The sequence below is a fragment of the Schistocerca americana genome, chromosome 1 (genome assembly GCF_021461395.2).
Source record: "Schistocerca americana isolate TAMUIC-IGC-003095 chromosome 1, iqSchAmer2.1, whole genome shotgun sequence".
Taxonomy (NCBI): domain Eukaryota; kingdom Metazoa; phylum Arthropoda; class Insecta; order Orthoptera; family Acrididae; genus Schistocerca; species Schistocerca americana.
The window spans coordinates 456447218-456519306 of NC_060119.1; positions in this window are offsets into that span (position 1 = coordinate 456447218).

The window sequence follows — 72089 nt, forward strand, 5'->3', positions numbered from 1 at the left end:
CTGCGGTTGCTCGTCCTATGCTGCCATGCGTTTGTTTCACAACGTTGTGACGCTCATGACCGTCTTGGCTGACCGTCACGCATATATACTTTAACACTTATTTGGTGGCATCTGAAAATGAATCCTTAGACCTCGAATCCTGTTGTGCAACAACTAAGAAATTACTGCCGACTGAAGCTGGTCTGTCATTCTAACAGTAATTCTCATTTCGTTTTAAATTTACTTAATTACTGATGTTCTCCCGCTATTTGTCTATACGTGTATGGGAAAACTGTGTTCACAATGTGCATGAAAATCTCATTCAGATACATAACTTTGGAAACTTGTTACTTTCACAGGATGTGGTGGTTTCTGTTGACTAAAATTGTAGTACTGCATGCTGTTAAATAAGCTGGTGTCCAAAACTTAAAGACAAAACTAACTTTCGCATGTTGTGTCACTGACAAGTGGGACAGTTCGACGAACTTGGACCATACACCAAAAGAACTGCTACGATTCGGTACAGAAGCTAACTGAAAGGGATATGCGAAGAGATGTAGGGAAATGAGATTTACACTGGAGACATTGCAAAGGCTGTACATAGTGCGGGTGTGTGACGGTGATGCATACATCGCTCCCATGCAGGAGATGTTATGCTATGGTGTATCATTCCTCCACCAGCGTGGTTGACAATTGCTGGATGACTGCTGACGCATGTGGAAGTGCTGCAGTAGGTCTCCCCAATGCATGCCACACATGGTTCAAATGGTTCAAGTGGCTCTGAACACTGTGGTACTTGACATCTATGGTCATCAGTCCCCTAGAACTTAGAACTACTTAAACCTAACTAACCTAAGGACATCACACAACACCCAGTGCATGCCACACATGCTCGAAGAGATGTAACCTAGAGGAAAGAGCTCGACAGTCCAGTCATGGTATGTCGTCTCGTTCCAAGAGCTCCTCTGCTTCCACTTCGATGTGTACCCGTATTTTCATCCATAGAAAGTCAGGGCACATTTAGCCCTCGAAAGACGCAGGTGGGGAAGGAATAAAGTGTAACAATAAAATTAACTGGTACTTGTACTATTTTCAAAGATATGGAGGTCGGCAGGCATCGTTATACCACCCCCCACCCACACATGACAACACATCTACCACCATACATTACATGCTCCCATTTCTCTCTGTATGAGAGGATGTCCAGCATTGTTGAGCTGACTCACGTAGCCATGATGTTCTCGATCGACAATGACTGCTGGTTAAACAATCCCTGTAGCCTGTGTACATGCTCAGGCAGGCTTCTGACTCTTTTCTTCCTGTTGATGGCTGATCCATAACGAAGTTGTTTCTCCCTAGGATCTCCTACTACTGGTACAGAAACAAATTCTGCGAGCCTTCGGCGTCCTCCCTTCCCGCGCTCGGGTTGCCGGGTTCGACTCCCGGCGGGGTCAGGGATTTTCTCTGCCTCGTGATGACTGGGTGTTGAGTGATGTCCTTAGGTTAGTTAGGTTTAAGTAGTTCTAAGTTCTAGGGGATTGATGACCATAGATGTTAAGTCCCATAGTGCTCAGAACCATTTGAACCAAATTCTGCGAATAGTGAGACACTTAAAATTACAAGTAAAACAAAATAAATTTTAACTACTCCCCAGCGGCCGGGGCAACCAAGCTCTGCTACCACTGAAACGTGGACAGCATGGTCAATGGAACTGTTTCCATCTATGTAACAACATCAGTAATGTTTTTCTACGAAAACTTAGAATAATGCACATTGTGAGAAGACAAATAATACGACCACTTAAGAGACAGATATATTTCAAGTTATAGGGGCGATGAGACAAGTAAATATTTATATTTAACAGAACTAAGGACATTTATAAACCAGTAGCAAATAATTGTCAATTTCAATTAAGAATCTGTTTTTAAAAATCACAACTTCTTAAGAATGTGAGCACAAAACATAAATGGATTGGTTACAATATATATATATATATATATATATATATATATATATATATGAAAAATCATTAAACGATGGTAACATTAATAAAAATAATCCTTTAGTAAAGCACTACCGGTAAACCTTAATTTATACTAAATGAAAGTACACTGAAATCAAAAAGTCAGTATAAATTTGAAAACCACGGAATATCGTAGATCGAGAGATAAAAATTGACACATGCTTGGAATGACATGGGATTTTACTATAACCAAAAAGAAAGAGCTTCCTAGACGCGTGAAAGGTCTCTTGCGCGCGTCGTTAGGTGATGATCGTGTGCTCAGCCGCCACTTTCGTTATACTTGGCTTCCCAGGTCCCCAGCCCTCAGTCGGTGCGATTATTGGCTTTGGGGTTACCTGAAGTCGCAAGTGTATCGTGATCGACCGACATCTCTAGGGATGCTGAAAGACAACATCCGACGCCAATGCCTCACCATAACTCCGGGCATGGTTTAGAGTGCTGTTCACAAGATTATTCCTCGACAACAGCTATTGGACATATTGAGCATTTCCTGTAAAGAACATCATCTTTGCTTTGCCTTACTTTGTTATGATAATTATTGCTATTCTGATCAAACGAAGCGCTATTTGTCGGACATTGTTCGAACTTTTGTATTTGTTCGATTCTAATAAAACCTCATGTCATTCCAAGCGTGTGTGTCAATTTGTACCTCTCTATCTACATTATTCCGAGATTTATTCAGTTTTCAAATTTATACTGACTTTTCAATCAGCCGGTCTATGGTTGCTCTTAGACAACAAATCGACTTGAATCAAAACAGCTTTGTATAAATTATACATAAATCTGCAGCACTGTGTAAAAGAACATCCCCATGGGAGCGATGAAGTCGTATGTCATTGTTGGCAGGCTCACCTGAAGGGGCCGTTTTGTCGGAAAGGGACTGAAATTTTCAGTTCACCCACAAATGCATATTTTCGGGCGCATCTGATGGCAATGCTCGATACTGGATTGTGGGAGCTGAATCATTTATCACGAACATGGGACACATAAAGTAATTAGACTGAAGCGCCAAAGAAACTGGTATATAAATGCGTATTCAAATACGTACATACGTAAACAGGCAGAATGCGGCGCTGCCTATACAAGAAAACAAGTGACTGTAGCATTTGTTAAATCGGTTACTGTGCTACAACGGCAGGTTCTCAAAAATTATGTGAGTTTGAAGGAGGTGTTACAGTCGGCGCACGAGCGATGGTACACAGCATCTCTGAGGTATCGACGGAAAAGGGATTTTCCCGCAAGACCATTTCACGAGTGTACCGTGAATATGATGAATCCGGTAAAACATCAGATATCCGACATCGCTGCAGCTGGAAATAGATCCTGCAAGAACGGGACCAACAACGACCAAAGAGAATCTTTCAACGTGAGAGAATTGGAACGCTTCCGACAATTGCTGCAGATTTCAATGCTGGGCCATCAAAATGTGTCAGCGCGCGAACCATTCAACGAAACATCATTGATATGGGCTTCGGAGCCGAAGAGCCACTCGTGTACCCTTGATGACTGCATGACACAAAGCGAATGGACGTGTACAGTTATGGAGACTGCGTCATGAATCCATAGCTCTGCAAGTCAACAGGGAACTGTTCAAGCTGGTGGACGCTCTGTAATGGTTTGTGGCGTGTGCAATTGGAGTGACATGGGTCCCCTGATATGTCTAGATACGAGTCTGACACATGCCACGTACGTGAGCACTCTGTCATATCACCGCATCCTTTCATATCCACTGTGCATTCCGACGGACTTGGGCAGTTCCAGCACGACCACACGACACCCCGCACGTCCAGATTTGCTACAAGGTGGCTCCAGGATCACTTTTCTGAGTTTAAAGACTCCCGCTGGCCACCAACCTCCCCAGACATGCCAGACATGAAAATCATTGAGCATATCTGAGATGCCTCGCAACATGCTGTTCACAAGAGATCACCTCCGTCTAGGACTCTTACGGATTTATGGACAGTCCTAAAGGTTTCAAGGTGTCGTTCTCTCCAGCACTAATTCAGAGATTGGTCGAGTCCATGGCACGTCGTGTTGCGGCGCTTTTGCGTACTCGCCGGGTCCCTACACGATATTTAGCAGGTGTGCCAATATATTTGGGTCTTCAGGGTAGATGTGCTACGCCATCACAAAAGTACTGTTCTGGTATTAAACACCACTCATGGTAAAAGAAGCTCTTGTCCCTTATTTGAAGCTCACACGTCAGTTCCTGTACACTCATGTCACTTGCAATGTTTCAGAAACTTTAATCACTTGGAAACACACCTTATTCACGCCACTTCCACGCACCTTTTTCAGTAATTGTTGCTCCCTGAGTCGTTCAAATTCTCATTTTCATACATTCGATGTGCAGAAGACTCACGCCACCACTCTCTCTCTCTCTGCCCATTGCCTTACATTCCTCTGATTTTACACGTTAGTCTCTGGGGGCACATAGAATGAAACTATAAGTTTGCAAAACTTACACATGTATATCAGATCACGGAAGAAAAGGAACAAACTATAAGTAAACACGCCAATAAAAATTCATTTTCAGTTCTACCGCACTATGACCAGGTTCGTCACATTGCCTGTGTAAGACATAGGGTAGGTAGTGGTAACAGCATCTCTGGGGCAAAAGCACACATAAGATATTCAGGTCCCTAAAGCAGAAGTCCACCATTCTCCCACCAGGCAGTGCATACGTCATCACCTCTTCGGATCTATTCTGGAACCTCGTGGCGGTCGGAAACTTGCAACTGGAGATAGTGAGGTAACTCACTTTCGTACGTTTTCTATGTAGAATCTGTATAGTTTTGATCGAGTATTTGAAAATTAAATAATCTCAGTACCGCAACTGGTAGCTGTAAATTTTTAACATCCTTCCTGGGCTTCCCACTTTAGTTCTGTGTTATCTACAGGTTTCTGGAAAAGAAAATAGTGGAATGGGGCAAAAACACGCAGTTCCAACGGGGTAGAAGTTCGTTGAGAGTACTTTTACTCCATGAAGAAACTGTAGGTGGTCGTTTACCCCACAATCTGTACTTTGACTCGTGTAGTCCCTTCCAGAATACTAACAAAATATTGTTGTGATGGTTTCTACCTCAGATGCCTCATTATTCACCGTAGAGGACTTGAGCTACTTTTTCCGTCTCTGCAGTTTTTCTTTCGTTGGGTAATGGTTTCTCAAATATGTCTAGTTCTCAAACACAGAATGTAATCACGTCTTCCATAGTAGCATTATTTTTCTGAAACCGACCGACAACATCAAATCGAAGACAATTAACGTAGCCGCTCTACGACCAAGCTCTTGGCCTTATTGACAACTGGAGCTCAATACGGCAACTACATTATAAGAAGAACAAGGGGTTGTGCAGTATTTTCCTCGATAAACGTTTTCTTACTCCTTCCTATCACATCATTACGACATTTACTTTCTGGATTCGCTGAAAATAATGAGTTCAGAATTTGTTTTAATATGTATCGGTTTGCAACTCTTTTTGTTTCGTTCATTTGGATGGGGTAGATGGAAGAGGACGAAAAATTATTTTTAACAGTACTTTTATTACTTCTCAAATCATAAAAGAGTGACAATGACATTTTTACAGAATGTTACCAAGTCGTGAAACTAGGTGTTGCATGAGCACTTGACTGAACACTGCTGCAAATTCCTTAAATGTTTAGGAAAACACAACACGCATACTTTTACCTCCGCCTACACTACATAAAAATTGGACGCTGCAGAAGTGTAAACGTAGATTAATTGACCATCTGTTCTCCATTCTACAATATTAGCAGTGTTCTGATGTGTTCCACCGGTGCTTCAAATCAACAGAGTACTTGTATTACTCACCACCCAAGACGACGACCCGTGTAGAACATATATGTCACTTTTTGGCAAGACACAAAACATATCACAAGGTGACTTTGCGCTAGAACCGTCAATCTGCGCTGTCGGATAGCATGTAGTCTCACAAACCCGATGATACACCGGCAGGAAAAAGCTGCAACAAACAAATACTGTATTACGTGGCACCAGAGTATAATATGAGCATATTGAGGGGTGGCACTCAGGGGAGTGTCCGTGCATCCTCTGTTTTGACACTGCCGGCGTAACCGTCCCGTGTTTAGAGGTGAACAGTGTGTGCAACATTAATTCTAGGATACAGCAATACTCTACGGATGACTAAGTAGCCTGGCCGAACAGCTTCAGCCCTTTGAAAAGGACCGCATTATCGGCCTGCCGGAAGATGGATGGACGTATCGACGGTTTGCTGCACACGTTGGGCACATTGTGTCGGTGGTGTGTCGGTGCTTTAAACAGCGGTCTGTTCAACATTCTCATACCCGCTGCGTGGTACAAACGCAAGTCATGATCGACGTAATTTACGAGCAGCGGTGACTGCCCGAACATCACACACGAACGAAATGGTTCAAATCGCTCTAAGCACTATTGGACTTTACATCTGGGGTCATCAGTCCCCTAGACTTAGAACTACTTAAACCTAACTAAACCAAGGACATCACACACGTCCATGCCCGAGACAGGATTCGAACCTGCGACCGTAGCAACAGCGTGGTTCCGGACTGATGCACCTAGAACCGCTCGGCCGACCTGGAACGAGATCCGAGCACGTTTTGCGCCTGCTGTGTAATCAGGGACCATTGGAAACCGCCTGAGGCAGCAAGATGTGTGCCTCTTGCTAGGCTACCACCGAAAACACTCAACACCACCGATCATTGCTAATCTGATGTCGTGGAAGAGTTGACTGGAGAGCTGAATGGAGCTCTGTTGTCTTCAGTGATGAAATAGGTTCTGCCTGTGAGAGTATGGAAGGTCACGTGTGTCACGTAGGCCTGGAGAGCAGTCTGGTGAAGAGCACATTCGCCTACGACACGTGGTGTAGTGATCTATCAGCTATAACTCGCATATGCATATGATGTTTCTGCAGGGTGAGGTAGCCAATGACCGCTACATCGTAGGAGCTGTTATCCCAGTGCTACTTTCATGTCTTCAACAGTTAGGTAATGTGCTTCCTCACCATGACAGCGCACGTCCACATACGGCTGCTGCAATACAATATGTTCTTCGTAGTGTACAACGGCCCTGGCCTGCGCGAACATCAAGTGTCTCGCCAATTGAACACGTATTGGGCATAATGAAGCGAGGAATTACTCGCTTTCCAAGGCCTGCAAGACCTCTCATTTGTAGAAGTCTGTATTGATCATGTAAATTGTTCTTCTCAGAATTACCTTCTTCTGACACTGACAGCCGACCGAAGTGGCCGAGCGGTTCTAGGCGCTACAGTCTGGAACCGCACGACCGCTACGGTAGCAGGTTCGAATCCAGCCTACGGCATGGATGTGTGTGATGTCCATGGGTTAGTTAGGTTTAAGTAGTTCTAAGTTCTAGGTGACTGATGACCTCAGAAGTTAAGTCCCATAGTGCTCAGAGTCATTGTAACCATGTCTTTTTTTTTTTTTTTTTTTGACGGTGCCATCTGATGATGTATTATAAATAGAAAAACAGTTGTTTAACTAGCTAAGTTCAATTAGTTCAAACAAAATCTACAACAAGCATAGTGATACATATGAAAATTTAAAATATCTGCCTAATTAACAGCCATGCACCAACTGTGCAACACATAAAAGTATTGGGTTCAAATTGCTCTGAGCACTATGGGACTTAACTTCTGAGGTCATCAGTCCCCTAGAACGTAGAACTACTTAAACCTAACTAACCTGAGGACGTCACACACAACCATGCCCGAGGGAGGATTCGAACCTGCGACCGTAGCAACAGCGTGGTTCCGGACTGATGCGCCTAGAACCGCTCGACCACTCCTGCCGGCCATAAAAGTATTGTGACGTAAGTATCAACATCAGTATCAATATATTTAGGTACACAGTAAGTTCTTATAGTGACCTCCGTCCTATATTTGTATACCTAAATGAGGTCATTAGAGGGCACAATTTCTGGGGTACATGAATGACCAGAATCAATAGTTAAAATACAACACTCATGGTAATTTATTAAAATTACTTCATATGCAAAAATGGGTGTCTGACAACAAAACATGAATTTGCATACAGTATATGGGAAAGAATCCCTACTTAAAATTCACATAAAACATGTAAGGAGTGATAATAGAAAGTGCCTCGTATAGCAAAGTAAATATGACAATTGTGGAAAAGTTAGAATGAATAATTTAGAAGTTACATCACACCTATAAATAGAAAGGCTTCAACATGACAAAACAATTAAAGTTGATCTCAAGCGTAAGACAATTTAAAATCTCGGTAGATGATAACACATTTAGAGTGGAATCTAAGTGTTGCTAACTTCTGGTTTCTCTGTAACTGTTTTTTCTTGTGGCGGATCTTGCCGCTGGTACCAAGCGAGGTGGCACACTGGTTAATAAACTGGACCCGCATTCGGGAGAACGACGGTTTAAACCCGCGTCCGTCCACCCTGATTCAGGTTTTCCCTGATTTCCCTAAGTTTCTTCAGGCAATAGCCAAAGGATATGGCTGATTACCTTCCCCATCCTTCCCTAATCCAAGCTTTTACTCCGTCTCTAATGAACTCGTTGTCTATGGGAGTTAAATACTAATTTCATCCTCCTCCTCGCCGCTGGTGGCCGGGACACACCACACTGCAAGCTGCTGCTGCGCGCATAGCTGCTGAAACTGGTAGGTTTCTGAAAACATCCCAATAAGCATTCACTTTAAACTCATTCTGGTCATTTTGCAGTTATCCAGGTTGCCTTATTCTGTGTACGTGAATTTCCAATTCTTCCAATTGGTTCAATAATTGTCCTTTGGGTGGCTAATGCAAAATATCGATATTATTCTCTATATTTTCTACCTCATATTTTCCTTTATCCACATGTGTACCGAAAGCGCTCTTATTTTCGCTGTATGTACGTTCTTCCCATCTGAACAAAGTGAAACTTCTCGCAGTCTTGGCAGCTGATGTCGTAGCAACCAGATTCTAGTTTTTTATTGCTGTAGTTGCTTATTTTCTTGCATAGCCTAGAACCAACTGCACGTTTAGTTTGAAATATGATTTCTCTGAAGGTTTGTGCAATTCTGTCGGAAAATGCACCGTTCTGTGACGTAGAAACACACCGCTTGCCCTTTGGACCTAATCGTCCTACTTCCGCAAGCTCCGCCACAGGAAAAGGGAGACATCTTACAGCCACGAGGTTACGCTATATAGATTACACTTCGGATGTGTCACCTGTAATCAAGATTTTAATAGTCACCAGCTTGCTTATCTTATACTTAACTTACAGTTATGTTTTGCTGAAGACTTTCCACTCTACTTTTAAATTTTTTATTTACTTACTTTCCACGCTAGGGCATCCCTGTTATTAATCTTCCATGTTTTGTGTAGATTTTGAGTATGTCTGCCCTTGTTTTATTTTCAGACGCCTCTTTTGCCGTATCCAGTATTTTCAATTAATGACTATGCATATTGCATTTTAACTATTGAGTATGTGGTTCTGGTTACTCATGTACCCTAGTATGAGTGCTCTCTACTGGTACCAGATTTTGCATAAGTACGGGACGCACCCAGGCCACTGCCAGAACTTTCTAAGTTTGTAAATATGTTGATATTGACGTTGAGGCTAACATCGGAATATTTTTATGCTATGTATGGCTGATAGCCACGGCTATTAATTATGTATTTTTTTATTTTTCTTATGAATCACTACATGTGTTGCAGATTTTGCTGCAGCTAATTGAATTTAGTTACATCACTGTTTTTCTATGTGTAAAAGGTCTGAAGGTGGCAACGGCCGAAATCGCTATTTCTGAATTGTACAGTTTGCGTTTTCAAGACGGACCTTTACAAATAAAGTGCGACAGCATTATTGCGGGCGCATTTGCACAAGTTATGTCTTTAAATGATAAACCTGTGGGAACCACTGCCGAATTGCAACAAAAGGCTTGGGACAATCTGCCACAGGATGCCATTCGGGACCTTTATAGCCATTTTCAAGCAATATTAAACGCCTGCCTACCGCTGGAAGAGGGAGTGGGTAGGATTGCACTGTGCACTGATATGACTGTTTGATACCCTTTGCTGTAACACGTGTTTTTCATTTGGTCTGAATTTATCGTACAATGCTATGTTGCTAAACTACCTGTCGTCTCACTTGTCACTAATCGTGACCTTGAGGGTGCTACATTTTTTCCGACATTATACTTTGACAAAAGATATGTAATCCAGAGGCAGCCTTAAGACATCTAGCACAGTGAGGCTGGTGCCTTTCGATGCTGTCACCTGAGACCAAAGGCGTCGTAGAACCATGGTGACGTTGTGCTCCTCAGATTTCCAGTGTAACAAAGGTACACAATTCACAGGTTAGTGTACCCACTTCCCCTGTCCATCAGGGCCATTGTGGGCACACAAAGCGGTTTCAGTGCCTCTAGTGTATAACGTGCGTCTACGTTTACGGGGCGTAGTACCACCATGGCAGCATGATTTTTCACCGTATCTTAAAGTACGGACATAAACACAGCTGATAAGTTGCTAAAAAGGGTATACTTTATCCTGCATATACTATCCTTTATTCGTAATAGCGCTAAGCGATTGCCTTAAAAATTCAACCAATGAGTCATTCTCAAGTAAATATGTCAATGATGTAGTACAATACGCCCTTACAGACATTTCTTCAACAGAGGCTGTGAACCATTATTACGAGAAGCAGCGCCTCCATAGAATGACAGTGACAGTATATGTCGGTCACTGCTATTAATGATGCTTTTATCACCAATGCATCACAAAAGCCTTTCCTCTTGTTGTACTCATCTGTGCGAATACGGACTACTAATGTTGATCTCTGTAGCTTAAGGAACTTCATCAAATGCTGCTCAATTACCTTCAAGAGGAAGTACTTCAGCTTTCACTTTTCGTTCATCTATTGATCTTTTCTGCCTTTTCTGGTCTAGGACCGTCATTTATGCTCAGACTACCTCCAGGGAGACGGTTATTCCAATCTGTACTACGAGCCATTGCTAAGTAAACGTGAACTTCACTTAAAGCACTGTGGATATCGATCCGAATTTTGAAACGTAAATTTTTAATCTTAATGCACGATGTATAATATTCAGCAGTCACGATATCTAAAACCAGCACTGACACAATTTCTGATTCTGTTATTAAAAAATGAAACACGATATTGACGGAAACGAAAGACAGTCTTCTCCCGTAATCTTTGGTCTATAACATCCGACACGACCATCAATACTGACCCGTCCAGTGTCTGCCCGACCTGTGCATTAATTGTGAATTGATTCTTACAAAGAAGCTAGCATGCATTCGGAACATTTAATAAACTTCAAGCTAAAAAATGAAGAAAAAATGGTACGAGCGACAAAATCTGTGAGATTCGGAGTGCTAGCATGCATTCGGAACATGCAATAAACTTCAAGCTAAAAAATGAAGAAAAAATGGTACGAGCGACAAAATCTGTGAGATTCGGAGTGCCGTAGAGAAAGATGCCCAGGGCGATACCGTTTTCGTTGACCTCCGGAAGGCATTTGGTACAGTTTCGCATTGTCACTTAGTGAACAGAATAAGATCGTAACTAAAAACAGACCAATGAGTGACTGCATTCAAATTTTTCTTGGAGACAGGACCCAACTCATCGCTCTGAACAGACCAAAATCGACAGATGTAAAAATAATTTCGGTTGACCGCAGAGGAATATTGAAGAAAGATTAATGCTTATGATCTACATAAATAACCAGGCAATAATGTTAAAGAATCCGTGAGACGAATCGCGAACAAAGCTGTTGACTGCAGGCGGGCTGAAGCTCAAGGAGTCTGTAACGAAATACAAAAAAACTTGCAGAGATTCAACGACTAGTACAGGGAGAGGCTGTTGATCCAGAAAGTCTATAAATGTAGCGCACTGCAATAAACTTCTGAAAATATCCACAGTTCTTCGTTTATACCGTTGGTAAACTGTCACTGAGAACAGGAGTGGTTATGATCAACCACAGGCGGTGGAATTAAAGAGAAATGACCACGAATATCGAAGTGTAGGAACACCAGATATCTGACAGAAACTGGTTAGCAGGATCTTAAGCAATATAATTGTCTTACCAAACAGTTTATCGACAGCTTCTTGAGTATTTTTCATCGGTTTGGAATTCCCTCAAAATAGGATTAGTAGAAGACATAGAGGACCTGATACTTTTTATTGTTTGGAGACGGTAAACGACTGCAATATCTGTAAACAATCTAAGAGAGCTGCTTAGATTGTTTCCTAAGTCGTTTATATAGATTGATTAAGAACAGAATAAAATCGATAACACTTCAATGTGGAACTAAAAAATCGATTCGCTTTCACTAGACGATTTCCCGGCAATTACTACGAACTGTAATATTTCACGAATCTAGTTGCACCCCTAGGACGATAGCCCATAAACACACAGTTTGATTAGAAGCCGCATGTAAGGAACGGTGTCGAAATAATTCAGGAAATCTACGAAATAGTCATCAACTTGATTACGGCTCAGGCTGAACATGGAGTAACTATCTGTATTTGTTTCTGACGTTCTATTGCGAACAGATTTCTCTTGTAAGGAGAAAAGAATACGAGTGCTGCCTGCGCATTTCGATCCGGGAAACTTTCATCAGTTGTTTTGTCATCGCGTTAGGAGCTGATAGCCCCGACGTATTCCGAGACTGGCTGGTCAAAGTTCATTCGCGGTCCGAAACCATATCCTGTGCGAATTCGAGGTGTCAGCGCTCCCCAAGGCCATATATTACCTTTAAGGGAGATAGCGCCGGCTGTTTCAGGCTTGTATTCACCGGAACAGCGATGCCGACGGATGAAATATGGAACTATCCGGAGAGCGAAAAAAAGAATAAAGAAAAAAAAGGAGCGCAGAGACAGAAGAGGGGAAAAATCCATTCCTTTTATATCGCAGCAACGGATGGCCCGCCAGGGGCAAAAACATCACCGGATATAAACCTACATCAATTCCAGTTATCCGATTATTAGAATTTAGATCCTGCCAAACTTTAGGACTGGTGCTTTAGCACGCGCAATTTCTGCGGAATTGAAAACCGTCTACATCTTAGAGGATGTGTCTCGTTTGTTAATATGACCGCCCCATGATCAGTTCTCCAAGATGGATTCGGCCCGCTGGTGTGTTCAGATTTCGTCTACCGTAACTTTTCGAACCAATCATCTCTTAATGATAATCGGTAATGTTGTTCACTACTCAACTTTCTTATTTGCCTTATGTAAAGTTATCGCAGCAATATGCGCTCTGGTCTTTGTACAGGTAAAAGAAAAAAGTACTTTGATACATCTTTTGAAACATTGTTATCCTCCTTCTAATTTTCAAAAAGCGTTCAATTGACGATTGTGCCTTGTAATGATCTCTTTTTAAGTCAGTCTTGTGCAAATACCTTAGCAAAAGATGTCACAGAGAACCCGACAAAACTCTGGTCGTATGTAAAATTGGTAAGCGGGTCTAAGGGTACCATTCAGTTCCTTACTGACGAGAAAGGGGGGGTGGCGCGGGGGGGGGGGGGGGGGGGGGGAATGGCAGCTCAATACAGCTAAACGAAAGTCAAAGTGTTAAGTTTCACGTTCAAGAAATCGTTCACACAGGAAAACCGTATGAACATACTACCACTTGACCATCTGACGAACTCCCGTATTGACGACACAGAAATAAGCATACCTGGCTAGAGAAGCAACTGAAAGATTAGAAAAAAACAAATCACCAAGTCCGGATCGAATCCCAGTTCGATTTTACAAAGAGAGCTCTACGACATTGGCTCCTTACTTAGCTTGCATTTATCGGTAACCTCTAGCCCAGCACGAGATCCCGCGCGGCTGGAAAACGTGCTGGTGACTCCAGTATTTACAAGGTAAAAGAATGGACTGGTAAAATCGCAGACCAATACCAATAGCTTCTATTTGCAGCAGAATCCTTGAACATATTCTGAGTTTGAAAACAGTAAACTTTCTTGATACTGAGAAGTTTTGGCCCACAATTCAGCACGGTTTTAGAAAGCATCGCTCGTGCGAAACTCAGCTTGCCCTTTTCTCGTAGAATATACTGCGAACCATGGATGAAGTTCAACAGGCATATTACATATTTCTAGATTTCCCGAAAGCATTTGACATGGTGGCCCATTGCAGGCTAATAACGAAGGTACGAGCATAGGAAAAGAGATAAAAGATATGTGAGTGGCCCGAAGACTTCATAAATAATAGAAATCAGTACGCTGTCCTCCACGGCGAGTGTTCATCAAAGTGCTCCAGGGGACGTGTGATGAGGCCGCTATTTTTCTCTATTTACGTAAATGATTTGGCGATTTGGTCATTTGCCAAATAGTATTAAAAGTCTGACAGACAACCAACCAACATTTAAAAGCAAATTAAAAGAATTTCTGAATGACAACTCCTTCTACTCAACAAATGAATTCTTAGATATGAAGTGGTAACAGTAAAAATAGAGTTAATTAATTAATTAATTAGTTAGTTTGTGTAAAGAAAACTTATGTTAAAGTGGTACGTTCCACATCATTACGAAATGTCGTATTCATGATCTATGGAACAAGGATTAATGTATGTATGTATGTACAAAGTTGATGATGTCGTGGTGTACATTAAGGTGTCGAAGTTGAATGACTATCGGAATGTACAAGACGACTTAGACGAAATTTCCAGTTGATTTGATGAATGGCAGCTAGCACTAAATGTGGAGAAATGTAAGTTAATGCGGACGAGTAGATAGAACAAACCTGTAATGTTCGGATACAGTTTACTAGCGACCTGCCTGACACAGCCAAGTCGTATAAATATCTGGGCGTAAGGTTGCAAAGCGATGAGATGGAACGAGCATGTGAAAACTGTGATAGCGATGGCAAGTGGTCGGCTTCGGTTTATTGGGAGAATTTTAGGGAAGAGTGTTTCACTTGTACAGGAGACCGCTGGTGCGACCTATTTTTGTGTACTGTTAGAGTGTTTGGGATCCATACCAGGTCGAACTGAAGACAGACATCGAAGCAATTCTGAGGCGGGCTTCTAGATTTGTTACTGGTAGGACAGAAAAACAAGTTTTGCGGAGATGCTTCGAGAACTCAAATGGGATATCTTGGAGGGAAGGCGACACTCTTTTCATCTACTCTGTGTGGTCAAAAGAATGAGGGTTAGGAGCCGGCTGTGGAAGTTGCAAGACAACTAAAATATCTATCCCAAAGAAACAAATTGTTGAAGAAGTTTAGACAACCGATATTTGAAGCTGATTGCTGAACGATTCTACTGCGGGATTGCTAATGGCAGATTTCTTTGCAAATAACACCAATCTTATACCGATTTTCATCTACTCTGTGTTATCGAAAAAATGAGGGTGAGGAGCCGGCGGTGGATGTTTTAACACAACTAAAATATCCATCCAAAAGAAAGAAATTGTTTAATTTTTCTGAAGGCATTACTGTACCAGAACAATAAGAACTTCACACGTTCACTGCCGTAAAGCTTAACAGTAAACAAGGAATTAATCACGTGACAAAACAGACTATTAAAAAATTTGTAACAACGTATATGTTGAAGTTTCTGTAGAAGCACAAACCTGAAAACACCTCTCTATTAAATACGAATTATGTGTTGTTTACTTTATATTCCTTCTTTCTCCTTAAAGCATATGATATAGAATTTTCGTTTATATATTTGCTGCTCCATGTCCCGATGAAGGCAATTTCCAATCAAGAGAGGGCCTCTGTCGCCAAGAATGGACAAAGATTTTGCATGAGAAACTTGACAGTTTCATGCAACAATCAGCCCCCACGTTGCGACTAGTAAATTATAAAAATACTGTCATGGAACATGAAATGATAAAACATACGCAATAATAAACAAACGTAAACAGACGAGTTTGGATTATGCGCGGGCCATGTAAACAGCAAAATTTCAGTGTTCTCAGAAAAAAAAATTTACCAAAATGTGATAACATGAAATAGAGGAACTACTAATATTCAAAAACCGTAGGACAGGAAATAATTGCTGCGGCCTTAAAGCCATAATTAAAATAACACATAACCTACGTTGGGGAGAAGTATATCAAACCCAATAACACTGATTTGGGATTTAACAAATCATAGTGGAAACCGTGACACTGAAGAAGCCAATGAGACTTCGCAAGTGAGTAACTTTAGAAGGTTGTCGCTGTACAACGCCAAACAACTGAAAGCGTGTGTTTTTATGATCTGACGTGTCTTGCGAGACCCTCTTTAAAAAGACGAGCGTAATGTATTATGTTTCGTTGTGAGCTTGTCAGGACTGCTGCGCTCCATTTATTCTTAGTCTGGTACGTTGTTAACTCATCGCAGAATATTTATGGATGTGGTTCCAAGGCAGTTTGAGTCTCAGCACTTGCAGTGCTTAAGCTATTCGGTTGCATATAGTTGGATGTGGGTCACTCTGTGCTTGACTTCGAGCCCTTCCTGTCATAATCTGGTCCTCACATTTTTCCCCACAGTCGTGATAAATCTGTTTATGATAATTGTTCATAAGCACAAAATACAGAAAATTTTCAGAAAATGTTCGTACCAAATGTTCAGTGATTTTAAGACTCGTAGGTTTATAGCTTCATGTTTTTCATGCCTGGTCATGGCAAGAAAATTTAGGGGATAATGTAGTTACTCTAGACATTTTTCACGTCTAATATTGCTACACCAATTCATAAAAGGAGTGATTCTGAAAGAAAACTTGATTTAGAGTAACTCGAACTCATTCAGTTACAGACAAAGCAACAAAAAAGACAGAATTCCATAACTCGTCATCAACAGAATATTTCCACTTATTCTCTAGATGCTGACGAAATTCGGTTTGAAGACGGCAATCATTTTCATAACAGAAGCGGAAAGAAGGGATTTTTCATTTTAAATGGTATATGAACCCAAAATGTTTGAGTTCTCGGCCGGACTTTATTGCTAATCGTGGAAAATGCAAAAACTATGCTATTTACAATATAGAATCAAGAACGTATTCAAAATGTTCCCAACGTACGGTGTTTCTTTTTATCAAAACCAATTCTCGTGAAGTAATGCTTGTCTATGACCGTACCGTTATGATCTGACGGAGCTCTGAAGGCACGTTTTGGAAAAAATTAAATGAAATTTCAGAAACATAAATTTTCCAGTTTTTTTCTTCCTGCTAAAGCAGTATCCAGTCTCCCTCAATTGATAATTGTCGACGTCAGAGTACCGGAATTCAGGCCATAAACAGTTCACAGTTTGGCATGCATCTTCTAGGGGTTGGAAGAAATGATGTGCACAGAAGCAGGATACGGATATACTAAGAAATCAAGACATACGCTTGTGTGCTGACCACACGCCCCTCCTATCCGCATCCTCAACTTGAGGATGACACGGCGGTCGGATGGTCCCGATGGGCCACTTGTGGCCTGAAGACGGAGTGCTTTAAGACATACGCTTGACGTTCTCTGAGGATATAGGTACTGTGATAACGGACAACTCAGTAGGCAGTTTAAGAGGACTGGCCATATCTAAAAAAGGAAATCACAGAGGTTGGACATCAAGGAACATTTCCCAAGTTACTAGACGTAGATGCAGAGGGGAAAAACTGTTGGAAAAGTTAAATAATTAAGGACGTAGGTTGCAAGTGCTGCTCTGAGATGAAGAAGATGGCACAGGGAAAGATACTGGAAACTACTAGACAGTGGATGTGGTATAGAAAAAGCGTAGGTGACAACGGCAGCGTGAGAGAAACAGAGAGACACAGTGGCAGTGGAACATGGTTGACAGTGACTGAACAGTGCTGGGAAAAGAGAGGAATAGACAGTGCTAGTGGGAGAGGAATAAAGAGAAGGAGGAAGTGGGTGAGAGCCAGTGATAATGAGAAGCAGAATTTATGACAATGGCAACGGGGAACCGAGATGTAGTGACAATGAGAAAAGACAGCACCAGTGCGAAAGAATGAATGAGATGTATAGTATGAGCAAGAGGGAGACACTGACAGTGAGAGGGAAGAGTAGTAGTTGGAAAGAACGAAGGGGCAGGAGACAGTGAAATTTAGACACAAAGAGATAATGAGAATGAGTTGCTCTAAATGAGTGAGTGAAAAAGGGCAAGTGGTAGCAGACGCTGAGCAATGGACTAGTAGATGTGAGCGACTGATAGTCAGAGGAGCTTGTGGAAGTATGAAGTGAGCTGTAAGCTGAAAAAAGCGCGAATATGTTCACATGCCAAAATTTTTGGGAAAAATTTTAAAGGTGCTAAGGAAAGTACAATGAGGCAGCTGGTACCCCACTTTTCAGTCAGTCATTTAAACAAGAACATAATCACCATTTCTGTTCTCGCATCGGAATATTATTGCTCTGGTTGCAAAATGACTGATATTGTTTTATTCTTGTCCTTTCACGAAAAATTTAATACTTCCTTCCTTCGTCGATTAATGTAAACATTTATTCTGTTACAATATGTTTCTACGTTGATACCTTATTTGTAGTTACATTTGTATCTGTGATGCCCTTTTTTAGAGATCTCCAGTCCTCTTCAATTCGACTGCCTGTTGTGGTATTAATTATCTCTAGGCTATAAATCATACATAATTTTCCAGTTCTCCAATATCCACTTGTTTCGTCGTTGGTTATTCCGGACTATTACACATCAGTCTACTCTGTATTGTTGTTGTATTGTGATCCATGTCTGCTAATGTTAACGGGTTACGATCGAATATCTGATTTCGGTATTTCTGTGTGACTGTAATGTAATCCAGCTGGTATCTTTCCTTGTATTGTAGCTCTATCCATATGTCTCTCCTCTTCTTGTGTTTATGGGCAATGTATTTGCTATTCCTAGCTTATCTTTTCTTCTTCCTCATCCCTGCTATCATGCCCACCTTTTCCCGTAACTCTGTCTCCTATTCCTTCTCCTGTTACGGCATTCCAAACACACAGGTTATTACATTTTCATCTTCTTACACGTTCAGTATCGTCACACGGTTTCTTTGTGTGTTCATCTTTCTTTTCTGCACCTCAGTACTGTAGCGGTTGGTGTTACCAGCTGTCAATTCTGATGATAAGAATCCTATCACCGAACTATTTACAGCTACTCACGCTCTCTCCAGAAGTCTTATTCATGATGAATCCTACTCCTGGTTCGCCATTTTCTGTTGCTGTTGATATTATATTTGTCGGATCAAAAGTCCATATAATCTTTCCATTTGACTTAATTGAGTGCATCAAGATTGTGCCTTTCCATATCCATTTTAATATTTTCTAGTTTTCCTGTCACGTTAATGCTATTGAGATTCCAGATCCCGACGCGCAGAATGTTACCGTTTCTTTCGTTACTCTAAAATTTTCAGATGTGTGTGAAATCTTATGGGACTTAACTGCTAAGGTCATCAGTCCCTAAGCTTACACACTACTTAACCTAAATTATCCTGACGACAAACACACGCACCCATGGCTGAGGGAGGACTCGAACTTCCGCCGGGATCACCCGCGCAGTCCTTTCCTTACTCGTTTTCTCGTAGTGACCCTCCCTTCAGAGTCCCTTTCCGGGAATGCGAACTGGGAGACCAATCGGAAATATTTTCCCGATGGAAATGTTATCGCGACAATTTTTCAATTACCATACACATTTCCTGCGGATACATGTTATATTTGTTTGATGTAGAAGTCTTCATTACAGTCTGAAACCTCATGCCGCTGCTCCATTGCTTGTTCTTCCAGGTTGTAGGATAAATTCCCCACTCCATGGGCAATAGAGTGACCCAAATATTTGTCCTCTTCTCTCCATTATTCTATAAGGACGTTGGCACAACGTGGAAAATTCCTTAATACGTAAGTCTTCTGCCACCGTTGCTGATGATATGTAATCATGATTTAAGCAATTACGCCGCAGCATCCACGACCTTTCGATTACTCTACCCCTATACAGAGCGGCCACTACGTAAATTGTAAAGGAAATAGAAGAATTTCTTATGCAGCTACTGATGGGTGTTCTAGATAGACATTTAACAAATCATTTTGTTGTTCTTCTACTTTACAAAAGACGCTAATTTGTATCCATACTACCTAACCGTTGACAAGCTCAGAATAAGCTATTTTTCCCCCTTCCCTGAACACGAGGACAAGGTGTGATAATTCTCAGTATATCTCACTGATCACAAGGTGTCGAGAGTCGGAAGACGGTTATCTCGCATCCACTCTGTCCTTGTCTCTTGAGATGTTCAGTAAGGCGAGAGTTTCGCGAGGAGCGTCTACGCATTGCAGTGAGACGATAAGGCTTTCTCCATGTATGTGTGGATTTCCGAAATGACACATCGTTGACTATCTGTCTCGAGTTACAATCCATGGTACTCGATGGACGCTCCTGTCTTCGGCAATTTGTCGTCCACTGTGTTTGAAGCTGGAAGTGGCGATTTTCTTGACTAGTGGTACACACGAAATCATGTGTTAAGTTCAGGTCTTGGGCGATCACGAAGTAAACACACGATGTAGCAGGCATCAAACGCATTGATATCTACAACTACATCCATACTCCGCAAGCCACCCGACAGTGTGTGGCGGAGGGTACTTTCATTTCTGCATTTCCTTACGATACATTTGTCACATCAAATGACCTACATGGTTTGTCGATTTTCCATCAACGTGACGCAAATTTTTCCATTTGATTTGGAACACCTATTAACATCTAACTTCAATTCCTTTTCATTGTGCTTATTCTCCACGTCAGAACTGAGGATATGCCCACATTTGTTTTTGTTCACGTTACCTTGCACTTCTCTCTTAGGAAGTTACTTTTGCGCTGTGATGCTATTTTCTCTTTAGATACAATTTGAAATTAATATTCTCCACTTACATTTGTTTATTTATTTTTCAAGTAACAATATTTGTACATACCTGGCAGTAGCAAGAACTGAAACCGCGTCCTCAGCATCGCAGTGAGACACATTGACCCGTCAGTTGTGGATGCTGGCTCTTATAGATGATATTTAACACAAACGGGTCGTTCAATAAGCAATAGAATACATTATTTTCTAGGCCAATTCCCGTTGAAAAAAAACGATGAATTTGTTGTGGGACATCACGGAATACTCCCGCCTCAGTGCATATCGACTCCTGACGTTCCGATAGGTAACGGCTATATTCGTATGCGTCAAAATGGCGCCCATAATGGAGGTTCGTTCCAAGCAGAGAGCATTGAGTTTCTTTTGACGGAAAAGCAGAACATCGCAGATTTTCAAAGGCGCTTGCTTAATTTCTACAAAGACCTGACAGTGAACAAAAGCATCGTTAGTCTTTGGGTGAGGCATCTCTCATCATGCAAACCAGTCTGATCTCTCAGTGCCGGCCGGTCGCAGTCCACTGTGACTCCTGCGACATTAGACCGCGCCGACACTCTCATTCGAGGCGATCGATGGATCACAATCAAACACCTCTCTGCAGAACTGGACCTCTCTTTTGTAATACTGATACACTCGTCCAGCAGTTGGAGTTCTCAGAGGTGTGTCCCCGCTGGATTCCTCGCCGCCTAACAGAAGACGATAAGGAGCGACGACGGACCATCTGTGCGGAATTGTCTGCGCGTTACGAGTTGACTGCGACACTTTCTTCTCTATCATCAGCATAAGCGATGAAACATGAGTGCATCACTTTGAACCGGAAAAAATGGAAATCAATGGAGTATGGCCACAGCACCTCCTCCTTCGAAGAAGAATTTCAAAGCCCCTCCATAGCAAGTAAATTCTGGACGAGAGTCTTCTAGGATTCTGAAGGGCTTATTCCGCCTCAGGTCTTTCTGCCTGGGACAACGATCAAGTCTGTACTGTACTGTGCTACTCTGTGGGAACTCAAGAAGGTACTTAAGTCGGCACAAAAATTCAAACTAACTTCTCGTTCTCCATGACAAAACAAGGCCTGACGCAAGTCTACGCACCCGACAAGAGCTCACTGTTCTTCGCAGACCCTACAGTGCGGGTCTCGCGCCTTCGGACTTGCATTAGTTTATCCCGATGAAGAATGTACTCAGCAGGAAGCATTATGTAGATTGTGGGGAGGTAACTGGTGTGGCGAGACGTTGATTCCAGGGTCGACCAGTAGCGTGGTACTATGCGGCAATATTTGCCCATCCAGCAAGATCGCGTAAAGGCGTCTCGTTAAACGGAGAATATAAGGTTTTATAGGAAAAAGGTGGGGAATAATATTGTATCTTGGAATCCTGAATCAAATGAACTAGATTTTAGAAGAAAAAGGGTGTTCTTTTACATACTAAACGCTTCCAAGTAAATAGAGGAAGTTGTTTCTCAACACTGTGTCCTTAGAGAATGTAATATTTCAAGTACTTAGTCAAATATCATTAGTTCAAACACGTATCGTATTGCTGACAGTGCGACATACTACCTTCCAATCGCTTGTTCCAACTGTTCAAGCCACATAATGAAACACTGTCACGTCAAAAAGATGTGTGGCAGCTTTGTAACAAATTTGACTATGGGTATCAATATGGCTCAAATAAATGACTGAATACATAATTCCGGTACAGTGTAGCCCAGTAGTCGCCTTGCGTCCCTCCAGCCGTTCAAGAATCAAGAAAGATGTACTTTAATTTATGTTGTTGACATTCGTAGCACCTTATTTCTCTGGATTTTAGTTTTATCAAGACATTCGATCTAATTCCAGGCACTTTCCCACACAGTCCTATCTACTCATGATCTTTTCACCCTTACATAGTTACCATGTCATAAGTCTTGCATCAAGCTATAATTAAGTTTGATCGAAAATAAATGCCACTTCTTCCTCTTCCGCCGCTTGAAAACGTCTTTCCAGCAATGTGTTTACATGTCGATTCAAAACATAAATAAATCAAACGAAATGTGCAATGGATCAAACAATTAATTCCTGATATCGTCGTATAAGCAATCACAATTCATTCCGTTTCATTTAGTTTGCATACGTTATTCTTTAAGGGGAAATTTTCGGTAATGATCAAACATCCGTAAGCTTTGTGTATGGTCTACTTATCAGTACGAATTAAATAATTCCACGAAGAGTAACAGAGAACTGATGAAATTTTTCAGTATATGAGGCCAGCGTACTCTCTGTTCCCGAATTTTGTACATCAGCCAATTAAACCAGTTAACAGTGAATGCGAACGACAAGATGTCAGTTAGGGCCCACGGTACATAATGGAAATCAATGCTGTCGACCTCTGTGGCTGATTAACGGCGTTTCAGAATTAAATATTGTAAATGGTCATTAAAGTGCGCCACATAAATTTTAATTAATTGCATTTCCCTGAATATTAATACTGTGCCAGCTTCATGTTTACAGGATCAATACCTCTGTAACGTTGTTAGCTAGCGGGAGTCACGCCGTTGAATTTCATTAAGCTAGTTCACTTTTGGAACTACTTTCTAATGTTGCTAGTAGAATGTTGATGATATTTTGCAAGTGAAAATAGCGAAGAAACCGAACTACAATGAATGTTTCGTATTCACCCTTGAGAACTGAGCGTTAGGTTGTTTAAAACACTCCATATTACAAATAAATACAAAATGCTTGATTCAATTGTTCAAATAAAGTAAAATGTTACAAACGGCACTATAAATGATGTTTCGGTTACTTTCCCGTTTTCACACTATGCTGTTCTCATTAATTCACAGTTATTTTCGTGAAACATCAGGTTATTGTAGTGGACGAGTTTCAAGTGCAGCATCCTTATCCATACAAAAACGAGGCTGGCCCAGGAAGTATTGCACCACATTTCTTTCTCAATGGAAAACAATGCTATTGTTTTCTTTATTGTTATTTTCAAACGTTTACAGAAAGGTAGGCAGGCAGCGGCCTATCTATGCCGCTCTTCGGCCATAGAGAAACATGCATTACACAGGAAGACGTAAAAACAAACATACATGGAGGGTAAAAACAGGAGACATACACATTAAAATAAAGGAAGGCGTTCACTGACGCACTGGTTGTATCAAAAAGTTCAGTACTATACACAAACGGACACACAGAGTTTCATATGTGAATGTAGGAGCACTAAAGTAGAGACACTGATGGACTGATAGGAAGAGAAACACTAGCACAGTGACGATGAACTTCGGCGCACTAAAACATACTGTGTGCACGAAAAAGTCGGGGGCCTGACATAGAGAAGAGGGGAGGGTAGGAGGGAGGGGGGAAAGATGCGAGTGGGAGATAAGAAAGGGAGGGGGAGGGGAGAAGGTATGGTGGCGGTGTGGAAGCCCAGGAAGAGGGGGGATGAAAGGGAGAGAGGATAGGGGAGGAAGTTATGAGGGAGAGAGAGGAAAAGTGGGAGCCCTGGGGGAAAAAAACAGAGGAGAAGGAAGGGGAGGATCAAAGCTGGTAGGACGGGTAGAAGGAGGGAAAGAGGGCATCTTCAGGGAGTTGGCGGAAGCCACCTTGGGAGAGGATATGGAATGTGGTAAGATTGAGAGTTGGTGGGATGCAGTAGCACAGGCACAGCAGCGGAAGGGGGTGGGAAAGGGTGGAAGAGACAAGCAGGTGAGGGGGATCAAGTTTACAGGAGGTGTAAAGGATCTGTATCCGTTCAAGGAAGAGGGGAAGGTGGGAGAAACGAAGTAAGTCAGAGGATCCACGTGGGGAAATAATGCTACGAATGCGAAACGTTACGAATGTATAATTTGAACTTTCCTGAGTGAGCACATCGAGTTTCCGGCACTTCCGACAGATAGCATAACTGCAGGGCAGTTTAAAGTGGCGTCTCTAGGTAATGTACGTTACAAACATCGTACCCTCATTGAATTTCTCACTGTACAGATAGAAACTGAGGGAAATATTCACAAAAGGTGGTGCATCTGCTGTCAACAGAAGTACAGTTAGTCTCTGGGCATGGAGGGTGAGGTCATCAGAGGGCGGTTCGGCAGAGCTTCACGATCTTGACACCCCTGTCCTAACACACTCGGGCTTCCTTTTTCTTGGGCCACTAAACGTTGCCATTTGTGGCAGACGTATTGAGGACGATGAGGAGATGACTCACACTGTGAAGCACTGGCTCCGCCACTAGGACAAGTGTATACGCCAACAAGGTGTACACGTCCTTGTTTTGCACTGGAGGAAGGCCATGGAACGGGATGAAGATTACGTGGAAAAATAGGGTAGTAGATAAAACACCATTCGTTCGTGAGTGTAATTCTCATTATGTTCACTAAGTCACTGTTGAAGGAAAAAATGTGGTGCATACTTTCTGAGGATCCCTCATATAGACAGATACACTTTTGAATGGTGGGCTCCATAAGATTCCCTTTCTGTGCAGCGACCATGGAATATAAAATTATAAAGAATGTAGCAACCAGTCGCGGAAACATAATTTATTTATCTTGTTGCAAATCGATTTCGACTGATATCAGTTATCATCGGTGCATTTTTCTAACCGATACATGCCATAAACAGAAGTATGTCCTTGCACTTCTTGCTAGAAATCTGCCAAGGACAATATATCCACTTACGCCATGTATCGGTTAGAAAAATGCACCGATGATGACTGATATCAGTCGAAATCGATTTACAACAAGATAAAAAAATTACTTTTCCACGACTGGTTGCTACATTCTGTGTGATTTTAGAGATGCACTTGTTTTCTAACATACTCTTAAATCATTGCACATTGTTCCAGATTCTCTGAACCTTATCAGAAATAGCTAGGGACGACTGTCATAGGATTCAAATTACTTTTCAGCCAAACATTTCGTTTGCTGTAAGGATACGGGGTGGCCAGACGTTGTCAAATCCACCAGTAACCCACCGACTCTTTAAGGAATCGAATTTCCATGTGCAAAGCATCTTCACAGATCTTACTATTTTAGAAATTAGTTAATATGTTAAGTATTTGACTTTGAACTAGTAAGGAAAGATTTGAAATTACAGTTAAGGATCTCTGCAAATCGCTTAGTGTTCTCAATATGAAGCAACGGATAAATGAAAGCGCGCAATGCGCGCAATTTTAAACGAAGGCTTGTTTCGGTGCAATCATCTAAATGTTTATGACATCGTATCTCTTGAGCCATGTATTGTACACTGATACAATTTTACATGTACATTCAGTGGGATATGAGGATACTGACTGCAAACTGAATTACGAATAAATGCGGTAGTAAAGAAGTAATAAATTAAAACACGAAGCTGCAGTCAGACAGCACGAACAGCGAATATGTAGTGATCATATACGTTTTTTAATTTAATCATTTTATAGATGGTGTGAGCGAGAAGTAGTGGCTAAGTGATCTCATTCTCACATTCTCAAGCCTTATACACAGTTTCCAACAGTAGCACCGGTACTTGTCTCATTCTGTTAAACTATGAACAGCATGCTTAATTTCTAAATTCTGTCGGTATCTATGAGAAATATTTTAAAACGATTTTATATTGCCCCTACGCTCCACTGGTACTGAGCTCTGGGTTTCATGTTCCGGGACAGCATTTAAGAAATATAAATAATATTTACGACGGCATGCTTGAAACGTCCCCTTAGAAATGTTATTGAATTACTGTCCTGGTAAACCCTATACGTTATCTGATTTTCAAACAGCTGAGCAGAACTGAACGTACTCAGACATTTCGCTCTTTACTTATTCTGACACACAATATTTTTAGAGCAACGCAATCTGACTTTCGAAACTGCCTAGAAAAGAATGGCCCTGACTAACAATAACCTATACCTTTCACGAATCACTTACCACACAAAAATCTTCGTTACTCGAACTACTGCAATACAGCGAGCGCCAATACTGCCAGCTAAATAAAAGACTCTAACTACTGAAGTCACTAATTACTGATAGGCATAGTTAGCAAATGAAAGATTGTGATAAACAACAAACAATGTATTTACCTTAATATTGTTCAAAAGTCATAATATATATACCAGTTCATGACATCCAGTCTTACAAATTTAATGTCTCTGATGGACACACGTCCAGAACATCCGTTCTCAAAACTCCGCCTTTTCACTCCCCACATCCACCACTGCAGGCGGCTCACCTGCAACTGCGCAACGCTATGTGCTGTTAACAGCCAGCTGCCCAACACTACAATAGCAAATATTGCAACAATGAAGACCACCCTCAGACTGCATACAGCACATTCAGTGATTTTCATATAGGGTGCTACATGGTGTTCCCAACATAAAAACCTAGAGAGCCTACTAACATAGCCTCCATACTCGCCACAAAAAATTTCACAAATTGTTTTGGGTAGTGGCCAATACAGATTTGAAAAAAATTTTCATAATTACAGTAACAAAGAAATAAAATGCACACACTTATTGATACAATGTAGTTGAAAAGCTAAAATTTTTTCACAGTCCATAAAGCAGTCCTGATCATTCATCACAGTATTAATTACAATTTTATGCACAAAGTCTGAGCAGTAAAAGTAAATGCACACGGAAGTAATTGATTTCCATGCAGTCTTGAAGAAGTAGAGTTGGCCTTCCAACAGAAAGATAATGCTGACTCTTGACATGCAGACAGGTAATGGTCCACAACACAGCAAACCCATAGGAGAGTCAGTCAAAGTCTGTGCAGGTGCACAATCACCACCGAAGAGTCATGTATTATATAGCAAGTCTATAAACCACCACTTGTGCACTCACAAACTTTTCGGTATGTCCTTAGAAGCCTTGCAGACACTATAGCAAGTCCATATATCACCACTTGAGCACTCACAAACTTTTTGGTGTGTCCTTAGAACCAGCAATGCTGTTAACCAGTCCCTTGCTGAATTACCAACACAAGTGCGAGCAACAACAGTCACTTTATTCCATATACTGTGCATATACTATGATCAACAGAAACGTGTGCAGTAAAATGTAACTTAATGTGATGAAATTGTGTCAATTACAATTTTATAACATGAGAACACAATCACAAAGGTACAGCAAACGTCATTAAAACATAATAATACAGATAACATTTGTAGTAATACGGGGTTTACATAAGAATAGAAATAAACATATACATCAGGGTCACAGGAATTATGTCATAAGTAAATATATAAAATAATGAGAATAGTTTTCGAAACATTAATTTCACACATGAGCATTGAAACAGAACAGAATTCATAATGTCTAAACAAATTTACAGAGTAAATAACGTATTATTTGAAAATTTCTACAACATAACTCATATAAGATAAACACATAAAGACAGGAAGAACGCAAATACACAAGGGTACACAAAAACATAGTGGAATAACACAGTAGGAAAGTACAGGGTTTGTTTTCAGTGTAACATTTGGTACTGCAGTCCAACCCACATAACTTCATTCCATAGATCTCTCCTCTTATTTCAACATTTGCTTCCATAAAAAAAATCCTATCCATGCATGCTTTCTGTATTCTATTCATTTCCCCTGTCAAAATAGTTATTCTCATCTGTACACTACTTTTTTGGCCAAACCATTGTCTTATAGCTTCTCAATGCATTTCTTCCAATACATCACAGTTAGTTTCTTATATAATCTACCCCCTCTTAAGATAACTTAAATCTACTGAGCTCAGATACATATACTGAAGGACGAGGCAATGCAGCAGCACAAAACAATTAACACAAACAGCAATGGCAAGAAAATGGAAATTGGCAAAGCAAGCAGCAGTATATCTAAATTAGCAAAGCAAATGCAACATTACAACTAATATGAGCCAATGTGCAGCAACAAGAAAAATAAATCAGTGGTAAAACTGGCTTAACAGAGTAATACAAAGTGACATTCAGTAGCACTATGCCTGGGAAACAGCAGCAGCAAATGCAATAACTTATACCTAAATATGACATAGCTCAAGCAGAGAAAAAATTACAGTAAAGATAGGTAATGTCTAATAACTATGTCACATCTTAATGCATCACCTTGACTTACTCTACGAAACAAGTTACCCAGTCATTGACAAAAATTACGTATGCAATTCCTGTGAAGGGAAATGTCTTTTTATACTCCCTCGTTTTTTTGGAAGTAGATCATAAAATTATTATTCACTGGATCTGTAGACAGGAAACATTTACATTAGTACATCTATTAAATTTTATTTTAACCAATGCTGCAGTGCAGCTAGAAACAATATGTTAAACAAAATGAGCAAATATATACGTAAAGAAAGGTGTGAAACGTCATTCGCTAGCCATAAGGCATTTCATAAGGCAGTAAAACATCTCTCAACTAGCAAGACAGTAGCCGTGAAATGTTTCTCATCGTTTCATTATTTATTTCAGTAAATATAAAAAAGTGTTATATTTGCTATGCTTTCTACAAAGAAATGTCAATATCGAGGTTAATGGCCTCTCCTTTTTTTGTTGTGCCTCTGAAAGGCACAGCCTTTTTTTTATCCAGGCGACTGTTGCATAGCTTGGAGCCTACAGCGCATTACGTCAAGGTCACTTAGCTTTCTTACCGAAGTATTTACGACAGCAGTTTGCGCTACAGTGAAAAGTCTCATAAAAAACGTTTCACAGGTCGAGAATTTGCGTTACAAATGTGTAGAAACAAAATCCTATCAATATAACAGAGACCAAAAAATTTTCGGGGGCATTGTGAAACATTCACGCATTTACACACATCTCATAACTCCTAAAGTACGGTTCTTGGTTCCAACATCCGTTTTCACAAATCAGAGACGCTAACCTTACCTTATTACACATATACATATTCTTTGACACCTCTTTAATATTTCATCATAATAAATACATAGCATAATCAAATTCCTCTTATACCATCAGCTCATTGATCATAAACATACCTCAACAGCATAATACACATCGTCGTCGTAATAATAACACCATAACACCTCAGTCAAATCTCGCAAACGTCATAGCTTTCTGCAATAATTTCAAAACCTAAAAAAATATTCTCTGCTCATTTCAATAATGTCACCTACCTCAAACGAACTTTAAAAATCATTATCCCATACCAAATAAATCATTCAAAGCTCTCTTAGTATCATAATGGTTTTGAAAATATACGAACAGTTCACAAAGTACACACGAAATACAATTTCTTAACTGTGAAGTAATCCGACTGTGTAATTGCGCAAACACATGTCACTGACACAGTAAAAAAGAGTTTGTTTCTCTGTTAAATAATCAGATATCTGTGTAATTTTGTGTTAGAGAAATATAGTACCGATGTGTAAAGTTGTATAAGCAAATACCATAATAGCGAGGGCCCCTAGCGCTCGCTACACGCTTAGCACACAAAGTAGGCGTGTACCCGCTGAGTATCAATGTAATTATACCCTCAGGTGTTACCGATTACAGCAATGGAATGAAATCTATCACAGAAAACCTTTGTATCTTTGTATTTCAAAAATCTTTAAACATAAAAGTCTTAAGTACAAAATTAATCACTCAAATTCGTTACTGAAGCTCTAGACGTTGCGTTTTGTTGTAAGATAATCTCTGTCATTACTTAAGGGTAAAAAATGTGCCGAGTGTCGAATTATTGTCGTCCATAGCTAAGTTCTGCAGAAGTCAATGTACTTATCTCATCATAAACAAAAGTGAAATGCTATGCATATACATATCGTAGTTATTACGTACATTACCGTGATCAAGAAAGTACTATACTGTAACGTATTGTTGTGCTACGAAAAAGGCTGCCTCATTGTAGCTATACCACCAAAGTTACTACTAAAACATGTTTTACTTTCCAGAACAATTCAGAAAAACTATGCAGATACAAAACAAATACAGCACAAATGCAACAATGTAAATTGTATTACACATTAGTAGCGTGGTGATATAATCGTGTAGCTGTCAAGCAAACCAAATGCTAAGTCATCTTTAATCTCACAGAAAGTACTTCAAATAAAGAATGTCTTTTCAAGTAAACCAAAATGTTACATTAAAGTCTCATTAGCAGTATATGTTCTAAGTATGTAAACCATGTAGTCGTTACGTAATCGTGCAACTAACAAGCAAGAATGTACACACACAATAACACTGTGTCGTCTGTTCACTATAACAATGTATTCGTAATTACTCTCTAAATATGTTCCCTAGGTTGTAGACTGGATAGTTAACTTAATACATAGGGGCTTGTTAACAGTTTCTAAGTGTGACAAAGAGTACTAGTAACGTGAAGTGAAAAATTTTATAGCAAAGACTAAGTTAAAAAGCAGATTATCATTCAATAAACGCTTTTGCATGTGAAATGTGGTGCAATCATCAAAGCAATTATCATGTTGTATGCGTCGATAAGTAATGCTAAAGGTTTTCTCAAGGTTAGCGTCTATGTTATTTTTCTCTGAGCTAGCAGGCGCATGTGGCTGCCTGCGGTGAGAGTCACTGTCTGTTTCTCTGTTGGCGTGCGTCGTTATTAGGATTAGGAGATCTAACTTCTACAAATTCCCTTGTCGAGAGGGTCCTGCCCTGTTTGAATCCCGCCAGTTCTGATGAAATTCAGGTCTGTCGTTTTGTCGATAGTTCACGCAGTTTATTTTTTTATCGGCCATGTGGTGGAGAATTTCTCCCGGATTCGTAACTGCACGGTGGACCGTTGCATCTGAACTTATTCTGTCTACCTTGATAATAATTATTTTGGTTCCCATATTGTCTGTTTCTCTGATTGTCTCTGTGATAGTCATTACCGCAGAGAGGTGATCTTTCCCTGTAATTATTACTACTCTGCCAACGGTTGTCATACGGGTGGTGTCTGTTTTGGCCACGATTTACATTGTAAGAATAGCTGTGTCGTGTCCAGTTATTATTTCTGTCATCGCGGAATTGCGACGGATGTGACCTGTAATTGTTTTGCTCCTGTTTTCTTGTTCCGCGATTGTCAGTGTCAATTTACAATTCTTGTAACAGTCCCTGTAAAGCTTCAATGTCGTCTTTGCAACGACCTGCCAAAATACTATGTCGTAAATGTTCAGGCATTTTGACTAAGCAAATGCGAATGAGTTCTGAGGGGCTATATGGGTTGAAAGATACTGATTATTATGTAACATGTCTTCGAAATATTCGACAAGACTGGAAAATTCAGATTGTTCGAAACGTTTCATCATTAGGATGCTATGTTTTACTCGGTCTTGTGTATCTTGAGACCAACTTGCTGAGCGGAAGGCATGATGAAATTCTCCTTCACTGTGACAATCGTGAATGACCGATCGCATTCTTACAGCTGGTTCATTCTCTAAGCAGCCAGACATAAATTCTAACCTTTTCTCCAACGACCAATTGTGAGGAAAACAATGATGGAATTGACATGTGGAACAATCGGGTCTACTGCTGGATGTTTGTGTCGCTCTGGCATAATATTTCGGCCACGTAACTCGTTGCCTTCTTCAGGTGCTACCTGAGACTGCCGTGTTGGAGGATCTTGTCCAGCGACACAAACATCCGGCAGTTGACCCGATTGTTCCACATGTCAAGATCTCGCTGGGAAAGCCTGAAGAGTTACAAATGAGGGAATTGATGAAGCCATGCTTGTGGATGAATGTCGTTGCCAGAATTCTTAAATGTTTTGAATTTACGTGTAGTAATGAACAGCTTATAGTCAAAATCATCATGTCGGCGAGTCGCGAATCGGTCATTGGTACTTCGTTTTGGCGGTTCCATCTCAAAATTCGGTGTACCTTGCCAATTTCTTTCATAATTTCCGAAGTGCCCTGTGTTAATATTTTGTGACTGCTCCGTATTTCTGTGTCCCTCTGCCCGTATTGGAGCGAGAGTGTCTTTTGAAACATTAAATTCTTGTATTATTTGTGCAAACTGATATTTTACTTCCCGGATTTCTCTTTTGTGTTGCGTATTAATTTGATTCTGATTTTGTTTGAATTTCCTAATTTGATCGTATTCTTCTGTGTCATTGAAGGCTACGGGTCTTGTGTCATTCAGATCATCGTCTACCTTTGTAAATACGTTAGTGAACTGATCCGAAAGTTCGATTACTTTCTCCGATTGTGAACTGATTTCCTCAGTGTGTTTTTCTGAACCAAGTTTCAGAGTGTCCATTTGTGTTGAAATCGTATCTACTGTATCCTTTAAGTTTTCCTGAGTTTTTGTAAGTTGCGTAACTGAGTCAATTTTAGCTTGCAAGGTGTCGTGATTTTCATGAACAATAGTTTGCAGTTCTTTTATGGCTGCTCCGTGATTCTGTAATTCATTTTCATGACGTGAAAAAATAGGTTGAAAATGCTCACAAATTTGTGGTTTTACGTCATTACAGACTTTTAGACATTTAGATTCGATTTTGAGAACTCAGCGGTTAAACCTTCACGTGTTTGTTCAAGCGTTGTGTCTAACTTTTGAAGCTGTTGCTGTGACTGTTTTTTGATTTTGTTCCATTGCGTCTAACTTTTAAAGATTTTGTTCCATTGTGTCTAACTTTTGCTGTGTTTGTCTCTGATTCTGTTCCATTGTGTCTAACTTTTGAAGATTTTGTTCCAGTGTGTCTAACTTTTGATGCTTTTGTCCCATTTGTTGCATTAATTGTAATAACAATGCACTGGTGTCTGAAACATGTTCCTCAGTGCTATTCGGTAGTGCATTTGCACCGGCAACATTCACATTTGGACAAGCAGAAAATGTGTCTTGACTTATTTGAGAAAACGGTGAGGACGCAAAACCTGAATCTACAGTATTTGCAAGATGGTGTACTGTCATTTCGGAATCCTGAGGCGAGCTGTTGCCGACCGATCGATCGATAATGCTTCCCTGTTCACTATTTGTTTCACTGTCTACACCATTATTTGCCATCCGCTCCATTTTCCACTGCACAATTACCTAATTACTACTTTGAATGTCTGTTAATTCATTACACAGTGGTGCTGATAAGCTACGCTCGTCGTCACTATTACTTCTCAGTTTACTTTGGAGCCTAGTGTTACGTTTTTCACACGCCATTATTGTCACAATATTTCACACGATAACACAGAAAACCACAATTTGAAGAGCAAAATAAGAAAACACATTAACATAGCATTGAAAATAATATCTCCTTAATTGCAAGCTCAGCTGTGAAATACTTGGTGCAAATCTACATGCATGCCACAAATGTTTTACTGTACAACAATGAAAAACTACAACTACAAAGGATATTCTCTCTATAATTACGCGCTAGCAATAAACAATAGCTACACTAATTACACAAACTACAAGAAAAAATCAGAAGATTGCAGTGAGGTATCCTCGGCTAAGGATCGACATATGAAACGACCCCTTAGAAAAATTATTAAATTACTGTGCTGGTAAACCCCATACGTTATTTGATTTTCAAACAGCTGAGCAGAACTGAACGTACTGAGACATTTCGCTCTTTACTCATTCTGACACACAATATTTTTAGCGCAACGCAAGCTGACTGTCAAAGATCCCTACAAAAGAATCGCCCTGACTAACAATAATCTATACCTTTCATGAATCGCTTACTTATTTCATAAAAATCTTCGCTACTCGAACTACTGCAATACAGCGAGCGTCACTACTGCCAGCTAAATCAAAGATTCTGACTACTGAAGGGACTAACTACTGATAGGCATAGTTAGCAAATGAAAGATTGTGGTAAAGAACAAACAATTTATTTACCTTAATAGTGTTCAAAAGTCATCCAGTCTTACAAATTTGCTGTCTCTGTTGGACACACGTTCAGATCATCCGCTCTCAAAACTCCGCCATCTCACTCCCCACATCCACCACTGCTGGCGGCTCACCTGCAACTGCGGAGCGCTACGTGCTGTTAACAGCCAGCTGCCCGACACTACAATAGCAAATACTGCAATAATGCCGACCAGCCTCAGACTGCACACAGCACACATTCAGTGACTTTCGTATAGAGGGCTACATGGCGTTACCAACATAAAAACCTAAACAGCCTACTTACATGCTGAAATGTAAGGCCTCCGAATCTCTTTAAGTGAAAAAATTTAAATAAGACAAACTTTATTAACATTCTACAACATTATTCTTTACCTCCAGATATTTATTTCTCGATATAGTCATCGTGGTAACGAACACATTATGTTGTTGATACCGTCACTGTAGAATATTTGGTATTGTTGACGGAGCCACACCCTCGCCTCTGGTTGCACCGTTTCATCACTATCAAAGTGAAGACCGCGAAGGTGTCCTTTAAGTTTTGGAAACAGATGAAGCTCGGATAGGTCCAAGTCGGGGATGCACGAAGAGTGAACCCAAGGCGTCGAATTTCTGCAGATGCAGCACTCGTGTGTGGCCTGTCATTGTCTTGCTGAAGGAGACGGTACTCCATGTGTGGGCGAATTCCTCGGGTAGAAACTCGGTTACAACATGCTGTTTCTTACGCACCGACATAATTACGTTACACATCACCATGTTACACGCTAGAATTCGCGGCCCTCTAACGGCCTAGGGTTGCAACTTGCGCCAGAGAAGCAGAGTAGTCGACCGAGTAATATGCATGAAATTTTAATACCTTAATCAGTATTGAGAACAGAATAATGTATTCAGAGGCATTACTCCCTCGCATGTACTAGGAATCCGACCTCACATCTAGCAATTTTCCCCTGTCGTAGTGAAAGACTTCTTTTTATGTCAGTTCTCTTCTCAGATGCTTTATCAACCACTTTCTTCAGAGGAACAGGGTGGCAATCGTCCCTTTACTTTTGTACCTTTTCACGGAATTCTGTTAGTAATTTCTTTTATCTGCTTACTACTTATTCGTCTGATTGCACAGTCTGATCAGCTACATTTAATTATAATTACGGTCTTATTTGTGTCTCGATTCCGTATCAAGATCCATTTCTTTGCTATCCTACCTCTCCTTGTAGTTCTTGACTCTTGTACAATTTTCATGGAGCAACAATTAGCTATTTAATTAAAAACTTCTTATGTGATTGCCTTAGGTCAACACAGTGATTTCAAACACTTTGGAAGCTTAGACTGGGAAACCCTAAGTGGCTTGGTAAATTCTTTCTGGCTGTTTTTCCTCTTCAACTCTTTTTTGTGTCTCTGTTGTCTATAACAACCTGATAGTGTCCTGTTGTGGAAACTCCAGTGTTAATGGGAAATAACTCATGTCAGTCTAATTTGGGCATGTTGCCACTCGCGAATTTTTCGATGTATTATGTTTTCTATTTATTAGTCCTTAAATTATGCATTTCATTACAGTTTAAAGTCAAAGTCACGTTTATTAAAGCAGTCAAATAAGTGCTTTTACACATGTCCAGGTTTTCGGTAAACTCCAGCCCACATCCGACCTATGGAGTTCTCCGAAAGGGCTCTCCACGGACATATATAAATAATCCCCTTAACTTGATTAAGCCATGCAGACGGTTATTTCTTGAAGTATCGTTCGCAGTATTGAAATGGGTTGCTGAAGCTACTCTCACATACAAAATCATAGTTTGTACACTACCACTTCCCTGATGATAGTCAACATGGAAATCTTTAAGTTAAGTTCAGCGCAGAACTTGTGAACTAGATCGTCTTCTTTTGACTTTGATACTACGAAAAATTAAAGATTACATAAATGCAATCAGGACAAAATTACAGGGACGCATTTGCGCGCACATTATCCAGGCGAAAGCCCGTGGGGATGCGCCATAGAAATTTATAGTAAAACATCTGTTTCTAATATCGTAATACTGACACCATTAAGGCCATTCAAGTCACAAATGCAATTATATTTGAGCTTATTGGACTGCATTTTAGAAAAGACAGCTGTTTGAATTAACCGAAAATTCACCTGTCACACCTCTCTCTGAATAGCGACAGGGCCCCACCCCTGGCACCAGATCAAACTTTCGACATTATAGTTGGAAAAACCGATCAGACTTTTAACTGAAGTCGTAACCGAATTGTAATAGTTTCAAACTCAAATGGAGTCTGGTGGAAATTCAATGTCTTTCGCATCTCATTTCGTAGAAATCTGGACATGTAAAACGTTGAAGACTGTTTTCCTCGATCTAAATGTTTACGTATCGCTTTTGACGACCAATAGTTGTGGAACAAGGTCCGTTATCAGGATTAAGTTGATAAAAATTGGGCTTCGAAGCTCCATTTTACAAGACAGGCTCAAAGTTCCGGCATCACTCACTACTGGAAGCAATATTTTAAGATAGTTTTGGAAATACTGTAGGTTGCTTCGATGGTGTCGAGTGTGGGCTTAAACCATTTCGTCAGTACGATTATTTAAAAACTTCATTTTATGGCTTCTACGTGGTAGAAAATTGTATTTGAATTCACTGTAGGCGAAATTTGCTTTGTCGATTCACTGATTTGGTTACCTTGTATTTAGCTAAGAATTATAAATGCATATAGCTCCAAAATTTCACTTTAATAACTAAAATACTAAATTGTCACGGGCACCAATCTAAACTTCTTGTTCTGTTGCAAGAATGGACAATTGTTACAAGTATTAATAAGGCACGTTGAAAGCCTCCTTCATTTAATTTTTGTTTCATTTTTTAATCTTACCAGTTCATCTACATTTACACAACGAATAAACCTTTCAAAGCTCATGTCTGCCTGTTTGTCTACTTGAACATGTTAATCCCCAAAACTGCTAATGATTTTTCGTGGTTTTATCGCAGATAATTTGAGTTTAGCTTGGGGCAACATATAGTCCTAATTTCATAAAAAGCGGATGACGAATAAGATACTGAATGTATGTGAAAATGTGTTAGTCTGTTACCTTCCCACAACTAAATAGCAGAAGCGATTTTGATGAAATTGGGTATGGAGATAGGCTGAATGCCTTGGAGGAACGAGGGCTATTTAAAAAAGTGTATGCAAGAAGATATTTAATCATTCATATAATATAGGTGAATTAGAAAAATATATTTACTTTTTGAAGGAGGCATATATTCTTTGCCTTTCGAAATTGATCATATTTAAGCAAATTTTTTTTTTCATAAGTGTTACATAATACGGTTCAACGTAATGAATAAAATTCGTACAAAATCCTCAACGTGGTTAATTCATATCGTCATGTTTTGGGATAGTAGGAGGGGGCGGGCAGGCGGGAGCGCATACTTAATGTTACACGAACAGGCAGTCACTTGAGAGCAACTGACATTATTGCGCGTACAACACACTACTTGCTTACCAACACTCATCTTAACAAGCATACTGACTTACGAGTGCAACCGCAGAAAAGGGTTATTCAGCTCTGTCAGACCTGATTTTTTTCTTGATGAAGGTAAATTTTTCTTTATGTAATAACATTCTTAGGTGATTTTTAATGGTTTTAGATGCAAGATTTATACAAAAATATATAACCGATTTCGTAACAGCCTTTGTACACTTGGCTTCGTTTTCATGGACTAAAATAAAAACGGCGACATATTTTTATTATAATAAATAATAAAATACGAGTACTATTTCAATAGTTACCAAGCAAAATAACAGTAACAATACTCCATTATAGAGCGGAATATAGCGAACCAACCACATCCGTGCACTCCGGTGCTCACTGGCTGCCGCGCAATGCTATACTGATTTGCTGAAATTTTCATAGTTTCGCCGTAGACTTGGCACTACTTGCGCATGATGAAAACGCTAAACATTCACAAATGTGTAGCTAAAGCTTATATTGGGAAGAAATGTTTCTATTGCAGCGAAGACACAATAAAAGTTGATGTGCACAACTGCAGGCATAGGATCTGAAAGAGGTAATTCGTTAATATGAACAATTGTAGCCGGATAGAATTAGGCAATAAACCTCAAGCGCTGCATTATAGGCTTTTAATTCGCAAATTGCTCTCAAAACGGAACTGCTACAAGTTAATCATCACAAATTATTTCTGCGGTAGAGGCTGAACCACAGGTTGAACCTAGGGGTCTGTATGTCCTAAATACGACTTTATGGACCACTTTCTCCTTCTAACTGTCAAATCCATATTAACATACTAACCGCATGAAGATACGGAATAAGGTCAGGAAAAATAAACAACAATTCATATGGAGAACGTTAGATTATGTAGGACGTATGGAAAAAGTAAGAGACAAGTTGATGGAATAAATATTCTAGTATAAAATTGTATATATGATAGTGATTGTAAAAGGGATCGTTGCCGGAGGGCCACAAGTACACTGACGGAAAAATAGTCGCAACAAAAAGAAAAAAATGTGTGAGATAAAGGATAGTTGGCAGGCATGTTTCTATATCTGAAAGGCGATATCCATTCAAATTCCTAGCCAGTCGTGTAAGATTGGTGTTAGCAGCACCACTATCGGAATGGAAATCAAGTTAGCTTTAAACGCCCACTGTAACAGTTATGAGTGTTGGTCACCTTTGAGATTGACGTGGTAAGTTCATGTCAGTCAAGAGCGACCTTAAGGCGACAAACATGCCATTATCAACACTCATTGAGATTAAAATCGTTCAAATGCCTCTACGCACTATAGGACTTAACTTCTGAGGTCATCAGTCCCCTACACTTAGAACTACTAAAACCTAACTAAACCAAGGACATCACACACATCCATGTCCGAGGCAGGATTCGAACCTGCGACCGTACATTGAGTTTAAAGAAGGTCGTCTAATAGGGCTACGAGAAACTGGATTTTCCTTCTGCGATATTACAGAAGGACGTGGTAGGAATGTAGCCATCGTACGTGATAGCTGGCAGCGGTGGCCGTGAGAACGTAAGGTCAAAAGAAGAAGAGTCTCTAGACGGCCACGTCGTACTACCAAGAGGATGAAACGCCCCCTTATAAAAGTTATCAATGACTGTGCTCTTAAGCCTCTAAATTATTTGATTTTCAAACAGCTGAGCAAAACTCAACGTACTCAAACAGTTTTCTCTTCACTTATTCTGATCGTCACTAAAGTGACACACAATATTTTTAGCGCAACGCAATCTGACTTTCTAAAATCCCTACAAAAGAGTGGCCCTGACTAACAATAACCCGTACCTTTCACGAACCACTTACCTCACAAAAATCTTCGTTACTCGAACTACTGCAATACAGCGAGCGCCAATACTGCCAGCTAAATAAAAGATGATTCAAACTACTGAAGTCACTAACTACTGATAGGCATTTTTAGCAAATGAAAGATTTTGATAGAGAACAAACAATTTTTTTGCTTTAATATTGTTCAAAAGTTATAATACATATGCCAGTTCATGACATCCAGTCTTACAAACGTACTTTCTCTGATGGACACACGTCCAGATCATCCGCTCTCAAAGGCGGCTCACCTCCAACTGCGCAACGCTATGCGCTGTTAACAGCCAACTACGCAACACTACAATAGCAAATTCCAACAATGCCAACCAGCCACAGACTGCACACAGTCCAGACAGTGATTTTCATACAGAGAGCTACGTGGCGTTACCAACATAAATACCTAAACAACCTACTTAAACTTCTTGCGGAGGGACTTGGGTCATTTTGTGAATCGATATGTTAAGGACATGGGAGTTAATTAGGGAGCTATTTTTGTTTTTTCAACACCGAGAGGCACTGTAGGTGTTACAGTTGTCAGGACCGTCAGAAGACAGTAAAATGTGGCAGCTAATTGTCTTAAAGAGTCGGGGATAACAGGGCCATGACTCGGTAACGAGCGCATCTCTGCCGAAGACGGCTAGCGTCGGGTTTTCGGAGACGTAAGCTCATTACACGAAAACGCGGAGAGGCTCGTCAGAGGAGTGATCAGTTCATTAACGGAAGATCCCGTTCCCGGTGGAGTAGTTTACAGAAGATGGACGTTCGGCCGGCGGCGCTAGGTGCGGCGAATCTGTAGCTGACCGGACTCTTCGCAGAAGGCAGGGCGCGGTGAAGATCAGGGGCCGGGCGGGAGGAACACAGGAGGGGGCAGAGGTCGGCGCTCGGCCCGCCGAGGTTCAGCGACCGGCTCCGCAGGAAGCTAATTACTTATTTGGCGAAGACGCCGCCTCCTTTCGCCGGCGGCAGCTGCGTGCGCCGCCTGCCAACGCCGCGCCGCCGCCACAGCACATAGTAGTTGGCCGCCAGCCTGTCTATGCCGCGTCGGCCCGGTCTAGGCCAACTCGGGACCCTGCTCGGGCCCTTTAATTAAACTCCCCTCCTGACAGGCATCTCTGCCCCCCTACTCCCGCCAACAGCTCTCGTTCTACTCCTCCGCAACCACCCCCACCCCCGCCGCAGCTCACACCATGTGCCACTGTGCCGAAGCTACCGGACAAGCGGCGCCGCGCCGGCCGCGCTCGGCTGTCTGTCGGCGTACCCTCCGCCAGGATATTGCGTCACGCGTTTGATCTACGCAGACGCGATCAGCGCCTACGATATCCAGACCACTGGAGCAGAAAACTGCCGGCGTAAATATTGCTTTCCCCTGCTAAAGGGCCAATGGGGACGCCGACAGAAAGAGAAAGAGACAGAATGAGAGACAGTGGTAGAGGTAGTGAGAATTCGCTCTCTCCCAAGCTGTCACAACGTGCGGAAGTTCAATATCCCGTCCGGATTGCGTCGCAAACGTACACGGTGCTTTTATGAGTGGCAAGCGTAAAAGTTCCGAAATTTTCTGTCGTTCTTCATCAGAGAAACGTAGAAGAGTGGTGAGAACCGCTACAGCACCAAATGTGAGGTGGAACACTTTTCGATCTGACCCTGAATACACAACCGCTTTTTCCCACTATAGCGGACGAATGTTCCAGGACAAACGTTTTCAGCTTTGGACAAGTGATACACCGTAACACAATATTGACGAAAGAGCTACATACGAAACATCAGAGCGGCTATAAACTAAATATCCGTATGACTGAAAATGCAGGAAAAGGGATCTACACAATAACCCTAGAAGTGCACTCCAGAGTCAGTCTGACCATTAAGTTTTTTTATATTAAAAAACTAAAAACCCGCCTCGAGCGCGAAAAATGCAGCTAGCGTTAAGTGTTAACGCAGGTTTCGGCGTAGATAACTACACCTTCTTCAGAACAACAATAAAACCCACAAGTGCCTAAGAAGACCTTTGTCAATGAGTTTTAGTATTAACGCATCCACAATTCAGGACTAAGTGCGAACTGTTATGGAAAATTTTCAGTACTGAAATTTGATAGTGATCCTGATCTTAAGACTTTATTCGGAGTGTGGACTAGAACGTTATCGTCAACTGGCCGACCTCCTGAATTAGAGACAGCTGTGTTCCAGCAGTGACCATTCTTACTCTGGATGAATGTATTTTCTTCAGCGTCGTCTGGAGATACAGCAAGTATAAAAAGTGTTCAGTATATGAGAGGCCAGTTTCAATATAAAATATTCTATATTCAGTCAGAAAATAATTGAGGGTCATTGTGACCCTCGTGTAGATTTCGATTCACAATTTCAGAGGTGTACATTACTAGGGACAAGAAGCATCAAGCTGTTTAATGGTGATAAAGTGGAAATTAAATAGAAAAATAAAAAACTCTGTTCTTAAGCAGTCATTTGGTTGTAAAAATTTGAGACCACGTAGTCAGGGGTATAAGTACCTGAGATGCAGCCTCCCCTTGGGAAACTCGCTGAAGATGTAATATTTTACTGTAACAACACCCCGCTCCAAGACACAGAAGTTCAAAAAGTTTACATTCCCAAATTATTTACCTTTTCTGTCGTCAGCTGCCTATGGAAAAATGTAAGACACGCTGTTTTCTTTTGTCATATTGTAAATTAACAGGATTAACTAAATTCGTAATATCACATAGCGGTATCGATCTAAGTTTAAATAGGCTAAATGAGTTTGCAATGTTACAATAAATAAACTGTAATGTATTAATTAACAGAGATTAATTCCACATGTGAAATTCTGAGGCGGAAAGAATGAAATTAAATTTACTGTGAAACCCAAAAGAAATAAACTTGTAACCATGTACTTGCCCCGTAACTTTACTCGTACGTACAAAAACAAGGGCCAAACAAATTAAATTAACATCCTCTGGGGTTAAATGTACCAGCCACTAGTATATCCAGTACGCAAATGTTATGAAGATGGCATCTGTTCCTCCGGACATGTCCTAAAGAACAGATACCATTAGTGACCTCGCAGCTCTCGAAGAATGGTTCAAATGGCTCTGAGCACAATGAGACTTAACTTCTGAGGTCATCAGTACCCTAGAACTTAGAACTAACCTAAGGACATCAAACACATCCATGCCCGAGGCAGGATTCGAACCTGCGACCGTAGCGATCGCGCGATTACAGACTGAAGCGCCTGCAAGTACTCGGCCACCCCGGCCACCCTCGAAGAATGAAATTACAATGAAATACAGATCATCAGATGCTTACAGGCTTTGATAAGGCTTGCTAGCCAATGATCTTCTTCAGTGCGGATGCACTCACATAGCACAAGCTCCTGCGGGAATCTGTAGATGGACTGCCGCGAGTAATTAGTATAGTGGGCAGTGGCACTACAAATGTGCTGTGTGGTCAGTAAGTTGGAAATTTGGGTCTCACGGGAAGCGTGCCAGAAATAGGTCGCTGCACTTGTACTATTCTCTGTGTCCTCGGTGGCTCAGACGGATAGAGCGTCTGTCATGTAAGCAACTGTCCCCGTTGATATTTATCAACGCCTATAAGTCAGGCGGTTTCAGACTGATGCGCCTAGAACCGCTCGGCCACAATGGCCGGCTAGGACAGTGGCTATGAGAACTAGGAGTCCTGCATTATGTTCGCAAAACCACAGTATTTATTCAGAATAGTCTCCCTCCAAGTCGAAACTCATCGGAAATCGTTTCAAATGTGTTTTGAAACAGTCGATGTAGTTCCTTTTATGGGTTACATTCAGTCTCTAACTCCGTCATAACAGTGTCCTCTCATTGCCAACTTCAGTTTGGTGAACAGTCAAAAGTCGGCTGGGGCCAAATCCGGCAAATACAGAAGGTGATCCTGGACTGTGATCTATTTGCTGGCTAAATACTCGTGCACAGTTTTCGCTTTGTGGGAAGGGATGACATGGTGGAGAAGCCGCCAGGAATCTGCCTCTCTGTATTAATACGCTGGAGGACTCTGAAAACTGTGTTGCCCCACTGCTCGGCTGCCATATTCCGGAAAGTGTTAGATACGTACTGTTACATTTGCGGCAAGGGTGTCCCCTGCAGCAATGTTAGCGCTTTGCTTTTTTGCACAACTGTTTTTGAAACTTCAAGGATCGTAACACCGCAGCTTGCCACGAGATAACACTGCTGTTTGGAGTTTCACACAAGCAGTCCTGACAGACTTGGGATGCTCTGAGTAAGCATTTCCCTAGCAGTCTCGGGGGTGACCAGTAAGTAGCTTTACAACTGAATTAAATGTGTGTAACAGTGAAAGATAGCAAGGTTTGAATATCCCATCCTGACTACTGACATGGCAACAGTGTCACTCACATGAACTGCAGCGGCCGGCCGCGGTGGTGTAGCGGTTCTAGGCGCGCAGTCCGGAACCGCGCGACTGCTACGGTCGCAGGTTCGAATCCTGCCTCGGGCATGGATGTGTGTGATGTCCTTAGGTTAGTTAGGTTTAAGTAGTTCTAAGTTCTAGGGGACTGGTGACCACAGATGTTAAGTACCATAGTGCTCAGAGCCATTTGAACCATTATGAATTGCAGCGTGGTTTCCACGGAAATGCCACAATAGTGTCTGGAGAGGACGACAAGGTCTGTAGGTTAATCAGTTCATTTTTTCAACCTATCGCATTTGATAAGGAGCAATGACAGACACCAGAGGTTTCATTTTGGAAGAGAATTTAGGGAAACATATCTCCATCCATGAACGGAAGCACAATAAAAAAATTGTGATACGTATGCTGGTCAGCTTTCGTCAAAGAGACGGTAAAAAGTCAGCTAGTCCTCAGGAGAAAGCTTTTCGCCTGGGTAGTGTTTTGGTGCTGTCCATGAGCGGTTTGTCAGTCCTTTGGTGCCATAGAACCCCAGCCATAGTTTATTTCGTTTATCCTCCAAGACTTTCATTTGATTCCTGGAAGCCTTGGTGCGTGGCATCACATATCGGTTTGCGAGAGGCAAATTTCCAGTATTACTTTTCTTCATTGATTCACATGCTTTAGTTTGAGTGTCAGGATAAGATTAAGAAAAATTATGACCTCACATGACTTAAATTATAGATTTACCTCCAACTGAATTTTGTAAAGATAGTTGTAATAGGTAAAGGTGAGTTAAACAATGGAGATTTTAAATGCTAGTCGCTCCTGTATCGTCAAGTAAGTTCAGCTTCTTTCAGTATCCTCTTACTAATGGTTTATTTCGTAATTGTGTGTCACTTCATCGCACTTGGCGTAACACATTTGCTCAGTCTGAAAACTTAATGCAATTGCTTCTCCTTGAACTGCACTAGGACAAAGTTTTCTTTAGCTGGTTTTTTGTTTCCTTTCATTTTAACTTTCACGAAGTTTCATTTGCTACAAGTTAAGCTGCGAAAGTTTATTTGGCCCAGTTTAACGTCACGGTCAGGACACAATAAGATCAATTACAGTCAAGCGTTGCATTACAAATTATCTTCAGGATCAGTTCACGTAAAGTTTAATCCCGGCGTCATCTCTTTGTCAGACAGTCTTACTCTCACAGTAAAGTGTTACATGTTCCCATTTCTGCCATTTTATGTTCGAAATTTGACTAGGTAAGTTTTGGTAACTCAGTATGAAGAGAATTTTAACAGAAGCATTTTTGACGTTAATTCTTCCAAGTTTGGGTTTACAATTTTATGCATTTCTTTGCTTTGTCAGTTTTGTTTCTTGGATTTGCAAGATACATTTGTTACACATTTTAGCACTGTCCACTGCAGTGCTCAACATAAAGTTTCACAGGATAGATTCTTTGCTATAAAGTTTTAAGTTTTCTAATCTTTTTAGGAAAAATTTATTGGAATACAGTTACATAATTTCATACATCTGGTGAGCAAGATGTATGAAACAGGCGAAATACCCTCAGACTTCAAGAAGAATATAATAATTCCAACCCCAAAGAAAGCAGGTGTTGACAGATGTGAAAATTACCGAACAATCAGTTTAATAAGTCACAGCTGCAAAGTACTAACACGAATTCTTTACAAACGAATGGAAAAACTAGTAGAAGCTGACCTCGGGGAAGATCAGTTTGGATTCCGTAGAAATACTGGAACACGTGAGGCAATACTGACCTTACGACTTATCTTAGAAGAAAGATTAAGGAAAGGCAAACCTACGTTTCTAGCATTTGTAGACTTAGAGAAAGCTTTTGACAATGTTGACTGGAATACTCTCTTTCAAATTCTAAAGGTGGCAGGGGTAAAATACAGGGAGAGAAACACTATTTACAACTTGCACAGAAACCAGATGGCAGTTATAAGAGTTGAGGTACATGAAAGGGAAGCAGTGGTTGGGAAGGGAGTAAGACAGGGTTGTAGCCTCTCCCCGGTGTTATTCAATCTCTATATTGAGCAAGCAGTAAGGGAAACAAAAGAAAACTTCGGAGTAGGTATTAAAATCCATGGAGAAGAAATAAAAACTTTGAGGTTCGCCGATGACATTGTAATTCTGTCAGATACAGCAAAGGACTTGGAAGAGCAGTTGAACGGAATGGATGGTGTCTTGAAGGGAGGATATAAGATGAACATCAACAAAAGCAAAACGAGGATAATGGAATGTAGTCGAGTTAAGTCGGGTGATGCTGAGGGTATTAGATTAGGAAATGAGACACTTAAAGTAGTAAAGGAGTTTTGCTATTTGGGGAGCAAAATAACTGATGATGGACGAAGTAGAGAGGATATAAAATGTAGACTGGCAATGGCAAGGAAAGCGTTTCTGAAGAAGAGAAATTTGTTAACATCGAGTATAGATTTAAGTGTCAGGAAGTTATTTCTGAAAGTATTTGTATGGAGTGTAGCCATGTATGGAAGTGAAACATGGACGGTAAATAGTTTGGACAAGAAGAGAATAGAAGCTTTTGAAATGTGGTGCTACAGAAGAATGCTGAAGATTAGATGGGTAGATAACATAACTAATGAGGAAGTATTGAATAGGATTGGGGAGAAGAGAAGTTTATGGCACAACTTGACTAGAAGAAGGGATCGGTTGGTAGGACATGTTCTAAGGCATCAAGGGATCACCAATTTAGTATTGGAGGGCAGCGTGGAGAGTAAAAATCATAGGGGGAGACCAAGATATGAATACACTAAGCAGATTCAGAAGGATGTAGGTTGCAGTAGGTACTGGGAGATGAAGAAGCTTGCACAGGATAGAGTAGCATGGAGAGCTGCATCAAACCAGTCTCAGGACTGAAGACGACAACAACAACAACAACAATTTCATTGCATTGTTCATGTGATACAACGTGCACACTACAATACTACACATACGAAAATAAAGAATAGGAGACCATAAGCAAACAAGTACAAACAAGACAGTTACAAAGACATAATTTGTAACGGGATTAGGAAAGACGTTTCTAAAATTGCACATCACAAGTGAAACGCTGCCTGAAAACAAACGTTAGGGGAAGACAGTTAATGCCTTTGAAAGAGAAGATGATAAGAATTAAGAGATCATCATCTTCATCATCATCATTACCATCTTTGTCTTCTGCCACAGACGGATGAGGCACTCTTTGTTCCGACGTAAATCGCATTCTGAACGGGACACATCATCCGTTCCGTTAAGCTGATAATTTCAAATAGCCATCTGCGTTCTGGTGCATGCTAATAGATTCGTAAAAAATTTTTGCCTTCTTTTATTTACAGTCTTAATTCACGGATGTGAATGTTCGCATTTCGTCGTGATGTGATGCTGCTTTGTGCAACACTTTTCCAATGTCATTAGCTGTATGTTAGCTTCCTGTGGCGTATTTTCATCTTTTCCTTATACCAGCAGTGCTTCAAATCCTTATATTAAGGTTTATTAGTCATATTGGCTTTGGTATCACTGAAATGTTGATTGTTGAGTAGTAAATGTCGTTTTACCACGCTGAGATGTTGATCGGATACGAAACACTGGCAGAGTAGTGGACCGTGGTAGGTAGAGTTTTAATCAGTCAAGGAGATTAAAATCAGCACAGACTCCGCTGCAAAGTGAAAATTCATTCTTAGAAGAGTCCTCTAGTCTTTGGCTGCGTATCATCTCCACAACACCTTTACTTCCAGAATTTCTTGTTCTACATGGTGTGAAGAACTTCTGTGAATGTTTTAGGTCGGAGAATAGCTATTGGCGTAAGTAGAAGTGTGTGGGCGGGTCGCAGGACGTGCTTGGATAGTGTAGTAGGTAGAACATTTCCCCGCGAAAGGTAAAGGTCTCGAATTTGAATCCCGGTTTTCAAATCATACGATACTCCAGATCAAAGTGAAATTTTGTTCTTGAAATACGAAACAAATATAACTGAAATAAACCGATGAGCTAAAACATTATAACCACCTGATTAATAGCTTATTTGTTCGCCTTTTGAACTAAATACCTCTCTAATTATACGTATCAGGGTTTCGACAGTTTTTTGGTAGATCTGTAGAGGTATTTGGCATTAGATGTCTACACACTGGTCACATAATTCGCATAAATAACGGGCCTCTAATCTGCGTACCCGGCGATGGAACCCGAAGCGACCGAGGTGGGTTCTATAGGATTTACCTCAGGCAAATTTGGTCGTCGAGGTATCACCGTGATTTCATTATAATGCTCCTCAAACCACATTTTAGAATATGTCCAGCATGTGTAAACAGTTTTGCCTCTGTGTACCCAATTTGTACAATGAAATAAGCAACTGCGAGCAATATGTATATTGACATGGCCTTTTACAAAAGGCGCCTTATATTTTTAAATATTTTACCGATGACATACCTTTTACAATGTGCTATTTTTGTCCACTTCCCCTCTTTTGTGTGAGATCGGTGTACAATGAACATGTTTTACAACAAAAATAACTCGTTCACAGGCCTTCCGTAATAATAATCTGACAAAGGATTTATCTCAGTGTATTTTCCCATTTGCACCCCATATCTTCGCTTGGGTGATTGCCCATTCACCTCTTCTGCGCTTACATGCCTTTCATAGAGCGTCAAGTGCCTGCAACGTCACCAGACGGCAACCAACCTAGCGATGGGCAGTGGCCATAATGTTCTGGCTTACCAGTGTATTTTGGGTTGTAGAGTCAAGAATAGTAAGTGACGTTAGCCGAAGGAAACAAACAGTTTTGAGCAGCTGACTTTTGTGGAGCTCGTAACACTTGCTCCGTTCACCACCACCGCCTGCCGTCATGGTGTGACGTCAGAAGATGGTCACAAATTGGCCGAAATCGGTTCCCAAAAATACAAAGGTTTCTTGTGTCGAGACTGTTAATGTTGGTTTTAAAATACAGTAACAGTTCCATAAACCTTGTAGTTCTTCATGAGAACCAGAATGCAAATGCCGCATTTGCTCAAACAGTATCGAGAAGTATGGAGAAGTACTTAAAGCAAATACTAATACCAGGAAGATGCAGTTAAAATTAAGCCAAAATCTGGTTGCAAATGACACTACGGATTAGACAAGTTGATAACGGGAGGTGGGAGAAGTAGCCAGAAGTACATACGGAAAAATTGACAACAGTTTGCTGAGAAATGACAAAACGTAGCATTACTTTTCGCTTTCTGAAATTAGCAAAGAAGAAGAGTAAAAGAATTAGATGCTTGAATCGTCGTTGAATCGCTATAAAGTGGCCAAAAGCTGTTAGTTTAAAAAAAAGAAAACCTATGAAGCAAGTGTATTTTATGGAGAAGCAAAATACGAGGCATTAGCTATGAGGACGATTTGTGCGTTAAACCTTGTATTACCCAGTCAGTAATGCGTAAAATATGAACCACGTGCAATAATCGGCTTTCATCATTAGTGTTGTCCACAAAAAGCGAAAATGATGTGTCCTTTACGTACTGAAGGCTCCATACCTCGGCACTGGAGCCATTCACTTCGTACTAACGCCTGGTAGTAACACTGCGCCGGGGAGGGGGGGGGGGGAGAGGGTACATATAGATTGAACCATACAGGCACAAGCATATGGGAAGCAAATGGCGGGCTACATTTTATTCCTGGGAGACTAGGAAAATGAAGTTATCGATGAAATAGATATCTTAAGACAGTCTTTTCTACAAACTGTATTGGAATGTTGCTCACGTGTCATACCTCAGTGTCCGGAGTACCAAAAGATATCGTTTGCACAGAGTTGCGCAGCGCATATGGTCACGCATTAGTTAAAATTCTGGCAGCGTATAGTAGAAAATACTGGTATAATAATAAAATACAGCTACTGTCTTCCTAGAACGTTTTTCACTACGTCAATGAGCATTTCGATGTCATAATGTCACAATCTGATCTTCAGTTCTTCGATAAGTAGCACCAAGAAATACGTATCTGCGAAATGTATCTGTTTTATTTAATGTACAACAGCACACTCAATTAACCCGTAATGCTTGTTATATTGTTTGTAAATATACGAGGTTTTTTCATTGTGATGTCATACACAAATGTAATCAACAAAATGTGCTGATTAGCGTTTATTCGTATCGAAATCGCTTTGAAGGTTCTTAAATAAGATTTGAAACACTTATGATGAAGCTGCGACTTCTAAATGTGCATTGGCATGACAGCAGATGCAATTTATTAATAAGCTGCTAAATAAAGCCACACGAAAAAGTGTGGCTTGTTTATTTTGAACACCTCCAAACAGTTCCAAGGGCCATTTTCCAAGATAAAGTATTTTTCAACCAACTACGTAGATATTGTGAACAGATAAAAATAATTTTGAATTTCACAGCAGACATCCTCCCTACACTCAGTCCATGAATGATAATGCAGCGTACAGGAAATGGACGTGCACATATAGCGTAACAAGTGGGACAGGTACATAAGACCGACCGGAATCGAACTAGTGCAACGGATTAACAGCTGTGGACCGTTACACTGGCCAGCCTGTGGTTTTTAGGTTTTTAGGTTTTAGGCAAATGCTGAACTGGGCCCCCCATTCCACCTGACATAGTACAGTATACGAGCAGTTAAAATACAATAGCTTACTGTGTTGCACGATTCTTCTGGAGAGGGAGAAGGTTCTGCCCACAAATCTTCTCACACATCAAAACGGTAAAAGAAAGCGTCGTTCGTGCGAAACTCAGCTTCCCCTTTTCCCAGGTGAGACCCTGCAAACCACGGATGAAGGGCAACAGGCGAATTCAATATTGCTACATTACAGTAAAGTACTGTGCAAGGTGCCACACTGCCGACTGATAACGATGGTACAAGGATACGGAATAGGTTCCCAAGTACGTATGTAACAGAAGCTAGCGTGTTGTTCTCGATGGGGAGTGTTTGTGAGAGATATGGGTAACATCAGGGGTGCCCCAGGGAAGTGTGGCGCGACCGTTGGTATTTTCTATAGATATAAATGATCTGGCGGACAGGGAAAGCAGCTATAAGGAGAGGTGCCGCCGTTGAGTGACTGGAGGACAGAACATGACTAAGACTAAATTTATAGTTTGTGCGATTAATGAGAGCTAGGTCTAATCAAGGGAAATTTAAGTTAATGCAGATGAGTAGCCAAAATAAGCATTCAAGTACAGTATCAGTAATGTGCTGCTTGACACAGTCACGTCAGTTAAATACCTAGCGTAACGTTGCAGAGGAGTACGAAATGGAATGAGCATCTGAGGATTACAGCAGGTAAGGCGAATAGTCGACTTCAGTTTATTGAAAGAATTTTAGAACAGTACGTTTCATCTGTAGAGGAGACCGCATATAGGACAAAAGAGCGACCACTGGTTGAGGACCGTTCGAGTACTGTTCCAGGTCGGATTAAAGGAAGACTTTGAAACAGTTCAAAGTCAGGTTGGTAGATTTCTTACCGGGAGACCTGATCAACATGCAGTGTATGCTTACATGAAACTACCTGGCAAATTAAAATTGTGTGCCGGACCGAGACTAGAGCTTAGGACCTGTACCTTTTGCGGGCAAGTGCTCTACCGACTGAGCTACTCAAGCACGACTCACCACCCGCCCTCACAGCTTCTGACAGAACCGCGTCTCCTACCTTCTAAACTTCACAGAAGCTCTACTGCGAACCTTGCAGAACTAGCACTTCTGGAAGAAAGGATATTGCGGAGACATGGCTAGCCACAGCCTCAGGGATGTTTGCTGAACGAGTTTTTTACTCTGCAGCGGAGTGTACGCTGATATGAGACATGCTGGTAATAAGGAGATGTTTCGGGAAATCAAATTGGAGTCCCTGGAGGGAAAACGACTTTATTTTTGACGAGCACCACTGATCAGTTTGGATTCCGTAGAAACACTGGAACACGTGAGGCAATACTGACCTTACGACTTATCTTAGAAGAAAGATTAAGAAAAGGCAAACCTACGTTTCTAGCATTTGTAGACTTAGAGAAAGCTTTTGACAATGTTGACTGGAATACTCTCTTTCAAATTCTAAAGATGGCAGGGGTAAAATACAGGGAGCGAAAGGCTATTTACAATTTGTACAGAAACCAGATGGCAGTTATAAGAGTCGAGGGACATGAAAGGGAAGCAGTGGTTGGGAAGGGAGTAAGACAGGGTTGTAGCCTCTCCCCGATGTTGATCAATCTGTATATTGAGCAAGCAGTAAAGGAAACAAAAGAAAAATTAGGAGTAGGTATTAAAATTCATGGAGAAGAAATAAAAACTTTGTGGTTCGCCGATGACATTGTAATTCTGTCAGAGACAGCAAAGGACTTGGAAGAGCAGTTGAATGGAATGGACAGTGTCTTGAAAGGAGGATATAAGATGAACATCAACAAAAGCAAAACAAGGATAATGGAATGTAGTCTAATTAAGTCGGGTGATGCTGAGGGAATTAGATTAGGAAATGAGGCACTTAAAGTAGTAAAGGAGTTTTGCTATTTGGGGAGCAAAATAACAGATGATGGTCGAAGTAGAGAGGATATAAAATGTAGGCTGGCAATGGCAAGGAAAGCGTTTCTGAAGAAGAGAAATTTGTTAACATCCAGTATTGATTTAAGTGTCAGGAAGTCATTTCTGAAAGTATTTGTATGGAGTGTAGCCATGTATGGAAGTGAAACATGGACGATAAGTAGTTTGGACAAGAAGAGAATAGAAGCTTCCGAAATGTGGTGCTACAGAAGAATGCTGAAGATTAGATGGGTAGATCACATAACTAATGAGGAAGTATTGAATAGGATTGGGGAGAAGAGAAGTTTGTGGCACAACGTGACCAGAAGAAGGGATCGGTTGGTAGGACATGTTCTGAGGCATCAAGGGATCACCAATTTAGTATTGGAGGGCAGCGTGGAGGGTAAAAATCGTAGAGGGAGACCAAGAGATGAATACACTAAGCAGATTCAGAAGGATGTAGGTTGCAGTAGGTACTGGGAGATGAAAAAGCTTGCACAGGATAGAGTAGCATGGAGAGCTGCATCAAACCAGTCTCAGGACTGAAGACCACAACAACAAAACAACTGACAAAATTTAGAGAACAGGCATTTCAGGCTGACTGTAGAATGATTCTGCTTCCGTCAACGTATATCTAGCGTAAGGACCGTTAAAATAGATTAGGGCTCATAAGGAGCCATACGGGCGGTCGTTTTCCCCTTACTCTCTTTGTAAGTGGACCAGGAAGGGAAATGATTGGTAGTCATACAGGATACCCTCCGCCACGCACCATGTGCGGAATATGTGGATGTACATGACCATCTCTGAGTCAAGAACGGCTTTTGTGGGTAGCTGTGAGCCAAATTCTCCTGCACCGTGGACAACGTACAGGCAAGATTGCTTGCTCAGTACAACACATTCTCCATTACTCGATGATTTCATACAATATTCCAACGAAAGCAGGTAACCAGTAATGAATTTCTGGTGAGTGTCGAGAAGAGTTTGCATTGATTTAATTTAATAAAATTTCCTGATAATATAATTACAACAGATACTCTACTTCCTCTTCGACGTAAACGTACGTATTTAGTCCCTTGGTGGGATACCATCCTCCCAGGACCTTATAACTGGAGACGCAATAACTTTGCGACACAGTGACGCTAGGCGGCTCTCGTGGGGAGAATCGTATGCGGCTCGATACTGCTGGCAGGAACGTGCAGGTACTACGAGCTGAACCTAGGACCATCGGAGACTGGCTGGAGTGTCAGACGATAACACTCCCTCAGCTGCTCCATCTCAGCGTATGCAGTTCGAAGCCAGGAAACACCACGCTAGCTGATGGATCGTATAGCGGCTGCTTCGTCTAGTTCACGGTTTAACAAGTCGCAGGTTTTATGCATGAGCTTTCGCGCCTGCTCACGCTCTTAGTCGCGGCACGGTGGGGAGTGAGGGAAATACGCGTTAACACGGGAGAGACTCCAACTTTGAAATATGGGAGGCTCACTTTTGGTAGCTGTGCTATCTAAGAGCAGAAAAGTCGAGTCGTCTTTGCATCTCAGTCCTCTGTGCGAGGAATATTACCATATTACACAAAATGACAGTTATGCACAATGGTAGCTGGGAAAAATGAAATCAAGCTCTTTTCCTAAATTGTCATCCGTGCTAGATACTGTTGTTAACCAAGACTTTCAACGATATTCGGACATTTTAGTATCCCTTAAGAAAGAATTTTAGTAACTTTTTCAAGATCTGACGGCATTACAAAATGATTAATATTGAAGAGATTCGTCCTGAACTATAACTAGAAAGCATTGACTTGCAGTGTGACAGAAAATACAGAGACAAATGTCAGTACAAGAAAAACACATTGGAATTCTGTAGACACGTCCCTCGGGAGGAGGAGGAGCAGGGGCGAGAAAGAAAGGGGAAGGGAAAGAATTATGGATAACAGCCACATCAGGACTCAGTAAGGCATCAGCGGCGACGAGTGAAAATGTATGAGTGACTAGGATTCGAGCCCTGGATCTCTTGCTTATTACACAGGTGCGAGGTGCGTTAACCGCTTTTGTTTATTATCCTCGAATTCCTGAAATGATATAAGACCATAAAATTAAAGAGAAGGTAATGCCACCCCACTTTTACACTAAATTTTGAAGAAAAAGCCCCAAAAGAAAGAGAGGATGCAAGGAAGGTGCTTGTTCTTAATACTATTTATTTACTTTTCATTTATTAATTTAGTGTCTTCTTTATCATGAATGAATCCATCTCCGCTGCACCAGCACGTTCTCAGAAATACTAGCGGTCGCCTTCAACATTAGCGGGAAAGAAAATCCAGCGTGATGGCGACACATCGACGCACATGTTCTGGGAAGTGTGTATGATTAACCGTAGAGAGGATCTAATATTTAAAATGGAAGAAGGGTCATATGTCAGCTGCTCCTTGCATGGGTTATCCAACTGCGAGGGAGGCTGTGGAAAGTGCTTCGGAGGAAGTTCGAGAAATATTATTGGGACTTAGGGTTCCTGACAGTTGCACAACGTCGGTCGTGAAGGTATTGCCAGAAATCGAGGGCTGATTTGTCACCACCACCAAACACGTACTTTATTGCATGCCCGATGATCCAAGACACTGAGTAGGTCTTTGCACACAGAAAATAGTCTACGTCCGGGAAGAAAATCATTTGTAGTGTGATGTGAGGCGTGGGTGTGATGAAGGGCAGCATCTGGAGGACCAAAAGCCAAATATTACTCGACTTGTGGCACACAAGTAGGTCGCCATCGTCGTCTTCCGTGACAAACGTGTTACATAACGGTGGTGGCGCCAAATGACAGACCTGCTTCCAATTAATTGTCACATAAGAAGACACCTTCATTTTGCCAGCGGCCTTGTCAAAGAGGGCGGAGGAGCGGAAGGAAGTTCGGGCACTCTCTTTTCCTTGTATTGGGAAACTGGCCCTAAGGGTGGAAGAATCGGCAATGGTTAACTGTATGAGAATGCAGAAGGCAATGGAAACCACTGCAGTAAGATACATGACATGTATCTACAGGACATATGACCGAGCGAGGTGGCGCAGTGGTAAGACACTGGACTCGCATTCGGGAGGACGACGGTTCAATCCCGCGTCCGGCCATCCTGATTTAGGTTTTCCGTGATTTCCCTAAATCACTCCAGGCAAATGCCGGGATGGTTCCTCTGAAAGGGCACGGCCGACTTCCTTCCCCATCCTTCCCCAATCCGATGAGACCGATGACCACGCTGTCTGGTCTCCTTCCCCAAAACCAACCAACCAACAGGACATATGGCCGGTAATTATAACAGACACATGATGATCTGTCCACTGGCAAAATATTCTGCAATAATATCCAATTACAATATTTGGGTGTAAACTGCCAAGGGGGGGGGGGGGGGGGGGGGTGACCATGAGACCATGAGAAAGAGATCGAACAACCAACGAAACGATGAGGTTCTACTAGCCGGGGCGTGGAATGTCCGAAGCTTGAATGTGGTAGGGAAGCAAAAATCTCATACCGTGACCCAAAGGTTCTATCTAGGTATAGCGTCTTCGGGTAGCGTATGGGGGAAGCATCTTTGATTCATAATCAAAACGTCTTCGGTCACGAGTTCGAATCCTGCCACTGTTTGAATTTTGATTAATAATAAGCATTGGCGGCCGAAAACTTCCGGCATAAGAAGTCGTCCCTCATTCAGCCAACGGCATTGTCAAAGAGGGCGGAGGAGCGGACAGAGGTTCAGGGCATTCTCTTGTCCTAATGGTGGTAAAATTGCTACAAAAGGTGGAAGAATCGGCATGAGGATTCAGAAACAATGGACACCACTGCATTAAAGACACGTAACGTGTATCCACAGGACATGTGGCCTGTAATTGAAGAAGTGTCATGATGAACTCTCCAATGGCAAAAGATTCCGGAATAGTCTCCAGTTCGGGTCTCCGGGAGGGGAGTACCAAGGGGGAGGTTACCTAGAGAAAAAGGTTGAATAATCAACGAAAGGATAACGGTCTACGTGTCGGGGCGTGCAATGTCAGAAGCTTGAACGTGTTAGGAAAACTAGAGAATCTGAAAAGGGAAATGCAAAGGCTCAATCTAGATATAGTAGGGCCAGTGAAGTGAAATGGAAAGGAAATAATGATTTCTGGTCAGATGAATATAGGTTAATATCAATAGCAGCAGAAAATGATATAATGGGAGTAGGATTCTTTATGTATAGGAAGGTAGGGCAGAGAGTGTGTTACTATGAATAGTTCAGTGATAGGGTTGTTCTTATCAGAATCGACAGCAAACCTACACCGACAATGATAGCTCAAGTATACATGCCGACGACGCCAGCTGAAGATGAAGAGACAGAGAAAGAGTATGAGGATATTGGACGGTTATTTCAGTATGTAAAGGGATATGAAAATCTAATTGTCATGGGAGACTGGGATGCAGTTGTAGGGAAAGCAGTAGAAGAAAAGGTTACAAGAGAATATGGGCTTAGGATAAGGAGTAAGAGAGCAGAAGGATTAACTGAATTCTTTAAAAGTTTCAGCTAGTAACTGAGAGTATTCAGTTGAAGAATCACAAGAGGAGGCGGTATATTTGGGAAACGCCGGTTGATATGGGAAGATTTCAGTTAGATTACATCATGGTCAGACATAAATTCCGAAATCAGATACTGGATTGTAAGGTGTACCAAGGGGCAGATATAGACTCAGATCACAGTGTAGTACTAAGGAAGAGTAGGCTGAATTTTAGGAGAACAGTCAGGAAGAATCAATACACAAAGAAGTATGATAGAGAAGTACTAAGGAATAACGAGATATGCTTGAAGATCTCTAAGGCTATAGACACAGCAATAAGGAATAGCTCAGTAGGCAGTACAGTTAAAGAGAAATGGGCATCTCTAAAAAGCACAATCACAGAAGTTGAAAGGACAAGCATAGGCATATAGAAGGAGACACATAGGTACAAAGACGGTAACAAAAGAAATACTTCAGTTGATCGATGAAAGAAGGAAGTACATAAATGTTCAGGGAAGTTCAGGAATACAAAAATACAAAACATTGAGGAATGAAATAAGTAGGAAGTGCAGGGAATGAAATGTTCAAATGTGTGTGAAATCTTGTGGGACTTAACTGCTATGGTTGTTAGTCCCTAAGCTTACACACTACTTAACCTAAATTATCCTAAGGACAAACACACACACCCATGCCCACGGGAGGTCTTGAACCACCGCCGGTACCAGCCACACAGTCGAAGTGCAGGGAAGCTAAGACGAATTGGCTGCATGAAAAATGTGAAGAAATCGAAAAAGAAATGATTGTCGCGAGGACTGACTCAGCATATAGGCAAGTCAAAACAACCTTCTGTGAAATTAACAGCTAGACTGATAACATTAAGAGTGCAACGGAAATGCCACTGTTAATTTTAGAGAAGAGAGCGGATGGGCGGAATCAGTACACTGTAGGCCTGTATAAGGGCGAATATTTGTCTGATGTGACAGAAGAAGAAACTGTGGTCGATTTAAAACAGATAACGCATCCAGGATTAGAATCAGAATTTCTAAAGCCATTGGGGGAAGTGGCACGTCGGTATGTAGAATGTACAGGGTGTTTCAAAAATGACCGGTATATTTGAAACGGCAATAAAAACTAAACGAGCAGCGATAGAAATACACCGTTTATTGCAATATGCTTGGGGCAACAGTACATTTTCAGGCAGACAAACTTTCGAAATTACAGTAGTTACAATTTTCAACAACAGATGGCGCTGCGGTCTGGGAAACTCTATAGTATGATATTTTCCACATATCCACCATGCGTAGCAATAATATGGCGTAGTCTCTGAACGAAATTACCCGAAACCTTTGACAACGTGTCTGGCGGAATGGCTTCACATGCAGATGAGATGTACTGCTTCAGCTGTTCAATTGTTTCTGGATTCTGGCGGTACACCTGGTCTTTCAAGGGTCCCCACAGAAAGAAGTCACAGGGGTTCATGTCTGGCGAATAGGGAGGCCAATCCACGCCGCCTCCTGCATGTTTCGGATAGCCCAAAGCAATCACACGATCATCGAAATATTCTTTCAGGAAATTAAAGACGTCGGCCGTGCGATGTGGCCGGGCACCATCTTGCATAAACCACGAGGTGTTCGCAGTGTCGTCTAAGGCAGTTTGTACCGCCACAAATTCACGAAGAATGTCCAGATAGCGCGATGCAGTAATCGTTTCGGATCTGAAAAATGGGCCAATGATTCCTTTGGAAGAAATGGCGGCCCAGACCAGTACTTTTTGAGGATGCAGGGACGATGGGACTGCAATATGGGGCTTTTCGGTTCCCCATATGCGCCAGTTCTGTTTATTGACGAAGCCGTCCAGGCCAAAATAAGCTTCGTCAGTAAACCAAATGCTGCCCACATGCAAATCACCGTCATCAATCCTGTGCACTATATCGTTAGCGAATGTCTCTCGTGCAGCAATGGTAGCGGCGCTGAGGGGTTGCCGCGTTTGAATTTTGTATGGATAGAGGTGTAAACTCTGGCGCATGAGACGATACGTGGACGTTGGCGTCATTTGGACCCGAGCTGCAACACGGCGAACGGAAACCCGAGGCCGCTGTTGGATCACCTGCTGTACTAGCTGCGCGTTGCCCTCTGTGGTTGCCGTACGCGGTCGCCCTACCTTTCCAGCACGTTCATCTGTCACGTTCCCAGTCCGTTGAAATTTTTCAAACAGATCCTTTATTGTATCGCTTTTCGGTCCTTTGGTTACATTAAACCTCCGTTGAAAACTTCGTCATGTTGCAACAACACTGTGTTCTAGGCGGTGGAATTCCAACACCAGAAAAATCCTCTGTTCTAAGGAATAAACCATGTTGTCTACAGCACACTTGCACGTTGTGAACAGCACACGCTTACAGCAGAAAGACGACGTACAGAATGGCGCACCCACAGACTGCGTTGTCTTCTATATCTTTCACATCACTTGCAGCGCCATCTGTTGTTGAAAATTGTAACTACTGTAATTTCGAAAGTTTGTCCGCCTGAAAATGTACTGTTGTCCCAAGCATATTGCAACAAACGGTGTATTTCTATCGCTGCTCGTTTAGTTTATATTACCGTTTCAAATATACCGGTCATTTTTGAAACACCCTGTATGATCCTCACGACATACCATCCGACTTTCGGAAAACTATTATCCATACAGTTCCGAAGACAGCAAGAGCTGAGAAGTAGTAAGAGTTGACGACCAAGAGCGAAGTACTGAGATTAAAAAGGTTGTGAGACAGGACTGTAATCTTTCACACCTAGTGTTCAATCTGTACAACCAAGAAGCAACGGTGGAAATAATAGAATATTGCAGGAGTGGAATTTAAACTCAGCGTGAAAGGATATCGTTGATCAGATTTGGTGATGGTGTTTCTACCCTGAGTGGAAGTAAAATAGAATTACTTGATCTGTTGAATGGAATTAACACTCTAATGAGTACAGAATATGTATTGAGAATAAAGCGAAGAAAGACGAAAGTAGTGAGAAGTAGCAGAAATGAGAATCGCGAGATACTTAACATCAGGTATGTTGGTCATGAAGTACATGAAGTTTAGGCATTCTGGTACCTAGGGAGCAAAATAACCTATGACGGACGGAGCAAGGCGCACATAAAAAGCAGACTAGCACAGGCAAAAAGGGAAGTCTACTAGTATCAAACATAGGCCTTAAGGTGAGGGACAAATTGCTGAGAACGTACGTTTGGAGTACAGCATTGTATGGTAGTGAAACGTGGACTGTGAAGAAACTGGAACAGAAGAGAATCGAAGCATTTGAGATGTGGTACTACAGGCGAATGTTGAAAATGTGGTGGACTGGCAAGATAAGGAGTGAGGAGGTTCTGCACAGAATCGGAGAAGAAAGGAATATGTGGTAAACACTGATACAGAGAAGGGACAGGATGATAGGACGTCTGTTAACAAATCAAGGAATGACTTCCATGGTATTAGAGGGAGCTGTAGAGGCAAGAACCGTAGAGGAAGACAGAGTTCGGAATACATTCATCTAATATGTGAGGACATAGGTAGCAAATGCTATTCTGAGATGAAGAGTCACAGGAGAGGAGTTGGTGGCGGGCCGCATCAAACTAGTCAGAAGACAGATCACTAGGAAAAAAGAAAAAAAAAACTACATCGATTGGACGTAAGACGCCAGAGAAAGACGTGTACTGTCCGTCACACGACATTCCACCGGACATGAGGATGTTTTTCTTCAGACACATTTGGCGAAAGCCGCTACTGCAGTGAGGCTTAGACCATCTTAGCCGTTGATGGAGGGAGAAGCATGATCCTGATGCAACTTTATTCAAGAGGGAAATAGCTCAAGTAGGAAAAATACACTGAGGCAATGAGTGAACCTCAGCGTAAGGGCCTTCCTCAGTAGGCTGGTGAGGCATGTCGGAGAGCGTCGCCACAACTTGAAGTGGGTACTCACTAAGAGGGCTGTCGCGCGATGGTGGACGTGTCAGAGACTGAGGCCTCCTTTGTCCCTCAGGAGTGTGAGGGACTCACAGTTCACTTTAAATAACAGCCATTGACTCACAAAGGTACCAAATGCAGACAACAAGCGTTTGCCTATTGAGGGCGGAATGGCGAATGTCTTGGCCATGTCCGGGATAAGTGAAGTGACATAAAGATTAGCAAAACGGCGTCCACTGCATCATCTCCAGGGTTCGGCGCCAATGGGCATGGAGCTCAGCTCTGGTCTGATGTAATAAGCGCCTACTGTTAAGGGCCATTTATCGCCGCAAGTCGGTTATAAAATTAATACCCAGACATCTAACCATGTCGCAGATCTACAGGGGAGCGATGCTTTCAACGGGCAGCCCACGACCTATAGAAAACGTGTTATTTTTGGAGACATTAAGTACGCTGCTAGAAGCAGCGCCGTACGGCTCCACACACCAAAGCGCTGCCTGAAGCTTATCGCCGTTGCACAGGAGGAGGACCAAGTTGCCCGCATAGGCTGTGGAACAAAAGTGTGTCAGCCAAGAGTCATCTTGGTGAGGCGTTCACGGTTCCACGGCGAGATTGTACAGGATCGCGGAGAGAGTACATCCTTGCCGCACCCATCGTCGTACCAGGATGGGCGGCGTGAGACAACGATTCTACAAGACACTAGATGTCGCGCACCTGGGTAGACGCCTTATGACCTCCACGAATCAGTCTGGGAATCACAAATTCCGTCTCGCTGGCCTCACTGAAATCAACCGGGACCAGAAAACCTGTGATGTGCCTTGTCCGCGCAACCGCGATCATGTCACAGTATTGACGTAAGGTAGTGCAGACGTTGTTCAAAAAATGGCTCTGAGCACTGTGGGACTAAACTTCTGAGGTCATCAGTCCCCTATAACTTAGAACTACTTAAACCTAACTAACTTAAAGACATCACACACATCCATGCCCGAGGCAGGATTCGAACCTGCGACCGTAGCGGTCGCGCGCTTCCAGACTGTAGCGCTTAGAACCGATCGGCCACTATGGCCGGCCCAGACGTTGTGATCGCCTCCTAAGGAGACCTGATTGTAGGACACCACGTATCGGACGACCTTCCTGAGACACGCTGCCAAAGCCGGGTAAGTATCTTCATATCACAGTTGAGTGACAGGCAGCAACTGTCACTAATGGAGGTTCCACTGCTTGGTTTACAGAAAAGAACGATCAGTCCTTCGAGGAAGACTCCAGGAAATTGCACTTCTGGCAGCATAAAATCGCAGCATGTGTCCGTCCATGCCTGTAATTGGTGGTAGGTGGTTTAAGACTAATTGGAGGCAGGCAGCTCCTGGCGACTTGCGAGGCTAGCCGGTATGTATGCCTGCAACGACCTTCTCCACAGTCTAATCCTCATCTAGCATCGTCTGCGCATCTCGTACTAGTGTGACATTCATAAGGCGAGAGATTTCCTCAATCGCGTCTGGGGGGATGATGGTTGTCCGCGAACAGTTGACTATAGTGCGCGTGGACAGCATTTCCGATCGAGTTCGCAGACCACCATCATCCGCATCGGCATTCAGGCGAATGCAGATGTGTCACGTTCAGTTTCCATGCCATGCCACCTGGCGGTGCAAGGTGATTGTTCATATAGAGATCGAATGGTATAAAGCAATGTTACAGCGGCCCGTGTGCCATTGGTAATGGTGCGCGAGAGATAGACGCGATGTATACAGCTGGAAGAGTGGCTCATATAGTGTATGAAATCCACCCTGTAGCCATGTACATAATCCCGCGTGCCAATGAGTCGGAGATTGGTTATGATGTTGTAAAGCGCCGGACATGACACGTGATGTGCCATATGGTCCGCCGGCACCTGGTTGGAGTTAAAATCTCCACTGAAGATCAGGATATCATGGAGTCACATAAAGAGGGTCGCGACCGCATCTGTGGAGAAAACGTAGCGTTCATAACACTGTCCCGATTCGAAGGGCGGATGAATATTAACGATTCTGACATCATGCAGAGTGAACATCATCTCTTTCGCATCAGGGAAGAAAGCGACGTCTTCGACAATTAGGCCATCACGGAGAAGGACTACCACGCCACTTCCAGTGGCAGACACGTATGAAACGTTAGCAATGTATCCGAAGAGGCCGATGAAATCCTCGACATAGGCCTCCTGGTGAAGGTCAATGTCTTTTTCCACCACATTCAGCGTATCTTGTAACAACGTCAGTTTCTGGCGAGCACAGATGATACTGATATGGAGGTGATATTGAGAGTCGCCGGACGGTATTGTTGAGTCTCCACATACGCTGGGAAGGTGGCGACTTCTCTGGCGGCGGCTGTGAGGGGACGGACCATCCGAATAACCCATCGCGTTTTTAGTCACTGTGTCGTATCTGTCACGGCACCTCCGTCGGGGCGTGCCCTTCCGTGGCAAGAGGCAGTAGTACAGCGTCATCCTCGACGCCATCAGTTCAGGGGCTCGTAAATAGAGATGTGGTGCCCCACAAAAGGAAGCCCCCCTGTGCACGCAGGTGGAGTTGGCGTATCCGGAGGGGTGTCACCCAGGACGCTTGCAAAAGGGATTTGCGCCTCCCGTCACACGCCGGCCGGAGTGGCCGGGCGGTTCTAGGCGCTACAGTCTGGAGCCGCGCGACCGCTACGGTCGCAGGTTCGAATCCTGCCTCGGGCATGGATGTGTGTGATGTCCTTAGGTTAGTTAGGTTTAAGTAGTTCTAAGATCTAGGGGACTTATGACCTCAGCAGTTGAGTCCCGTAGTGCTCAGAGCCATTTGAACCATTTGAACCAAGCCTCCCGTCACTACGACGTGAAGCAGTCATGGGGTGAGGTGGCGGAACATTACTGTCCAATGTCTGCGTGTCAGAGAACTTAGCGTCATCGGACATTCTGTCTTCATCTTGCGGCCCCATTCTTTCACCATAATCATGCGAGGTACAACCCTGCCGCTTCCTGCGCTTCCGTGAGGCCTTTTGTTTACGTTCATGCTTTTAGAATGGGAGCCATTGTCCATCACTTCCTTGCGAGATAAATTGTTCAAATGGCTCTGAGCACTATGTGACTTAACATCTGGGGTTATCAGTCCCCTAGAACTTAGAACTACTTCAACCTGACTAAGGATATCACATACATCCATGCCCGAGGCAGGATTCGAACCTGCGACCGTAGCGGTCGCGCCGTTTCAGACTGAAGGGCCTATAACCGCTTGGCCACTTTTGGCCGGCAAATCAGTACAACGCCAGGCGTCAGATCCACCTGCGTGTCGTGGTCAGCGGTACTAGGCTCCTCCCGATAGCGCCTCTGGTTTCAGTGAGTCAAAAGTGTTGGATTAGTCTCCTCGACGGTAGTCATCATCTGTCTGGTCGCGTGCGTTGTGCGGAAGATCAGCAGTTGGTCCGGTGACCGCGGCTTAGGCGACGGGAAGAACTGCGGACGGCGCAGTGGAGGCGGCATCGTTCAGTGAGGTCTGGAGAATCCGCGACTGGATATAGTTTTGGGAAACATGCCTTTCCTCGCCGCAGCGCACACTTAATAATGGCCCAGCATCTTCCTATAACCAAGCAAAACGACACATCCTTCACCAATTCAGTTTTCACTTGACATAAGTCTTTGAGTACAGTCTAGTTCCACATCATCTATGTGTCCCATGGGCGCTTACACTTGAGGCTTCACACATGGGTGCTCACAATTTGGGTAGACAGCTCTTTGGTAAGCATCTTGACATATACAATGTTCCCAGTGATGGAAAAGTGAATACCTTTGACATGCTACGGATCCAGGTTAAGATCATTGAACCGTGGTTTTACTTTAAAAATCTTTTCTTAATGAATTTACTTAATTTATTACCGATTCACCAAGACCATTAACACATTTAATCACACTATGTGAACGTGGAAGTAGTTGTCAGTGGGTAACAGATGAAAACAAACGAATTTTTTTTAATAAATTGAAATATTATTCCTAAAAGCTCTTTTTCTTTGAAACCGATTTAAATTTATAATCAGAAAGCGCCCTGTAAATATCAAGTTACAATTTATTCAGAGGCAGAAATAACTTTTTTTTTTTTTTTTTTACTGTATGTGCTTTCGGGCTGAGAACCTTGCCGCTCCCTTTTAACACGGCCATAGTCACGACCGCTCACAACAACCTCTGAAAGACTACACTGGTGCAAATCTGCAACACACCAGATTACTATAAACTAAAAATTTTAGCATCCCTCACAAACACATAAACTATGCACCCCGTAGGAGGGATTTAAATGGTACAAAACACTCACATTAAAAATATTACTTGCCACCGAAAGTGCAACTTGTTTTTAAGAGAAATCTCTTACGGTGGAAAGGTGTCAATTTTATATACTAAAATGACCATTTAAATAAAATCCCACGAAATGCAGTCTTACATAAAATGTAGAAACATGCTCTACATTACACATACACCGCCTATCAAGATAATAGGCAAGATAAAAACGTATATCAGGAATTCGGCCTTTACATCTTAAGCAATAAATTCGTTGTCACCGAATCCGACAAAGATGACAGAGGCAACTACTAATGTACGGCAGACCGACAGACAGACACTAACTGCCTAACAAATGCGGACAAGAGGCAGACGAGCAAGCTGGGGACGGGAGACGACCAAGAAAACAAATAGAATTTAACAAGTAAATGAAACAACACCTCACGAATCACTTAACTTCTAATAAACTGCGACGTCTGGCGAAGTTCTGACGCAGCACCCCAAAAACGCTCTCCCGAACCGTCCGCTGCCAGCCGCTTCAACGGACGCAGGAAGGCGCGCCGATCTCCCATCTCACGGCGTCGCAGCTCGCTCCGGCCCGACCGACGTCTTGGGTTGACTCCTGTTGCTCTCGTGTCGGCCGCAAAGTCACTATCCCTCGCTATACGGCGCGGCCGACTGGACTCACGTAGCGACCTCACATGCGCCGACGCTCAAGGCGGACAAGACATGTTGTGTCTCAGTGCGCGAATGACCAACCGATCGATCCAACCGCCAATGACCGTTGCCCGAGCAACTCGAGCAGACTGGCGGCGTAACACATAGTAGCACTCCGGACGACAGACAGACACTGACTGCCCCACACTGACCCGGCTGAACAACTGACTGCCGGCTCAGACTCATTCCGACTGACTGACCAACTGATGGTTTTTTTTTTTTTTTTCTTTATTGTTATTTTCAAACCCGTACAAACAGGCAGGCTGTCAGCAGCACAGTACGCCGCTCTTCAGCCGTAGAGGAGATAAAGAAAGAACAGAAAGAATACACAAATGTGACATAACGGTGGGTAATAAAACAGTAGACATAGAAAGACAAACACGGAGCCGTTCACACTCGACGAGAATTCACTACAAACTGTTGTCACGACGCACTAACACTGAAGATGGCGACGGCACAGGTGAACGATGGAGTATGACGGGAACACTGAACATGAAACACGACGGCACTCACGATACACTGATGGCGATGATCTCCGGCGCGCGAATGTCCACTCAGCGTGTACGAGTCCGGGGACCTGCCAAGAGAGGAGGTGGAGGAGGAGGAAGGGGAAATGGGAGAGGGGAGAGCAGAGATGCCATGGGCAAAGGAGAGAGGGGGAGGGAGGAAGGGGGAGTGAAGCCCGGAGGAGAGGGTAGGAGGGAGGGGGGAAAGGAAAGAGAAGGGAAGGGAAAAGGGGGGGGGGGAGGGAGGGTGCCTGAAGGAAAGGACACAGGAGGGGGGGGGGGGAGGAGCAAAGTTGATAGGAGGGGTAGATGCAGGGGAGGAGGACATCATCAGGGAGGGGGAGCTGGCGGAAGCCACCTTGGGAGAGGGTAAGGAGGGTGGAGAGATGGAGACCGGGTGGGACATGGGAGTACAGGCGCGGCAGCGGGCGGGGGTGGGAGAGGATCGGGGAGACGAGCGGGTGAGGTGGATCGAGTTTACGGGAGGTGTAGAGGATTCGTATCCTTTCGAGGAAGAGGAGGAGGTGGGGGAAGGGGATAAGGTCATACAGGATCCGCATGGGGGAAGGGAGACGGATGCGATAGGCAAGGCGGAGAGCATGGCGTTCAAGGATTTGGAGGGATTTATAAAAGGAAGGGGGGGTGGAGATCCAGGCTGGATGGGCGTAACAGAGGATAGGGCGGATAAGGGACTTATAGGTGTGGAGGATGGTGGAGGGGTCCAGACCCCACGTTCGGCCGGAAAGGAGTTTGAGGAGACGGAGTCGGGAACGTGCCTTGGCTTGGATTGTCTGGAGATGGGGAGTCCAGGAGAGGCGACGGTCGAGGGTGACGCCAAGGTACTTAAGGGTGGGGGTGAGAGCGACCAACTGATGGGCTCATAGCGCCCCTTAAATGCACATGAACAAGCAACCTTTCCCCTTTCCCACCAGAGGGAGGCACCAAAGCTGCGAATGCCACAGCGGCGCCACCGCCAGAAACGGAGGGCGACTGCTTCACACTACGCGCTGCGGCACGCTCTTCAAAACAGCAATTTTTACCACGGCTCAATCATCCCGTACAAAGTTCTCAATTTTATAAGGTTTTGGTCACGTATATTGTGGGTGGAATGCGATCTGGACCGCTGCCCGGCCGTAAAGAGTGTGCCATGGCTCGCTCGTAAGAGGGACTGAATGCTGGAAACCGCGGCGAGAAGTAAACAACTCGCGCTCGACCTCCATAACAGGTGGGATGCAGTGGACGTCTGCACTTCACGGCTGCTTGAGCCGAACTGCGCCACTTGCAGCACCCGGCGAGGGTGTTTGTTGCAAATGCGCGGACTATTTCTGCACGACCCCTGGCCGACTAACATCCCCACCGATCGCAACCTATCCGCATCATTTTCTCAAAGCTAGCTACTGTGAGATTCCCATAGGATGTAGGACATACTAGTGGATCCATGCTGAAGAAGGTGGGGCCACTGTCTGTCCAGGCGAATCAGTTTTTTGAATGTACAGTGTGAGTTCTTTCGGACACCTCTGAAAGAACAGACACCACGAATTTATATAGGCTACAATAATATCAATGTTTTGTTCCACTTATGCTTGTGAACAACTATTCTCTGCAATGAAAAGTGATAAGAAATCTCTGGGAAAATAGCTGTTTCATAGTAATCGAAACTGCATGTGCTGCGTCTACAGCGCACAGAAATTACACCGAACACAGAAGCATTTTCAAGAGGAGGAAGTGCAAGAACACAAAGAATCCCAAACTTTAATATCTTCGTTTTTGTGCAACATCTCACAAAGCAAACCAAGGAAAATACAGAAGTATGCTCGTACATTAATAAAGATGTGTATCTTGTGTATATTTTTGTTTATTCGTTTTATTTTTAGGAAGAATATTTCATATAGCGTGGTGATTTTCATGCAGCTTGACTGACGAACGTGCGACGGGAACTGTTCTGTCACCCATTCAGTTCCCTCCTCCACCTTCCACCGTGTGTCAGTAGTGAGTGGACCAAGCTCACCGTACTCCGTACTCGCGCCCTGCAGATCACAGCTGGCCCCAAGAACTCGTTTGTTGCAAAGTCCTCGCCGAGTTGATGACGCTGCTCGTAGAGGATGGAATAGCTGAGGCGCACATTCAGCGTATGACAACCGAGGAGAGAGCGCCGCTCGAACGCACGGCGCCAAGGAATGCTCCTGCCGTCTCAGCTAGGAGCACTGCTACTCATTCCTGCAAGCCGTGTCATGACAGGAGGTAAGCTCCCGTTATATAGCTACCTGTGGAAACACCAGCTAGCTACAGCATGTAGCAGTCTAATTTACCACTGGCGGTACAGAGCCGCACTGCAAAGTACTAAGCCAGCGCTACTGCAGTGCCCAGTAGCGGAATTACGTCGGTGGCTGGCCCACATACCCCTTGGCTGGTTTCAAAGGGCTGCCGGAAGTTGATGCTGCAACAACACGAAACTAAGTTTATACGCATCACTGACAGGAATAGAACGTGGAGATGAATTACGTATCAAAGAATTAAGGGAAGACCTCAACTCCACAAAAAGCAGAAATATCTACTGGTATGGATGTTACAAACGCTGAACTGCTAAAACATGATTTTATTAAGGCATTCGATAATGTTCATAGGAACAATCTGTGGAAAATAATGAGGCAAAGAGTGTATCTAATACACAGGGCTTTAATTTTGAATGTAAATAGTAGTCTAACACAGCCTACAGCGACAAAGAAGTAACACAAGGGTGAGGAACTTCACCCATAGATCTTTACATTCACTTAGACGACAAAATTCGGAAATTGAAGGAGATTTTTTTACGAGGGAACTAAGATCAACAGTAGTTCCTGCTTGCATTGTGTTTTATGTGCAGACGACGCCACATTGCTAGTGGATAATGAAGCTGATCAACAAAGAAGAATACAGTTGTTAGGTAAGGTTTGTGAAGAACATCATTTAGCCGGCGGGGGTGGCCGAGTGGTTCTAGGCGCTACAGTCTGGAACCAAGCGACCGCTACGGTCGCAGGTTCGAATCCTGCCTCGGGCATTGATGTGTGTGATGTCCTTAGGTTGGTTAGGTTTAAGTAGTTTTAAGTTCTAGGGGACTGATGACCTCAGAAGTTAAGTCCCATAGTGCTCAGAGCCATTTGAACCATTTTTGGACATCATTTGACGATATCAGAAAACAAGACATCATCAATGGCTTTCAAAGGGAAATATACTGTTCAGAGAAAAATTTTGATCAACAATAGACCAACAGAACAATCCCAACATTTTAACTATTTAGGTTATAGCGTGAAGTATGAATAAGATGAAGATATCGAGAAGAAATTAGCAAAGTTCGGTAATATATGTGGAACGATAAACAGACTCAAAAAAATAACATGAGGAAAGAAACAAAACTGAAATATTATAAGGCAGTGGAAGTTCCAACGGGTTTTTAAGTAAACGAATCGTGGGTTATAAGTAAGCGTCAAGATAGTCGCATAAAAACAAAAGTGACAAAGTTTCTAACCACAGTAAAGAGACCCACAAGAGCCGACAGATTTCGAAATTCGGAATTTAGGGAAAACTGATTATATCTAAATCCTCGATAAAACAAAAGAAAACGGGACAAACCGAAATGAGCATCTCGAAAGAATGAGCGGAGAATGATTGCCTCACCAGATAAGAGAATTCAAGCCAGTTGGGAAAAGAAGTCGAGGAAGACCGGGGAACTGATTGATACCGAAACAGGCAAAACAAAAAAGGGTTAAGGCTTGAAGTGAAGATGATAATGGTGATAACACGCAGATAGTGCACATGTTTATTCCTCTTAGGTTTCCTCGAGGACTGTATTTTCTGGAAAGGACATCAGGTTAAAGAGTTCAATAATAAAATTTACCGAAACCTCAGAAAGTGAACCCAGTACTGAGCCGGATAATTGTTAGGAAAAAGGAAAAGCATACCTGTACAGTAAAAATGTTGCATCTACGGCACATGTGTAGTGATTCTCATACCTCTAGGTTAGATGAGAATGTAATGTACTGTAATGAAGTTGTCGAATTTGCTCTGGTGATTTAAAACGCAAGATAATTATAATTACTAACAATAGATTAATTAATTGACGTAACGTGAACACTATACAAACGTCACCTATCACTAAACGCTGTTTGTTCACCTTCATGGATTTGCCACGCTGTAATAAAGAGAATCGAAGCATTTGAGACGGATGTTGAAAATTAGGTAAACTGATTGGGTAAGGAATGAGGAGGTCTTGCGCAGAACCGGAGAGGAAAGGAATACACCCACCTGATTTTTTTTTTTTTTTTTTTTGCAAGTTCTTTTCCTCACACAGAACCTTTTATTTCCGAAACCCTCCTACAATCAGCAAAAATCCTCGAGTGTTGCTTCAGTCACTTACGTCTGATTTCGATAGCGAATGAAGCATAATTCAGTGCTCTGAATAATTAGTATATCGGGTCATTTACTGCGACACTAATGTTTCCTATGAACCCGATGACCTTTGGAGATCACTGTGACCGTTCTGTGTTAACGCCTCTGTCTGATAGAGGCGACCATTGACTACCCGCGGATGGGTGAATTGGCAGCGTCGTGCCGGCGACAGGAAGCCACTGGCTGCCCGCCGCCCTGCAAACACTGCGCGCGTTAATCCGGGCCGCCAGTGGACGGTTAATTAAGCTAAACAGCGGCCGCGGCAAAGGGCAGCCGCCACTTGTTTACCGCCCGCTGAATATTCATCATCCGCTGACACGGCGCCGCCACCGCCGCAACCGCCGCAACCGCCCTAGACCAGGGGCAACGGGGCCACACTGCGGGCGCCCAAGAAGCCACCGGTGCGCCTGGGAGAAGAGTTCTCCGGGTGACATAGGTGGTGGCGACAATCGATTGTTTTCGTGGCATTCATATAGTTTGCCAAAGAATCTAGACCTACATATACACTGTCGAAAATAAAATAAAAAAATAGTACACCGTTCTAAAGGTTTCCAGTTCATTCAAGATTTGTTGTTGCAACAGTGCATATGGCGTAGATGAATGATTACATTTACAGATCAATAGCACAAGTGGTTCTGGGTACCAGGAATCAACCACTGCTGATACATCCATATTTGTACTTGGTGTGGTGTCCCTGGCGGCAGTGCAGGCGCCGACTGTGGTATCCAGTGGATCGTACAGACGGCGAGTACTGTCCTGTGGTACGTAACGCCGCGCCTGCTCAACCTGCTTACGTACTTCCATAAGAGTTATTGTTTGACGAATCGCACGAGTCACTTCTCCTGCCATCATATCCCAAGTCCGGAGATGATGCTGGCCACGAAAGGTGCTGCACTTCTTGCACAGCACATTGAGTTTCGCGGGCAATGTGTGGGCGAGAATTATCCTGC